This window comes from Microcebus murinus, chromosome 27, assembly GCF_040939455.1.
Source record: "Microcebus murinus isolate Inina chromosome 27, M.murinus_Inina_mat1.0, whole genome shotgun sequence".
NCBI classification, from domain to species: Eukaryota; Metazoa; Chordata; class Mammalia; order Primates; family Cheirogaleidae; genus Microcebus; species Microcebus murinus.
In genome coordinates this window covers 6,131,355-6,199,166 of record NC_134130.1, presented here as the reverse complement: position 1 = coordinate 6,199,166, position 67,812 = coordinate 6,131,355, and the positions used below count along the sequence as shown (strand labels likewise).

Genomic DNA, 67,812 nt, shown 5'->3' with positions numbered 1-67,812 from the left:
AACTTCCGCAGTGTTAGCTAGACAGCCTTTCGCCGGCGAGCCTAGAGTGGGCCTACAACTCCCAGGCAGCTCCGCGCGCCAAGCGGACTGCAAGTCCCATGAGGCAGCGCGGCCAGAGGGAACTGTCCGCGGTGGTGCCCGCAGGACCCCGGGGCAGGCGCGGGCTGCCCAGCGCGGCGCCCGAAGGACCCCGGCGGCTACCCATGCCGAGGTGAGTCCGCGGGAGCCGCCGCCGCCGCAGCCGCCGCTGTCCCGTCCCCGCCGCCGCCCCGCGCGGCCCCGCCGCCGGCCAGGATGCTGGAGGAAGCAGGCGAGGTGCTGGAGAACATGCTGAAGGCGTCGTGCCTGCCGCTGGGCTTCATCGTCTTCCTGCCCGCCGTGCTGCTGCTGGTGGCGCCGCCGCTGCCCGCGGCCGACGCGGCGCACGAGTTCACGGTGTACCGCATGCAGCAGTACGACCTGCAGGGCCAGCCCTACGGTGCGTGCGCCGCCGCGGCCCGGGCCCCGATCCCCCTGGCCCCCGACCCTCCCCGGCCCCGGGCTCCCCGCCCCGCCGCTCCCCGCCCTGGCCCTCTCTCGGGTGTCCTGCACCCCGGCTCTCTATGCTCGGGGCCCGACGGGTCCCCCGCGCTCGCCTCCGCAGCCCCTGCCCCGGAATCCAAGCGCCCCCTGGTCGGGGACCCACAGGCCGCCGCTCTGCTATTCCCAGCTGGGCTAAAGCCGCGCCGCCTCGCCTCGCCTCGTATCTCCTTCCTGGGCCCCCTGGGCACTTGCGTCCGCCCCGGCCGGTGCCCACTTGCCCCGACTGCCCTCCCCCCGACCTCCAGGCCCAGGACCCCGCCTAGTGCCCAGAGCTTCAGCCTTTGGCTTAACCGCGTTTGGAGTTAAACGTCCCTGCGCTGGTGTCTGCCGGGCCCAGCCACCGACGCAGGGGTCCAGCCAGCCCCATCCCCTCCCGCGGACCCGGGTATCCCGCGCTCTGAGTCCGGTGTCCACACCCAGCCGTCCTCCGAGCTCGCTCTCACTGACCACTGTCCCCCAGTCAATGCTCCATCTCTTCCCAGGCTCTGGGCTCTCCCTGGTCCCAGCGTGTGAGCCACTTTTTCAGAGTCCTGTAGCTCCCACCTCCCCAGTTCCATCCCTGGCCTTGGGACTTTTGGGGGGCCCCTCTATGGATGCGTCCCTACCCCGTCCAATTCAGCAGCCCCAAGCATTTATCATTCTATAGTAGATGCCCTTGTCTCCTGACTATAGCTGCACCTGCTGTTCCAGAACCTTCTGGTCCTGAGTCTTTCTTTCTTCCAGCCTTCGCCTCTCAGGTCCCTGAAGGTCAAGCCTGACCTCCCCATGAAGGAGCCCCTTTCCGCACGTCCCCTGGATCCCCTCAGTTCTGAGCCCCAGTTCCCTTGGACAGCTCCTTCTTGAAACAGCTCAGGCTCAGCCCGAGTCCCTGGGACCCCCAGCCTCTGCCAGGCCCCTGGGAGCCCGTCTCTGGAGACGTACCCAGGCTTCCCCTCAGATCCCATTTCACCCCGAAGTATGTTGTTTTCATTTTAAAGCGGAGGTGGTTGCCCCAGGGGACATGGGGTCATGTCTGGGGATGTTTGTGGTTGTCTTGACTGGGGGGAGCCCCTGGCAGGGGGAGGTGGGGCAGGGACGCTGCTCCCCAGAGAACAGTCCGGCCCCAGTGTCCACAGTGCTGGGGGTGGAGGGTAGAGCCCCTGGGTCAGAGTAGTGGTTTAACCCCGTGACCCTAGCTCTGGAGGGCAGGAGTGGGGGACCAGGAGCCCCTAATGCCCTTTGGTGTTTTCCCCGGGGGAAGAGTCTCCGTCAGCAGGGGCCTGTGCACTCTTTGCCACGCAGATGTGTTTTCTATCTTCGCCCGAGGGCCGCCAGCCACAGGGGGCTGCTGAGCCCGTGGGACGAGGCTGTGCCACCGAGGAGCATAATTCCTGGTGCCATTTAGAAGTGATGACCCCAGACAGCCACGTAGTGGGCAGCTCAATTCTCTGGCTTTCCTGGGTTTTCCAGACGAGCCTGTAGCCTAGAAAGCTCAGGTCCTGGGATTTGAAATAACCCGTTTCCCCAGATCCATCTGAGTCCTGTTGGCAGCTGGGACGGGTCCCTTCTCTCCCCGACAAGCCCCTCCCCCCCGCCCCCCGGAAATGCAGGCGACCGTGTTGAGCAAACAGCCTTGCTGATTTTCAGAGCTGCCTCGGTTTCCTCGTGGGACTTGTTTCTTCTCTCCCAGCCTCTGTGTGTTCAACCCCGTTACTTTGGCCCTTTTGTCTTTCCCTCCCTTCTGAGTCCTTTGCCCTGATCCTGGGGTCCCTTCCGCCCTCCTCCCTGGTCCTCAGCCTGCATCACTCCCACTGAGAAACTCAGAGCCACCTGTCCTGCACTGGGAGGGGCATGTCCCTGTGTCTGGCCTTCGCCCGGTGGTCTGGGAGGACCGTGGGCTCCAGAGTGAGCAGAGGGGCCCGTGGGTCCTTTTTCTCTGCAGCCGCCAGGCAGAGGTCCAGCTCGCAGAGGACGGGTCCTTGGGAAAGCCCGGGCATGCTGCCTCTGAGGGCCGGCCTGCTAAGTCACTCTTGTCACTCTCCCGCAATCTCCCACTGTCTTCAGCACCCTCTCCCCAGGGCTTCGCAACCGTTCTCGCTGGGGACACCTTTCCCAACTTCCCCTTTGTTCCTGTTGAGAAACGGGGCCTGGGAGGCGCTCTGTGTTCGGCGGGCGTGGGGCCTGGGGAGCCTGCCCCGCCCAGCAGGTGGACTCTGGCCCTTCTCGGGGAAGTGCGTTCTAGGGCGTTGCCAGTGTCAGGTGGGGCTTGTCACACTCCCTGCTTTTCCTGCCCGGGACCCCATGGGTGGGGACGTTAGCACCCCCAGGGGCCGGGCTCCCAGGACGAAAGCCAGGAAGGCTCTGGAGAGCTCTTAATCTGACAGTTGTCTGCTTGTTGTAAATAAAGTTTTATCGGCACACGGTCACACTGTGTCGCTGTCTATCTCTGGCTGCTCTCGCGCTGAGACAGCAGAGCTGAGTGATGGCAACCGAGCCCATGCGGCTGGCAAGGTGGCAGAAAAGTTTGCCGACCTCTGTTCGGGCCTGATCCTGCGACGGGCTGGCGCCTCCTGTCTAGGTGCCCAGCACCCGCCTCCAGGGGGCCGGCCGCGAGAGGCCTTCCAGACGCAGGGCTCGGGCCGTGTCCTCACTGTCTTGCACACGCCTGCCCGTGTGTGGTCGTGCCACCAAAAGCCCCTGCGCCTTAGCCCCTCGAGAGTGAGCCAGGCCATGGGGACGGCGTGACAGGTGTGACACGGGCTCGGATGGGGCCGGCTCCATCCTAGAGGGTGTCCTGGGGGACCCAAGTAACGTGCTGCTTCCCTCTGTGTCCTCACCCGCTGCCCGCTGAGAGCAAGTCCTGAACTCCAGCGAGCGGACACCCAGCCTCTGGCCCAGCGCACAGTAGGTGCCTGTGGGGGGCCCGCACTCCCCCCAGAAGAGGTGACATTTGAGCCGCCCCTGGGAGGCCAAAGGGACAGGTGGGGCGCAGGGGAGGGGCGTTCCCAGCATTCCGAGCCCCAAGGACTTCCTCAAGGTCTCTGCTGCCATCCCCCTGGCAGGGCCCCTGCGGGCGAGCGAGGTCAGACGGGAAGGGGAGCAGAGGCCCAGAGACCCCCACCCCACGTCCCCACCCGAGACGGGTGTCCTTCTGTCCGTCCTCTGTGCCTTTCCCGACCCACCACTCCGGCACATCCAGTGGTCCTGTGGAGCCACCCGTCCTGTCTGCCACCTTCCCAGGCGCGTCCCCACCCGAGACGGGTGTCCTTCTGTCCGTCCTCTGTGCCTTTCCCGACCCACCACTCCGGCACATCCAATGGTCCTGTGGAGCCACCCGTCCTGTCTGCCACCTTCCCAGGCGCGTCCCGCGTGCGTCACCTGCCCTGCTGGCTCCTATGGGACGGGGCGGTGGCTCCCAGGGGACCCAAGGCCGTGTCTGCATTGTCACTTTTGAGTGCTTCCTGCGTGGGGCTCGCACCGAGGCCCCGGGGCCGCGCACCAGGGTTTGTTGCCGGCTTTCACCGCGTCAGGTTGTGCTGTAGACCCATTGCTCGCTGTTGACATTTGGGCGAGTTGACGTGACGGTCATGGTTCTAAGACGGTCGGGCGCGGAAGGGGGCCGGGCAGGGCCTGGCCTGGCGCCCGCTGAGAGACGAACCCCCTCCTCCCACAGGCACGCGCAACGCGGTGCTCAACACGGAGGCGCGCACGATGGACGCGGACGTGCTGAGCCGCCGCTGCGTCCTCATGCGGCTGCTGGACTTCTCCTACGAGCAGTACCAGAAGGCGCTGCGGCAGTCGGCGGGCGCCGTGGTCATCATCCTGCCGCGGGCCGTGGCAGCCGTGCCCCAGGACGTCGTCCGGGTGAGCGCCCGGCCCTCCCTGCCCACGTGCTCAGGGTTGGATTCGCAGTCAGCTGTGTGACCCTGGGCGGGTCGCCTCACCTCTGGGCCCTTTAGAAAGCGGGATGTTGTTCCCCTTCATCAGCGGTCCTCCCTGGCGGGGCGGCTTCGTGTCCACAGGACACCGGGCACCGTCTGGAGGTATTTGAGGAGGGGGCTCCTGGCACGGGTGGGCGTGGGCAGGGACAGGGGCGCTGCTCAGCACCTACAGCGCCGGGAGACCCTGCCGCGCAGGAGCAGGATCTGGCCGGACCCCGAGAGAGGCCCCGGGTGGAGGTGCTTTTGCAGATGAGGGGCTTGGGGAGGGGGCAGCTCACGCCACCGACTGAGCCGCCTGCCTCCCCTCCAGGGCCAGCCGCTGGCCAAGCCGATCTGCTTCCCCACCCGGGCCCCAGCCCCCTAACTCGTGTCTCCCCCCCCAGCAATTCATGGAGATCGAGCCCGAGATGCTGGCGATGGAGACCATCGTCCCCGTGTACTTTGCCGTGGAAGACGAGGCCCTACTCTCCATCTACGAGCAGACCCAGGCCGCCTCTGCCTCCCAGGGCTCCGCCTCTGCCGCTGAGGGTGAGTCTGGGCCGCAGGAGGGGGCCGAGGGCGTGGGGGGCTTCCCTGTCCCAGGGCTGCGGTCGCCCTGTGTGTGCCGTGTCCCCACTCAGCGCCAGCGTGTGGCATCCATTGCCTGTAGTTGCTGTGCCACCACCTGGGGCTGGCACCAAGGACCCCGTACTTTGCAGCCCTCTGTCCCCAACCCCACAACTGGTTCCTGTGCACCCGAACGTTTGGGACCACTCACTGAGAGGGAGGCATTTCCCACCCCAGCTGCTCACGGTTTGGGGACACAGGGCAGGTGTTCTGTTCTCGGCCTGCCAAGTAAATCCTCAGTGTCACCTCGCGTTAGAACGTCAGCTGGACCAGCAGCGTTCTCAGGGAAAAGGGACAGACACGTTTCTCTGCACCCAGTGACCAGGGGACGTGGCGGGGAGCTCTGCAGTGTGACCTGTTGAGGGGAGGCGGGGGGTGGGGGGGGCTGCCCACGGCCGTGTCCACCACGGAGACGGCACGTGTGAGAGGGAAGTGGACAGGGTCAGCGAGGACGGGCCCGGGCAGGCGAGTGTGTCCCACAGATAGACCCGCACGGCTCCTCGGGGAAGCGGTTTAGCAGTATGCGTCAGAGCTGTAAGGAAGGCTTCCTTTTTCATAGCCAAATTACTGGCACTCTTTAGATCAGGAACTTTGGCCCAGGGTCTGCCTGTTTTTATAAATAAAGTTTTATTGGTACAGGGCCATGCCCATACATTTGTGCATGGTCTGTGGGGGTTTTCCTGCCACAGTAGCAAAGTTAATTCCCCGAGCCCGTGACAGACCATCTGTCCTGCAAAACTGAACGTATTAACTGTCCAGCCCTTTCCATAAAAAGCTGCCAGCCCCTGGTCTCACAGTCTTGACAGTAGCATTTTACATGGCAGTAGAAGAGTGAAATGTTGGAAATACCCAGATACCAGTTAGAGGAGCAGGAAGGAGGCATCTCGCACGCGGTGGAGTTTTACGCAGCGGTGGGAATGTTGTCGAGGGAGAGAGTTCAGTGGTGTGGGGCAGTGCTCCTTTTACATTAGTTAGAGGAAAGAACCAGCTGTAAAGTCACACGTAGGGGCTGGGCGCGGTGGCTCACGCCTGTAATCCCAGCACTATGTGAGGCCGAGGCAGGAGGATCGCACAAGGTCAGGAGTTCGAAACCAGCCTGAGCAAGAGCAAGACCCCGTCTCTACCAAAAATAGGAAGAAATTAATTGGCCAACTAAAAGACATATTTAAAAAAAAATTAGCCGGGCATGGTGGTGCACCTGTAGTCCCAGCTACCCGGGAGGCTGAGGGAGGAGGATCGCTTGAGCCCAGGAGTTGGAGGTTGCTGTGAGCTAGGCTGATGCCACGGCACTCTAGCCAGGGCAACAGAGCGAGGCTCTGTCTCAAAAAAAAAAAGTCATTCGTTATTGGTCACAATTGCCTTTTTTTTTTTTTTTGAGACAGAGCCTCGCTCTGTTGTCCCGGCTAGAGTGCCGTGGCATCAGCCTAGCTCACAGCAACCTCCAACTCCTGGGCTCAAGCGATCCTCCTCCCTCAGCCTCCCGGGTAGCTGGGACTACAGGCATGCGCCACCATGCCCGGCTAATTTTTTGTATCTTTAGTTGTCTGGCTAATTTCTTTCTATTTTTAGTAGAGACAGGGGTCTTGCTCTTGCTCTTGCTCAGGCTGGTCTCGAACTCCTGAGCTCAAGCAATCCTCTTGCCTCGGCCTCGCAGAGTGCTAGGATTATCGGCACGAGCCACCGTGCCCGGCCATGATTGCCTTTTAAAAATAGCTTTTTTGTTTTGAAATAAATTAAGATCCACAGAACACGTATTGAGAGAGTCCCCGGGGGATGGGCTTCCTCCAGCTACAGCGTCTCCTGTCCCCACAGCGGACGACTGTGTCATTCAAATGCTGAAGGAACAGAAGTGCAGGTTGAACGGGGCTGGACTCTCTGGCGTTTCAGGGCGGTCTCTGCCCGACGTGAAAAGTAGGGGGGCTCCCATCTAGTGCCCAAGAGTAGAAGGAGCGGCATCATGGCGGAGCGTTCGGGGTGCGCGCGTGGTTAATGTCAGGAGCGGCCCGTGCGGGAACTCGCAGCGGTGTCTCTGGCACGCATCGCTTGCCCTGCCCGGACCGGCGTCCTGGGTGCTGGGGGCGGGGATCCGGCTCTGCCGGGTTGGCTGACCCCCCCTTCCCCCCAGTGCTGCTGCACACGGCCACCGCCAACGGCTTCCAGATGGTCACCAGCGGCGTCCAGAGCAAGGCCGTGAGCGACTGGCTCATCACCAGCGTGGAGGTGAGCGCCCCCCGCCGCCCCCAGCCCAGCCGGGCCGCCTCCCTCTCGTGTGGGCCGTGCACCGCCGGTCCTGGTCCTGCTAGGCAGAGCCCCTCGAGGGCACCACATCCGGCACCCGCTTTGCTGGAAACCTGCCCGGGCTCCTCACGGTGGCTGTCCCCCAATGTCCCCTGCTGTTGTGAGCTCAGCCAGGCTGGGAGCGAGCACCCTGAGCGGCCAGGTGTGTGAGTAGCTGGTTGAAGCCACGAGCCACAGGTGCGGGGTTGAGCCTGCCGGGCTCACGGCCAGGGTGTGAGCAGGAGCCCTGCCCCGGAGAGCCGGCTCCTGTCGGGGCTCCGATGTGGGGGTGCCCCTGTGGAGGGAGCAGAAGGCTCCTGCAGTCTCGTGGTCCCGGGGCTGGGGCGAGGGCTCAGTGGAACGTAACTGGGTAGGTGGAAGCATGAGGGGGTGTGTGTGTCTTCAGGGCCCCTCGTCCCCAGGGGGAGGCCTTGGCAGAGGCGCCGGGAGGGGCCCCTGGCCTCAGGTAAAGAGGCGGAGGAGGAAGGCGCCCGGCCAGGTGGGGCTGAGACTTTGACCCTGGCTCCCCCAGAGGCCACAGCGGGTTCCACTGGGGCCGGCGCTGGGAGGGAGCCCCCCAGTCCCCGCTGAGGCCTGTAAGGTGCTGCCTGTGTAGCCGCCTGGGGGCGGGCCTGAGAAATCGCATGCAGGTCTTCAGCCAGGAGCCACTGTTCTCGCCTGGCTTTGGTGTCCTCGTAGTCATCGTCACCGGAGGACACGTTCCGAACTTGTGTGCCGCTGGTTTGCCCCCCGCCAGCCTGAGTGTCGGGGAGCTGAACTCACGCTCGTCCTGGCCTCTGCAGTGTCCCGGGGCCCCGCCCAATGCCAGCGCACCGTAGGCCCTCGGCCCCCGCCCGACACGCTGGTCCATCCCACCCTCTGCTTGGGACAGCCGCTGCCTGCGTGTGTCCCTGGGCTCCTGTGTGCCCGTCCTCGGGCTCACACTGGGTGGTGCCGGCCACTCAGCCCCTGCTGGCAGGGGAGTCATCTCTGCACCCCAGGGCCCCGCACACCGAGGTCCTGCACCATCAGGTCTGTGGGCACCAAGGCCTGATCCCTCCCGTGGTGCCGCCATTCTGTTAAAGCCATCAGCCTGACACCCAGGGCCGGAGTGGGGTGGGGTGTCCCTTGGGGAGCTCTGCCTCACCCCTGGATCGGGGGCAGGCGCCTCCGGGCATCGGTGCCAAGGAAGGTGCCAGAACCAGGGCAGAAGGGGCCCATGCAGCCCAGGCAGGAGGGTCCCCCAGCCCCTTGCCGTGGTCACCGCCTGCCCCGGGGGGCCGCCCAGGCCACTCACAGGCTGTCTCTCCGCAGGGCCGGCTGACGGGGCTGGGCGGAGAGGACCTTCCCACAATCGTCATCGTCGCCCACTACGACGCCTTCGGCGTGGCCCCGGTACGTATGTGCGCCCCACGCCCACCTCGCGGGGCCAGACGCAGCTCAGCCGGTCCAGGGGCAGCACAGCGGTGGCACGGCGGCTGGGATCCGCGCGGTCCCACCCTGGTGCCCGTGTGCGTCCGTCCGAGCCCTGAGAGGGCCGCAGCGGCATCGCCGCGTCTCTGCGCTGGGCGGGTCTCTCGGCCGGTGCCCTGAGGCTCGCAGGTGGCTGGGCCAGGAATCCAGCCCAGGAGTCTGTGCTGGGGTCCCCAAGACCCCCGGGCTCGGCACGTGGCCGTGGCTTCGTGACAGCAAAGGGACTTGGCATAGTCGGCGAAGGTGACGGCGTGGGGTGAGGCGGGAGGCCAGGCCCAGCTTCCAGAACCCTCTCCCCAGGGAGCCACGCAGGACAGCCCCACGCCCAGCAGCGAACGTGACGGCACGTGTGGGTGTCCTCCCCGGGGAAGCTTGCGGGGCCCCCGCGCCCAGTGTCCGTGGGGCTGGTCTCTGGCCCGTCCTCAGCCCGCCGCCTGGCCCCAGCCTGGTCTCACGCCTTCCCTCAGCCCGCCGCCTGGCCCGTGCTGGGATTCGGACTCGGAGGACCTCGGGGCGGGGCGGACACGGACCCAGGTGGTTGCAGGGGCGGTTTAGGCCCAGCCATCCCGCAGGGCTGAGGTGGGGCCGCCCAGGTCCCGGACGCCCCGAGGGCAGTCTTGCTGGCACCTTCTGAGCACGCGGCCCCAGCGCAGGTCCGCAGGGTCGGAGCTGCACCAGCGTGAGACTCTGGCTGCTTCCGCTGCGGAGCCGTACCCTGAGCAAACTGGTCTGACTCCTGCCAAGCCCCTGACTGTGCTGTGCCACCCAGAGGGCCGAGGCCCCGTCCCTGAGAACTCCGGGTCCAGTCGGCAGCGTAGAACGGGGCTCGGTCTCTGCCTCCCCGAAAGGGAGCCGTCTTGACATTTTTGTCCCCGTCATCTCCCCCGTTAGGTTTTTTGGGATTAGGTTTTTGAGGTGTTCACGCAACGTGAAATTCAGCGTGTTCAGCACGCTCCCAGAGCGGCGCCTGTCACGCCGCCTGCTCCGGAACCTCACCCAAGATGGGGCGGCCCTGCTGGCCTCTCCCCAGCCCTCCCCGGCGAATCCGCTCCCGTCTGTGGCTTCGCCTGACGCCTGCGTAGACACGGCAGCGCCGTGTGGCCCTCTGGGTCTGGCTGAAGCAGGACGCTGGCCCGAGCGTCGGTGCCCCCGACGGATGCCCACACGCACCGTGACCTGGGACAGCCCCAGCCACCGCGGCAGCGCGGACGTTTCCTCTCCCTGAGACTCCGTCGTGCCCCGTTGAGAAAGGCGTTTTAGAACAAGACGAGTGCGGGCGGGGGCGGCCCGGGGTCGGGCGGCCTGAGTGGGGGAGCCGGCCCGCAGCAGGGGCCCCGGGAAAGGCTGGGGCCAGGCGGATGCAGCTCCCGGCGAGCAAATGCGCCCGCCCGGCTCTCGGCGCCGGCCCCGGTGCGGCTTCTCACGGGCGGGGGGCGGCCGGGGTGACCTCGGCCTCTCTGCCCGCAGTGGCTGTCGCTGGGTGCGGACTCCAACGGGAGCGGCATCTCCGTGCTGCTGGAGCTGGCGCGCCTCTTCTCTCGGCTCTACACCTACAAGCGCACGCACGCCGCGTGAGTGCCGCGGGCGGGGTCTGTCTGTCCAGGGCTCCCGTGTGCGGGCACAGCGCGCCCTCCCAGCTCCACCCCTGTGCGCCCCACCGCGAGTCCCGGGCCCCCGCTGGGACGGTTCTCGGCCGTGAGAACAGAGACGGGGGCTCCCGGACACCGGGGCGGGTCGTTCTCTGGGATGGGGCATCCCGGGCACTGTGGGGGTGAGTGGCGTCCCTGTCCCCACCCCGGAGCACCCGTCCATCGGGATAGCCTAAAGTGTCTCCCAGGGGTAGAGTCCACCCTGGGTGAGACCCCGGGCTCAGGATTTCACTGACCCCCAAGAGCCCCTGCGTCCCATGGTCGCTCCCCGCTGAGGTCCTAGGAGGCCGCACACGTCCACACCCACCCCGCGTGGGGAGGGAGGAGGGAGTCCCACGGGCTGGGGTCCCCCGGTCTGTCCCGTCTGCCCCACCAGGGGTTTACTTGGTGTCCACCGTGGGCAGGGAGCAGACTCGGTTTGTTCCTGAATAATTAACGTAGCGTCCCCCTCCCTGGGCCGGTGGGACTCCGGTCCCTGGAGGCTGTGGGTGAGAAAGCACCTGTTTTACCACTTCTTTTTTTTTTTTTTTGAGACAGAGTCTCGCTTTCTTGCCTAGGCTAGAGTGAGTGCCGTGGCGTCAGCCTAGCTCACAGCAACCTCAAACTCCTGGGCTCAAGCGATTCTCCTGCCTCAGCCTCCCGAGTTGCTGGGACTACAGGCATGCGCCACCATGCCCGGCTAATTTTTATGTTATATATATTAGTTGGCCAATTAATTTCTTTCTATTTTTATGGTAGAGACGAGGTCTCGCTCAGGCTGGTTTTTTGAACTCCTGACCTTGAGCAATCCGCCCGCCTCGGCCTCCCAGAGTGCTAGGATTACAGGCGTGAGCCACCGCGCCCGGCCTACCACTTCTTAAAAAGGAACTTGCTCCCCTGCCCCACTTTCATTCTGCCTGAACTTGGACGTGACTACCGAGTCACTTTTTGACCATGAGGAGGACGCCAACAAAAATCCCAGCCGGGCTGGCCCTGACCTCTCAGTGCTGACCCGAGGCCTGCGCTGCCCTTTCTCTGAGCGACAGGTGTCTGTCTGTGTTCATGCCTGCTCCACCCAGGCTGGTTCTGTCCCCTAGGAATGCAGAGTGACGTGTGGAGGCACTTTCCTTTGTCCTTTCTAGGGGAGCTCCTCAGGGTGGGCGGGGGCAGGGACACCGCTCAGCACCCGCGGTGCTGGGGTAAAGCCCCTGCCCCAGGGGGTGGTCACGATCTCCTCCTTTCAGAGAGACCCTCCCCTCGCCCCTCCTTGGGCCCACGACCTGGCCGGTCCCCACCCAGGGTGCTCCCTGTCACATCAACCCTGTCCCCCCGCCAGGTACAACCTCCTGTTCTTTGCTTCTGGAGGGGGCAAGTTCAACTACCAGGGGACCAAGCGCTGGCTGGAGGACAACCTGGACCACACAGGTGCGAGGTGGCCCCAGGCCGGGCGGCACAGGGGCTGGGCCTCCCAGTCCCGGCCCTCCCCAGCGCTCGGTGTTGGCTCCCTGCAGACTCCAGCCTGCTCCAGGACAACGTGGCCTTCGTGCTGTGCCTGGACACGCTGGGCCGCGGGAACAGCCTGCACCTGCACGTGTCCAAGCCGCCGCGCGAGGGCACCCTGCAGCACGCCTTCCTGCGCGAGCTCCAGACGGTGGGTGCGGGGCGGGCCCCTCACGTGGGGGTGCTGGGGAGGCGCGGGCGGGGCGGCGCTGGGGGACGCGGGGACCTGGGGAGGTCGGCCTGCCCGCCCCTGACGCGCCGGGCCGCGCAGGTGGCCGAGCACCAGTTCCCCGAGGTGCGCTTCTCCATGGTGCACAAGAAGATCAACCTGGCAGAGGACGTGCTGGCCTGGGAGCACGAGCGCTTCGCCATCCGCCGGCTGCCCGCCTTCACCCTGTCCCACCTGCAGAGCCACCGCGACGGCCAGCGCAGCAGCATCATGGACGTGCGGTGAGCCCGGGCGCCTTCCGGAACAGTCCTCTGGGGTCGCTGGCGGGGCAGTAGGTCATGCATGACTCCTGGGGGCCGCAGGGAAGGGAACGGACTTCCGCGGGCAGCAGGAAGCAGGGCGAGCAGTTCTCGGCCCTTGCTGGGGACAGGAAGGCTCAGCGTGTGGCCACAACCCCCACGGGGCACCCCCAGGCCCCGTCACCTGTTGAATTGGGAGCAGGCAGCTCTCGCCGTCTCCCTCTGTGCCCGCACCATGCGTGGGGGCCAGGCCAGCCCTGTTGGGCAGGGGCAGTGCCGTCCGGCCCGCGAGAGGCCCAGGGAGGTGCCGCTTGTGACCAGCGATACTCTCGGCTGCGGGTTGTCCTCGGTCCCGTGGATGGGCGTGAGTGTCCGGTGGCTTTCAGAACAGAGAGCCCCACAGCCGGGGGTCAGGCGAGGGCAGGGCCGCTCCCTCCAGCGGCTCCGGGGAGGCCCAGGCATCCTGGGCTTGTGGCCGCATGGCTCCCGCCTCTGCCTCCGTCTCCACGTGGCCTCTTCACCGTGTCTCTGTGTCCCAGTTTCCTCTTGGGAGCACGCCGGCCATCGGCTCGGCCTCAGCACCTAAACAATCTCGTTTCAACTGGTTGTGTCTGAAATACCCTATTCCCAGAGAAGCCCCATTGCGAGATCCTGGGTTAACGTGAATCTGGGGGACGCCACTCACCCCACTGCAGAGGTGTCACGATGAGTCTGTCCCCAGCAGCCTGGGAGGAGGGTGCTGGTCACCCCCATTTGCAGATGAGAAAACTGAGGCCCAGTGGTGCAGTCACTGGGAAGGCCAGGGCAGGAGCTCACGGCTCGAGCTGGCGGGCTTCCACGAGCTCGATGGCTGGCGCGGCGGGGCCAGGGCGTGCCCCTGAGGAGGGGCGGTGGGGACCCCCCTTTTTAAAAAGAATCTGGGGTTGGGCGCAGTGGCTCACGCCTGTAATCCTAGTACTCTGGGAGGCCGAGGCGGGTGGATTGCTCGAGGTCAGGAGTTCAAGACCAGCCTGAGCAAGAGCAAGACCCCGTTTCTACTATAAATAGAAAAATTAATTGGCCAGCTAAAAATATATATCCAATTAGCTGGGCATGGTGGCGCATGCCTGTAGTCCCAGCTACTTGGGAGGCTGAGGCAGGAGGATCGCTTGAGCCCAGGAGTGTGAGGTTGCTGTGAGCTAGGCTGACACCAGGGTACTCACTCTAGCCTGGGCAACAAAGTGAGACTCTGTCTCAAAAATAAAAAAAGTAAAAAGGAATGTGGGGTGTGGAGAGGGGCCTGCCCCCACCCAAGAAGGTCATTGCTGTTCTCATTTTTACCACCGTCGGAGATTTAGGTCATTCTTTGCTTTTTGGGGGGTTCAGAGTCAGAGGCTGCCTCAGCCTCCTGTGTGGCTGGGACTACAGGCATGCGCCACCATGCCTGGCTAATTTTTTCTACTTTTAGTTGTTTTTGGCTCATTTCTTTCTATTTATAGCAGAGATGGGGTCTCACTCTTGCTCAGGCTGGTGTCGAACTCCTGACCTCGAGCAATCCTCCCAGAGTGCTGGGATCACTGGCGTGAGCCACCGCGCCCTACCATTCTTTGCTTTTTCAAGATTATAAATGATTCCAGTTCCAAGAAGATTTTTTTTTTTTTTTTATCTTAAACCTCGAAGGTCCCGGGTGGATTCTGAAACCCTGACCCGCAACACGAGGATTGTTGCGGAAGCCCTGACGCGCGTCATCTACAACCTGTCGGAGAAGGTGAGTCCTCTCCCGCCCCGCCCCGCCCGCCTGCACCACCTGCCCGCCGGGCGCCCCGGACTCAGGGCCGCGTCTCCTCCGCTCTCCCTCTACAGGGGACCCCCCCGGACATGCCGGTGTTCACGGAGCAGATGGTAAGGGGGCCGGGGGTGCTGGGGGGCCGGGCGGGCGGGCGGGAGGGGCCGGGCCGGTGACCGAGGCCACCGTCCCTGCAGCAGATCCAGCAGGAGCAGCTGGACTCGGTCATGGACTGGCTGACCAACCAGCCCCGGGCGGCCCAGCTGGTGGACAAAGACAGCACGTTCCTGAGCACGCTGGAGCACTACCTGAGCCGCTACCTGAAGGACGTGCGGCAGCACCACGTGAAGGCGGACAAGCGGTGAGCGCGCAGGCCCCGGGCAGCGTGGGGCTCGGCAGAGCAGTAGGCCAGGGGGCGTCACCTCCACTGGGACCGCGACTTCTAGAACCTTCTGCCCACCCCAGAGGGTGCCAGTTGGAGCAAGTGAAAATACAGGATGAAAGCCGGGTGTGGTGGTGATGCATGTAACCCCAGCTACTCGGGAGGCCAAGGCGGGAGGATCGCTGGAGCCCAGGAGTCGGAGGCTGCAGTGAGCTGTGATGACGCCACTGCACTGCAGCCCGGGCGGCAGAGCGAGACCCTGCCTCTTAAAAAATAGGTGTATAAGGAATATAAATAACACAGAAAGTACGACGGGAAAGAGAACCGTGAGTAGAAAGTGCAGGCCGCCGGTCCGGCTCGGGGCTCGCAGGAAGGGAGAGGAGCGGCTGGCACGTGCGCCGCGCTCGGACACGCTCCTCCTGGGTGTGTGGCGTCCGCAGCGGGGGCTCTGCGTGTGATGTGGCAGCCCCAGACCCCTTCGCTGGGCAGCGCTGCCACACCCTGGGCCTTCAGGTGGCCCTGACCCTGGAGTCCCTTGAATGTGGCCCAAGCGGCTCCCTGGAGTTTGCGTTTTTTTATGTCGAAGGCCCCGAGCCCTCCCCAGGTGGGCCGAGCCCACACCTCAAGGCCTCCTGGCAGGAGACCTGCCTGAGGTGCCGTGCGGCGGCCCGCCTGCTGTGGGCGTGCACGGCTGTCCCACGAGACTCAGAAGAAGAAGCCGAGGCTCCGAGTGGACCACGCCTGTGGAGCGAGGGTCTCATTCCCAGGCCGTGGTCCCCGCTCCTCTGTGCACATGCTTCCCAGACCCACGGAGTCCCCGCGGCCACCCTGTTTACTGCTCATTTTACTGCATGTTTTAACACCAGGAAAGGAGTGGGGAGATGTGGTCTAAGAGTAAAGCACAGTCCTTACCCACAAGGACAGTTGGCGGCGGGGCTGGTGGGGGCTCCGGGTGGCCCAGGGGCCCTGGCCCGTTCACCGCGGTTTCCGAGAGGCGGTGGGCTGTGCCGGGCCAGGCCGGCGCAGGTGGGTCCCTGAGGACGTGCTCTCTCCCCAGGGACCCGGAGTTCGTCTTCTACGACCAGCTGAAGCAGGTGATGAACGCGTACAGGTGAGTGAGCCCCTTGCCCTGGCTCCAGCGCAGGGGACGCTGGCCCGCGGGTGTCCAGGGGCTGGCGAGGGACACCCGGGCCCTGCCAGCTGACTGCGTGGTCCCTATCTTCCCCCAGGGTCAAGCCGGCCATCTTCGACCTGCTCCTGGCCGTGTGCATTGGCGCCTACCTCGGGATGGCCTACACGGCCGTGCAGGTGAGCGCCCCCACCCCGTGCCCGCCCAGAAGCAGGTGTGGCCGCCGCCTGCCGCACCCACCCTCACCCTGCCCCCCCCCCAGCACTTCAGCCTCCTCTACAAGACGGTTCAGAGGCTGCTCGTGAAGGCCAAGACGCAGTGACGCCCCGCGGCCCCCGCTGCCTGCCTGCGCCCTCCTCGCCACCCGCCCGCCGGCCACGCACGAGTGAGTGGACACCCCTGCCTACGCCGCCCGGCGGGAGGGGCCACGCGCCTCGCGGGAGAAACGCAATTGCAGGGCCCCTGTGGCTCTGCGGGACTTGGGGGTCTGTCTTTTTCTCTTGTCTTCGAACTTCCTTGGAGAACTTGCTCGAGGTCCCGGGGCCAGGCCACGGATTGGGGACGAGCCGGGCCTCGCTCCATGTGAGCGAACGTGCACCGCTGCAGAGGACACGCCAGACACGCCCCTCCTGCCACGGCAACGACACGGGTTGGCCTCGGACCTGCCCTCCCCGGCTCTGCGCGCCCGGTGACCCTGTGGCTTGGACGTGGCTGCCTGTCTCTCTGCTGTCTGGTCCGAGGGGCGGCGCCAGCCTCCGGTTCCGGATCTCGGCCACACCCGCGCCTCCCACCTCTCCGACCACGGAGGAGCGTGGTGGTGACTGTCTCGGAGCCTCTGTCCCTCCCTGTGGGCCTCGCCTGTCCCGTGAGGCACCAGGTGGCTGCACGCAGGCTGTGTCCTCCCCACCCCGTGCGGGATCCCCCAGCTGCCTGTGAGCTAGTTCCCGGCGTGTCCCGTGCCCGCCACGCTTCCCCGTGACCGGCCTGCCTGTCTTCCCGGCGGATCCGGGTCCAACGGCGGCGCTGGGCGAGCCGGAGCACTCAGGCGCCCCGGGGGAGAGAGGAGGCTCCTGCCCCTCCTCACACTCGCTCCCTGCGCTGGCCTCGGGCTCCTGGCCCTGCAGAGGGTCATGTGTTCTAGGGGGCTGGCGCCTCCTGTGATCCTCGTGGCCCCTGGGAGCTGTTGACTGAGCCCCTAACCTTGGAAGCAGGCACCGCGGGGCGCGAGCCCTCCGGGGGGCTGGGGGAGGAGGCCGGAGCTGACCTCAGGGAGACCAAGGTGTGTCTGTTCATTAGCAATATAACCTGTGACGTGTTTGCCAAGGGGGGCTCTAGGGGCTGCGGAAGCCTGTGGGCCCCGCCCGGCCGCCGGAGCCATTTGATCCCGGGCCGTGGCCCCGTCAGAGCCGGGGAGTCCGCCGGGCAGGGCCTGGGGATCTGTCACTCCGGCCCCCAGTTCCTTGGCCCGGCACCCTGGGGGCCTGTGGCTTGGAGGGGTGAGAGGACTGCCTCCCCACACCTGCCCAGCCGGCAGGGGACCCGTCCTCCACGGTGCCCGGCACCCGCCTCCCCCAGAAACTGCACCCCGTTCGCCCCGTCGCCGCTGGCACGTGTGCTCCAGACGCCGACTCAGGCCGCCGCCTCCGTGTCACCGTGGGGACGGGACGCACTCGAGTGCCACCGGGGCTTCTGTCTGGGTGTCCCTAGGCTGCCCGGGCAGGCGATCGGGCCGTCCGAGCTCAGGCTGCTGTGGGACGGCAGCCGGCCAGTGAGAAAATAAAGCCATATTGAATGACCGTCACCACGGCCCGGCCTGGCCCTGAGGACTCCGTTGTGCCCACTCGAGGTGGCTCTCGCTGCCCGGGGTGTGGGGAGGGCTGAGCGCTGCCGTGGCCTGCCCCCTGCGGCCAGGTGGGATAACAGGTGCGCTCGCTTCCTGGGGCCCCCACGTGACAAAGCCCCACGCACCTGGCAGGTTCAAACCACAGCAGAGACCCTCGTGGTCCTGGGTGTCGCCAGGGCCTCACCCGCTCTGGAGGCTCCAGGGACGGGTCCTTCCTGCCTCTGCCTTCTGGCGGCCTCGGGCCTCCCTTGGCTGTGCCCGTCCCTGCCCCTGTCTCCACCTGGCCGCCCTCTGTCTCGAGTTCCAGAGACGCTGGGCCAGGGCCCGGCCGCACGAGCGGCCTCTGCGAAGGGCCTCTTCCCCAAGAAGGCCGCGTCCTGTAGCTCTGTGGGTGGGAGTTTGGGGGCGCTGTCCACCCAGGACGGGGCCCGCTGGGCTGCGTGAAGGCTGCCACCCTCCCCATCCAGGCTCCAGGGAGGTCCCGGCGGGGCACAGTCCCCAGTGCGTTTGGGTCTCCTGGGGTCCATGGAGCGGCCGGGGACCCAGAGCTCATCCCCCTCAGTTCTGCCTGGTACTTGACACCCCACCCAGCCTGCCCAGTTCTCTGATTCATTCAACAAACGCCAGTCGCACTGCCACTGAGACGCTGGGGCTTTGTACAGAAGGGTCCCTGCCCTCACGGACCTGGTGTTCTGGGGCGCGGGGGACAGCGAAGGAAAGCAAGGGTGTGGGGAGCAGAGGGGAGGACTGGGCAGAAGAGACATCCATTGAGCCAGCCGGGGAGAAACCTGGAGGGTGTTTCAGGTGGGGAAATTGCCCGTGCAAAGGCCCTGGGGCAGGATGCGTCTGGCGTGTTGGAGGCACAGTGAGGAGGGAAAGGAGGGGAGGGCTGCAGGGAGGACTTGGGCTTTGACCCTGAGGAAGGTGGGAGCCATGGAGGGCTGTGGGCAGAAGAGGGATGGGCCCTGGCCCAGGTGCTCACAGGCGCCCTCTGGTGGCTGCTGTGGGGGCAGACTGGGGCGTGGGTGGGGCTGGGCTGGACCAGGTGGAGGCAGAGGGGACTGGGTCATCCTGTCCTATGTATTCCAAAGATGCTTCTGGAAACCAGTGTGTGGGGCCAGACTCGAGGCTTCCTGAGCGACTCCTACACCCCCCCACACCGTCAAAGCTGCCTGTTCTCAAACGGCCCTCTGGGATTTGGGGACGGGGCCTGGACCCAGCGCCCCTCTGCCCGGCGCGTGAGCAGGCTGTTCCTCGGGGAGGGGCCGGGCGGCCCGGGCCTGCGGAGCCGCCTTAAGGGCCTGCGTGGCTGGGGGGCTGTGCCTCCCTGGGCCACACTGTCCTAGCTTGGGAGCTCTGGGACCCCAGGGCCTTGGCCTTCTTGGTCTCGGGGCCCCACGGGACCACCAGGAGCCCGGTGGGGCTGAGAGGGGACGATGGTGGCCTTTTCCTGTCCCCTTGGGCAGAGCTCGCGGTGCAGGGGAGAGCCCGCCGGCACCTTCCTGTGCACACGCGCGGGCGTCTGTCTCTCGCGGCGTTCCTCGACCGTCCCCAAGCAGAGGGTGTCACGGCAAGCCCAGCCGGCGGAGATAACCTCCGCCAACGCGCTGGTATTTTTTCACTCTCCCTCTCCCAGCGAGTCTGGGCGGACGTGCGTCCGCGGAAGCTCGCTTTGGAAATAGGGTGGCAGGATCCGTTCCGCTATATATAAAAACGTGAAAGTATTTTTGTGCATAAGCAGCACTTTCTAGGCATAACTGGCGCATGTCTATTTATTTATCAGCGTGTTGACTTTAGGGACGGGGACCCGCTCTGTGGCCCGGGCTGCAGTGCGGTGAACTGTGACCCCCAGGCTGCGCCCCGCACCACTGCCTGTTTTTGTAAATGAAGTTTTATTGGCATGTGGCCGTCCCTGTCCCTGTCGTCTCTGAGGGCTGTCCCACGGCAGTGGCAGAGCCCGGAGCTGGTGGAAGCGACAGAGACCACGTAGCCCGCAAACCGTAAAATCCGGAGCATCTGTATAAACTCCACACGGTCCATCCACACGCTGGAGTATCACGCAGCCGTGAAAAGGGACGAGGCTGTGACGCAGGCCACAGCGTGGAGGGACCCTGAGGACATCGTGCTCAGTGAGAGACGCCAGACACAGAAGGACACGTCCCGTGTGGTTCCACTCACGGGAGGTCCCTAGAGGTGTCAGATCCACAGGGACAGGAAGCAGGGTGGTGGGTGCCGGGGGCTGGGGAGGGAGTGTTTCATGGGGACAGAGCTTCAGTTGGGAAGGTGAGAAAGTTCTGGAAGTGGAGGGTGGTGACGGTTGCACAGGAACTCGAGTGTGCTTCATGCCGCTGAGCTGTGCACTTAAAAATGGTTAAAATGGCAAATTTTGTGATGGGCATTTGATCACAATTGTAGAAGAAGGAAAAAAAAACAGTAGCGGTTCCCATAGATCTGGCCAGATACAGGGAGGTGGAAGATGTCAGACGCTGCCGCGTCCGGGGACCTTTGGCTGCCCGGGCTTGCCCCTCCGAGAAGCGGGACGACAGCGGTCCCCGCCGTGTGCGAGGCTGGCGCGGCGCCCGGCACGTGCGGAGTGATCGGTCAGTGTCGCCATTGACGGGGCACACTGGTGGCGGACCAGTCGGCTTGAGAACCTCCGGCCGCGCCGGGCGCCGAAGGGAAGAGAATCAGCCGAGTTGGCCGCGTCCGACCCCGCCACTGCACACCGGCCCGTTCCTTCCTGTTTTGAAGTTTCAGACTTTCTTGATTCCTAAGCGATTCACAGTCAACGTGGGAAGAGGAGAAACATGCAAAAGAAGACAGAAAAATCCACAGACGAGGGGAGGGGGAAAAAGGCTCTCAAGTCACTTTAACTGTTGAGGCCCGTGCACCGGGTCACCGGGTATCTGCTGAGCCGTGCAGGGTGCTGTCCCTGGGCGGGACAGGTGTCCGTCCCCGCAGACGGAGCCGTCGTCAGCTGCGGGGGTGTGGGGAGCAGAGCAGTGGGGGCGGACACGCAGGCTGGGGCAGCAGGGAGGACTTCCGGGAGGAGGTGACGCCTCGCCTGGTCGTGAGTAGCTACTGAGGTGCCCAGCAGGGCACGGGTGTCTCTGAGACGGGCAGGCAGGGAGCGCCCCGCTGAGGGCATGGACTCTGGGGGACAGCGGCTCTCAACCAGGGGTGATCTGTTTGCCAGGGGACATTTGGCGATGGCTGGAGATGTTTCTGATGTGCTCGCGGCGTGGGGGGGGGCGGGGCCGGGGACGCTGCTCAGCGCCCTGCAGTGCCGAGGACGGCCCCGCCCCAGAGAACCATCGCACCCACTCGGCAGCAGCGCGAGGGGAGAAACCGTGGTCTGGTCCAGCCGGTCTCGCGGGAGAGCGAGGAGTGGCCAGTGCAAAGGCCCTGGGGCAGGTGTAGGAGGAAACATGCATCCCCGTCTCTGCTCCCCAACGACAGCCCTCAGGACGGGCTTCCTGCTGTCACACCGGTGGTGACCAGATTTCCTCCGGCTAAAAACAAGTCGCAGAGCCGGCCCTGGGGTCTCCAGACGCTCCCAGGCGCCCTGCCCTGTCCAGGAATGAATGCCGGGGTGGGTGTCCTTTGGGAGGCGCAAGGCTGGATTGAAGCACCCAGAGGGAGACCCGAGCTCCGCCGGGCTCTTGTTGTTTTGGGGTGGAAGAAAAAGCAGGAAGGAACTGGGGGAAACAGGCGTGTTGGCTCGCGGGAGGGCTGGCAGCGTTCGCTTCTGATTCCCGTTAGCGCCTCTCCCGCGCTGGCGGCCCACGGGCTCCCGCATCCTGCGTCCTGCGTGGGTCTCCATGGAGACGGAGCCTGGCTCCGGCCTGGCGCCACCAGCCTGGGGGGGGGGGCTCGAGCGCCGGGGACTGCCGTGGCACCGGGGACTGCACGGGGACGTCGTGGGAGGACCCCTGACCGCCCCTCACCCTGGTGTTCTGCCCCATCGGGGCGGCCGGGGGCTGCCGGCGCACAGTGACAAACGGCCATTACTGGGCAGCAAGCATGTCGCAGGCTCAACGCCAAGCCCACGTCGGAGCTCGTCGATCCACACCCGGGGCGTCGCCTGCTCTCTTTTTTTTTTTTTGAGACAGAGTCCCACTCTGTTGCCCAGGCTAGAGTGAGTGCCGTGGTGTCAGCCTAGCTCACAGCAACCTCAAACTCCTGGGCTCAAGCGATCCTCCTGCCTCGGCCTCCCGAGTAGCTGGGACTACAGGCATGCGCCACCATGCCCGGCTAATTTTTTCTGTATATTTTTTTAGTTGACCAATTAATTTCTTTCTATTTATAGTAGAGATGGGGTCTCGCTCTTGCTCAGGCTGGTTTGGAACTCCTGAGTTCAAACGATCCTCCTGCCTCGGCCTCCCAGAGTGCTGGGATTACAGGCATGAGCCACCACACCCAGCCTGTTCTCTCTCTCTTTTTATCCCACTTGGCAAATAAGGAAACTGAGGCTCAGCTGCCTGAAGAGGCATGAGCAGAGAGGGTATGAGGCACGTGGTTTAATTCCCAGCGTGCTTGCTGTGTGACCCCGCATGAATGACTTAACCTCTCTGGGCCTCAGTTCGCTCCCCCTCTGTAAAACAGGGGGACATTTCCTATAAACGGAGTCTCACGCTGTGTCCTTCTGTGTCTGGCGTCTCTCACTGAGCATGACGTCCTCAAGGTCCCGCCACACTGTGGCCTGTGTCAGAGCCTCGTCCCTTGTCATGCAGTCTCTCCATACGGTGTGATGTTATTTATCTTGACTACAGAACTTCTTGGTACCTGCCATGTGAATTTCACATCCGAGGCAAGTGTCTAACCTGCACCGCTCACGTCCCGGCCCTGACGGTTGCATTAATGTTTCATGTATGTGGCTCAGTGCAGGGTGGGGTGTGGCGATCCTCCCTGCAGCCGTCCCTTCTGGCCCAGCAGGGACAACTGTCTCCGGCCGGCCACTGCCATAGTCACTCATGTCCTTGCTGTTCCTCCGTTTTCCCCACTATTCCCTGCCCCAGGGCCTTTGCACGTGACACACCAGTGACATCCTAACTGGAAGGTCATCCCCTCTGTTCAGCCTTCCCTGAATTTGCCTTCTTAAGCCTCCACTAGTTCCTTTGCTGCACTTGCACTAACACTATCCCTGACCTTGACCCTGACCCTGACCCTGACCCTAGAAGTCTAAGAGGCTCTTGTTCATTTATCCGAACCCACCTTGGGTCTGTTGTGTGGATTGAATGAGCTACCACGTGCCGAGCACTTAGCACAGAGCCTGGCACATGGGAAGAGCCATGTGGTTTGTCAGTATCAAGTCTGTATATACCCCATTAAAATAAAATACAATTTACAATGGGCGTGAATGCCAAGGAGGAAAAAGAAAGGCTGAGAAAGGAGGAAATGGTGGCTGAGTGATTTTAGATAAGGTGGGAAGAGGAAGTGACATGGGAGTGACGTGAGCCATGTGCTGTCTGGGGAAGGGCGTCCCAGGCAGGGGCACGGCCCGTGCAAAGGCCCTGGGGCAGGACGGAGCCTGGTGTGTTGGAGGCACAGTGAGGAGGCCCGTGTGGCTGGAGCAGAGTGAGGAGGGGAGAGAGGGAGGAGTGGAGGGTGGGGAGGAGACAGGGCAGGTCGTGCAGGGCCTGGTGGGCCTTGGGAAGGACTTGGGCTTTAATTTTGGAACATCTTTGGGGAGTTTCAAGCAGAGCTGACCACGTGCCCAATAAGCACTTGGCCCAAATGTATCAATATATTTTGAAATATTTTGAACAAAATGCTCACAGAGCAAGTGTAATTTTAAAAAGTATTACTTCTGGTTGATGTAAATACAATTATTGCTGTTTTTTTCCTTTAAAATTTTTCTTCGTGTTCTTTTTTTTTTTTCTTCAGTAGCTGCACATGACAAAGAATATTGCTATTTTTATTAAATAAGTTATAAATGGCTGGGCTAGCAGCTCGTGCCTGTAATCCCAGCACTCTGGGAGACCGAGGTGGGAGGATCACTTCAGGCCAGGAGTTCCAGGCCAGCCTGGACAAGAGTGAGACCCCGTCTCTACAAAAAATAAGAAAAAACTCGCCAGGTGTGGCGGTGCACACCTGTAGTCCCAGCTACTGGGGAGGCTGAGGCAGGAGGATCGCTTGAGCCCAGGAGTTGGAGGCTGCAGTGAGCTGTGAATGCAGCCTCATTTTGATATTTCTGCTGTCGAGCTGGGAGCGGGTATTCCTGCTGCTGCTGTTATTATTATTGATGCATCACCGACTTACAGCGCCAGGACACCGTCTATAGCTGGGCACCCGCTGGGGCCGGGCGCTCCTGGCTCCTCCCCAGGTGTTGTGGGAGCCGTGTTCCTTGTCACTGCTTATCGCCACTATCGATAAGTCCCCACAGAGAGTGCCAGGACCCCCCTTAGCATCCCGCCCCTGTGCTCCCCGGTGCATTGTGGGGCTGCAGCCTCAGTTTCCCTGCGCTTGGGGGGCCGGCAGCCCGCAGGGGGTGTGGGTAGGGGCGGAGGAGGAGGGGGAGGAGGAGAAGGAGGAGGGAGAGGAGGTGCGGGAGGAGGAAGGACGAGCAAGAGGAGTAGGGAGGGGAGGAGGTGCAGAAGGTGGAGGGAGGGGAGGAGGAGGTGGAGGGAGGCAGCTCCGCAGGAGGGAGGAGGGAGAGGAGCAGGAGGAGGTGGGAGGAGGGAGGCACGGGAGGAGGGAGAGGAGGAGGTGGGAGGAGGAAGGCACGGGAGGAGGGAGAGGAGGAGGTGGAGGGGAGGAGGCACCGGAGGAGGGAGAGGAGCAGGAGGAGGGGAGGAGGCGCGGGAGGAGGAGGGAGAGGAGCAGGAGGAGGGGAGGAGGCGCAGGAGGAGGAGGGAGAGGAGCAGGAGGAGGTGGGAGGAGGGAGGCGGGAGGAGGAGGGAGAGGAGCAGGAGGAGGCGGGAGGAGGAGGCGGAGGGAGGAGGCGGGAGGAGGAGGAGGAGGCGCGGCCGCGAGCGCCGGGCGCGCCATGGCCCGGCTGACGGAGGGCGAGGCGCGCAGGCGGCAGCCCCAGCTCCTGCAGCCGCGGCCCTCGCCCGTGGGCGGCAGCGCGCCCGAGGCCCCCGGCGGGCGGCCCGACGGCATGAAGGACCTGGACGCCATCAAGCTGTTCGTGGGCCAGATCCCGCGCAACCTGGACGAGAAGGACCTCAAGCCGCTGTTCGAGCAGTTCGGCCGCATCTACGAGCTCACGGTGCTCAAGGACCCCTACACGGGCATGCACAAAGGTGGGCGCCACCCCCGGGGCAGGCACAAAGGTGGGCGCCCCCACGGCATGCACAAAGGTGGGCGCGCCCCCTCCCACCTCGCGTTCCTGCGCTTCGCCCTCCGCCCCCACGTCCCGCCCCTCCCGCTCGGGCCGCGACAGCTCCCAGCCGCCCCCCTGCTGCCTCCCCTCCGCTCCTCGCTCCCGCCCGTCTCCGCCGCCTGCACCCTGCCCTTCGCTCCCCTCGTCCCGACCCCCACCCCGCGCCCTCCCTCGCCCGCTCTCTCCGGCCCCTGCCGCTGGGGCCGCCCGGACCACCACCCCTTCCCGCGCCCTCGCCCCATTCATTCCGCCTCCCCCACCCCCACCCCGGCCAGGCCCGTCGGGGAAGTTTGCACCTCTGCACTCCGTTGCTCTGGCCATTTGCACAAAGCCAGGCCGCGCGACGCGGGGGCGCAGATGCCCAGGACCCCAAGCTAATCGGTAACTACAAAGGAAGAGGGGGTAGGGGGCGGCCACAGCGGAGCCGGCTCTGGGGTGGGGGTGGGGGCGGTTGAAATGTCCCCCTCTCCCCAGCTGCCCACCCCCTGGCCCAGCTCTTTGGGGTCCGCCGCTCCCACCCCTCCGTGTCTCTGCCCTGCGCTCCCTGGGTCCACCTTTGGCTGAAGTTCACAGTGGCCGGCCGCCGGCGGTTGGGGGGTCTGGAGACCGAGACAATGAGCTGGGACCGGCCATCTAGGCAGAGCCCAAACCCGGGCAGGGCAGGGCAGGGCGGAGGAGGGAGGTGCGGGCAGCGTCAGAGCCCAGGGGGAGGCCTGCCCGGCCAGCCCACCTCCCGGACCGGCCCTTTGGTGGCATCCCTGGAGGGAGGGCGCCCAGCGGTGGCGTGGCGTGTGAGTCCCCGGCCCTTGGCTGGATTGCGGGCCCAGCGCCCGATCTGGGCGGCTGTGACAGGCTTCCTGTCAGGTGTTAGGGCCTGGGGTGGGGACTTCAAAGGCTTTGTGCTGGACACCCCTGGGCCCCCATCCCCTTGCGAGACCCGGAAGAGGCCCTGGGGCAGGACAAGGGCCTGTGACCTATTTAGGGCCCACAGCGGTTGGTTGCATGCATGGTAAGCATGGATACATGTTTATTGAATGAATGAATGAATGAATGAATGAATGAAAGAATGAATGAATGACAAGGCTGGGAAGGCCACAGGGAGGGTCTGGTGGGATGGAGCCCAGGCCTGTCACTTCAGCAGCCGGCCCCTCCAGCTGGCATCTTGAAGCGGGGGAGAAACCCTCTCTCCATCCCCTACCTCTTTTCAAAGCCAACCATCACTCTGCCCCTCCAAAAAAAATTGGGCCTGAAAAATCCGACTCTTCCGTGTGGCCTGGGAGGGAGAGGGGGTCGCACGCAGTCTCGGGTCGAGCTCTGGGTCTGTGGACAGCTGGAGGGCCTTTCCCACCCCCCACCCCCCGCATGTCTGAAGCGCCTGTTTCTGGAACGATTCGGGGGGGACCCTGCAGCCCACGTGGCCCGGCAGGCTGCGTGGACGGGCCTTTGGCAAGTCCGGGTCAGGGGCACAGCTGGGTGGAGGCGGCTCCTCCCGCCGCTCATTGTTAAGCCTCTTGTGGAAATCCCGGGCAAGGGAGCCTCAGTTTCCCTGCTGTCCACCGAGCAGGCTGGCGTCGGTGGAGTGTCGGGGTCCGGGGCGCCGTGGGGTCTCTCCCACCGGCGACTTCCCTTGGAGGGTGAGAATTTAGACGCACGGCGTCCCGACAGCCGGCCCCCGCCCTCCGCTTATGAGGGGGCCTGGGTCTGTTCGTGTCCCCTCGATGCGGGGACTGGGCGAAGCGAGGAGGGGCTTCACGTCCTCTGGGGAGGGGACCCCTGCCCCCCACGCGGGGCCTGGCTGGACTTTGCCTGGCTGTTTGGCAGGGGTGCGCGGAGGGGGGCCCGGGAGGTGGGGACGTCTCGAGGGCCAGTGTCTGCGACCCAGGCCTGTGACTGAGGCTCAGCTGTGTGGCTTCCGGCCAGTGGCCGCCCTCTCTGGGCCTCAGCCCAAGGGCGGTGAAGAATGAATGAGGAAATTCGGGTTCCAGGGGAGGGGGGTGAGTCTAGCCACCTCTTGCCAACACGTGTCTGTCTTGGCTTGCTTTGTGGGGGGCCGGGAGGTGACATGGTGCCGTCCGAGAGCAGCGGGGTCCCCCCGTAGGCAGCACGTGCCCCCAGAGCCTCTGGGTCCCCGGATGCTGGGGTGTCCTGGGAGGCCGGGCAAGAGCCAGGGGGAAAACATTCCTTGAGGGTCGCCTGGCTCCAGGCGCCCGGCGCTGGGAGGCCACTCGGCACCATCATACATGCACGGAGCCGTGTCACCCCCTGTGGGAGGATGGCCGCTGAGGCGTCAGAGGTATATCAGGGAAACTGAGGCCCCGAGAAGCACACAGGAGGTGCCAGGGCTGGCCAGAGCGAGGCCATCATCACCCACCTGCCCTCATCCCAGGCCTTCTGTCTGTGACAGAGTGGTGACAGGCCCCCAAGCCGAGAGGGAGGCCCTTGCAAAGATGGCATTAGGACGGGAGGGGCCGTGACAGCCACAGCCGAGGGTGGCACAGGGCAGCACGATTCCTAGGGGCCGTGCTGAGCCCACCAGAAGCCAGCAGGTCTGTCCCCAGCAAGGGGGCGGGCATGGGACAGTTCTCCAAAACAGGGCAGGCCCACCGCCGTTGGCCCTGGGCATTTTTGTTTTTAAGAGAGAGACGGAGACGGAGGGACAGAGCCAGGGAGCCGGTTGGAGGGAGACGGCCAAGGGGTGGGACAGGGAGGCCGCAGGCCTGCACCCCTACCCACAGCCCGGGCCTGCCTGCTCCGGGCGAGGGGCTCCCCAGGCAGGACCCGCACCCAGGCCAGCGGCCGGCCAGGACCTGGAGGCTGGGGTCGGGGCTCCCCCTGCCCTGCTGCAGTCCCTGCCCGGAGACCCTCCCTCCCTCCAGGTGCCCTGAGAGCCCGCGTCCCTGTGGCGTCCCTGTCCCCGGCACTGGGACCTCGTGGTGCTGCCCCCGCCCGGGTCGCGTGTGGTGCGAGCCCAGGCGCCGCCACCGGCCCGTGCATGGCCCTCGCGTGTGCGTTTGCATGTTAACGACGATGTTTGTGTTAAAGCGGTGGCACCGGGCGGTGCAGGTTGGGGGGCGGCCGGCGGCTGGGGCCGCGGTTTCCATGGGAGCGCCAGCTGCTGGCGGCTCCCGCGGGCGGGCGGGAGGAGGGGAGGCTGTGGCAGGCTGAGCTCTGAGGCGTGACACTCCGAGTGTGACGCCAGCCCCAGGGAGACGGCGGTGGCGGCCGGGCCTGGCATAGGGGGACGGACGAGCAGTTGCTCTCCTGGTGGCCACCACGGGGACAGCAGCAGGGGCGGGGCTGAGTCACCAGAGGCCAGTTGGCTTGAGTGTGCACGGAGGGGGCCCTCACCTGGGGCGCTGCGGCTTCCAGCTACGCATGGCCCTCTCTGGGCCTCAGTTTCCCCAGCTGCCTATTCTTTACTTAATAGACTTTCATGCTCACACCTGTGACTGTGACATCATTTCTGCCCTCTCCCCTCCGCCCATCTGCCATTCGGGCAGAGAACATTTATTGAACGCCTACTGTATTCCAGCATTTGTGCAGAGCCGTCCTGAGCAGGGATCCCTTATGGGATTCACAAGGGAGTGGGCTGGACAGTCATCCCTCCATCCATGTGACCAGCCATTATTGAGCACTTGCTGTGTACCAAGCCCTGCTCTAGACCCCGGGACACAAGAGTTGGGCAGAGCAGATCAAATCTGTTTGACACCCCTCCCCCACATTTCGGCGTGGAGGGGGCGACGGCTGAGGACACAGGTGTGGCGGCGTCGAGCCCAGGGCTGTGATGGTGGAGACAGGCACCTGGCGGTGAGGACCCAGAGGAGGTCCCGGCCCTGCAGGGGTGGAGGCCGGAGGGCTCCCGGGAGGAGGCGCGGGCTGGCAGAGGGTTGAGAGCCTGCCATTGAGATGAATGTGGATTCTCCGCATCTTGCCGGCTGCGTGGCCTCGGGCGGGTATCTTAACCTCTCTGAGTCTCGGTGGGGCCTCCTGTTTGGGCAGGGGAGGACTGAACTGGCAATGGCGCTCTTGGCATGGCGCTGGACACACAGTGTGTGCCTGGCCGGAGGGCGCTGGGCATGTCACGTGAGTGCACTAAGACCTGAAGGCGAGAAGGTAGGGAAAGGTGCTCCTGGCAGAGGGAACCATCTATGCAAAGGCTCAGAGGAGCTTGAACTCTGGGGAGTCGTGAGGGAAGGATAGACGGTCTTTTGAGCCCCAGGGTCCCCATCTGCCACGGGTCTGGCATCGGGGCTGGACTCAGGACGCTGTCCCTGAAACAAGCCTATGTGAGGCCTCATGTTGGCACGTGAGCCCTTGGCCACTGCAAACACCTGGTAGGACTCTGTTCATCCATTCGTTCATTTATTCGTTCAGCTAACACTCCCTGAAAGCCCTCTGGGGCTGTGCCTTGTCCTGGGCAAGAGAGAGCTAAGCTGGGGCCGGACATCAGCAGCTGTGGCCACAGTGGTCAAGGCCGGGGCAGACGGAGGGATGCAGGGTTGAGGTAACTGGATAAGGAAGTGGGGGCTCTGCCTGGGGAATCCAGCTGCATGGAGGAGGGGCATTAGAAATGGGGCTTTGAAGGATCACTAGGAGCTTTCTAGGCAGAGAAAGAATCTCATTTGTGCCGTCACAGAAACACTTATTGTGTTCCAGGCCCTGTGAAGGGCATGGAACATGGCAGTGAACAAGATAAGGGAGATGTCTCTGCCCCCCTGCATATGGGCCGGGGAGTGGATTTGCAGAGGCTGGAGGTGTGAAGGTGAATTTGTGAGGCTGGGCTAGAGGAGGAGTTCGGCGAGGCGTGGGAGGTGAGGCTGCAGAGCAATCACAGGCTGGACCCTGAAGAGCCTCTGATGCTGGACTTAAAGGTGGCCGGGCCAGAGGGAGCGGCTGCAGGTGAAGACGTTGATCTGGAAAGAGTCCGGCTGGTCTGGGGTTGTGGTCATCATCACGGACGTGCAAGCTCCTTGAGGGCAGAGGCTGTGTCCGGCCCCCGTGTGGGAGTGGAGCGTGTGGACGTACGTGCAAGGCTTCAGGGAGGGGAAGGTGTGAGGGTGGGGAGGGGCGGCTGACGGGTGGGCAGGTGGATGGATGGGTAGATAGCAGTGACTCAGTGGCTGCATGAGTGGATTTGATGGATGAAAAACTGGGTAGGTAGGTGGGCCAGGCGCGGTGGCTCACGCCTGTAATCCTAGCACTCTGGGAGGCCGCGGCGGGGCGGATCGCTCAAGGTCAGGAGTTCGAAACCAACATGAACAAGAGCAAGATCCCGTCTCTACTAAAAAAAAAAAGAAAGAAAGAAATTAATTGGCCAACAAAAAATATATAGAAAAAATTAGCCGGGCATGGTGGCGCATGCCTGTAGTCCCAGCTACTCAGGAGGCTGAGGCAGGAGGATCACTTGAGCCCAGGAGTTGGAGGTTGCTGTGAGCTAGGCTGACACCACGGCACTCACTCTAGCCTGGGCAACAAAGCGCGACTCTGTCTCAAAAAAAAAAAAAAAAAAGTGGGTAGGTGGCTGGAAGGCTTGAATGGATTAGTGGATGAGTGAGTAGGTGAATAGATGGGTGGGTGGGTCAGTAGGTGTATAGATGGATGGATGAATGGATGGGTGGGTGGTTGGATGGATGAATGGATGGGTGGGTGGATCAGTAGGTGTTAGATGGATGGATGGATGGAGAAATAGATGAGTAGATGGAGAAATGGATGAATGAATGGATGATGGGTGGATGGAATATTAATGGCTGGCTGGCTGGCCGGATGGATCAGTAGGTGGGTGGGTGGATCAGTAGGTGGGTGGATAGGCAGACGGGAGGACGAACGGGAGGACAAGAGGATGGATGGATGCGTGGGCGGGTGGAGAAATAGATGAGTAGACGGAGAAGTGGATGAATGGACGAAATACTAATGGACGGCTGGACGGGGGATGGGCGAGTGGGTAGGAGGACAGATGGGCACACGGATGGATGGACGTGTGGGTGAACGGATGGGTAAATGCACAGATATGGATGGATGGATGAATAGGTGGACAGGCAGATACGTGAACGTTTGGGTGGGCGGGCGGGTGGACAGGTGTGCGGACAGGTGGGTAAGTGCAGGGGTAGAGGACGCGCTGGTGTCACGATGGGGACTAAAGTTGTGGGGTGGGTCAAGAGGCCGGCGGGTGAGAGATGGGGATCCTGAATGAGCCCTCAAAGGCCGCATGTGTCAGGCTGGGGCGGAGGCGAAGGCAGAGAGGCCTTGTCTGCCTTGCCGTCCCAGCACTGGAGGGACGGCTTCGGGCTGAGAGCACGGAGGAGGAGAGGCGGATGGCAGAGAAGGGAGGCCCTTGTGTGTTGCTCAGTGCGTGATACTGTGAGTCCCGTTTTGTGGATGAGAGAGTGAGAGCTCAGAGAGGTTAAGTGACTGGCCCAAGATCACACAGCAGAGAGGCACTGGGCTGGCTTCGATCCTCGTCCTTCACCATGAGGTGACAGAGCTGAGGTGAAAGACCAAGGGTGTGGGACCCCAGCACACGGGGGGTTCGGGATCAAAGGGGTTTGAGACAGAGCCCGGTGCCCTGGCTGGGGGACAGAAGAAGTCAAACAGCAGTGTCTTCCTTGTCTCTGTCTCTCCTGTACACAGCTGGTCATAATAGGTGCTCAGGAGAGAGCGGATGACTGCATGCAGGGTGTGGCGGGCAGAGCAGGGGCAGGAATGAGTAGAATGTGCTCGCTGTCCTCCGGCGGAGCAGCTTGGATCTGAGCCGGTCAGTTTAGGCACAGAGTAACTCAGTTCCCTCAGCAAGTATTTATTGGGCACCTTCTGTGTGCCTGGCATCGTGCAGGCCTTGGGGACCCAGCCCTAAACAAAACCGGTACGAACCTCTGTCCCTACGGCGCCTGGTGCTGCCTCCCCTGCTCCTGTTTGGGGCCCACTTTAATCGACGATGATCTCATCGCAACATCCTCAAATCTGCAAAGGCACTTTGTCTCAAATAAGGCCACAGCGCAGGTCCAGGATGGGCATACTGTTTTTTGGGGGGACCAGCATTCACACCCCACCATCCAAGCCAGTCCCGGGGTCCTTCTCTCCACCCGCGGCCCTTCACCCCGTCCCCTCCGGTGGCGGCTCCCACCTCTGGCCACACACTCCGGGCAGAGCCGCCCGTTGCCCGTTCCCCAATCCCACGTCCCTCCCTGGCCCCAGGATGACCACACACGCGGCTTTGTCACCAAGCACGTCCCCGGGCTGAGCAGGGACCCGTTGCTACAGAGAGGTCGCAGAGAAAGAGTCACTTCCCCAGAAAAAACATCCCCGGGGCTGGAGGGAGGAGTGGCCTTGCGGGCCGGGATCATGCAGGGCTGAGCCCAAGGCCTCACTCTGCCACTTTCTTTATTTTTTAAATATTGTTTTCCTCCTATATTGCCATAAGTATACTGAGGTTGTTTATGGCAGTCTTGTTTTGTCAATGGCTGGTGCCTCAGTTTCCCCATCTGTAAAATGAGGATGAAACTAGAAATAAGGGTGGTGTTCTCTTGGGCTAATTTGAGGACTCAAAGGATTCATGTGGGCAAAGTGTCCTGTGACATGCGTCATGCTCAATCCACAAATATCATTGTTATTATAATATTATGAGTCATGAAGCTCCAACGGGTCGGATCTTGGGGCAGAGGGCAGAGGATCTCAGTGTGAGGAGGGACCCTCAGGATTCCCCAGTGGTGAGGTTTCCTCTCTGGGGAGGCTTTTCTTGCTTACCTCCAGGGATGGGGAACTCCCTCCCTCCCAAGAGAGCTGTGATGAGGCAGATCTAGTTATTATGAAATTTTAATCCATTGAGCAGATCTCTTGCTCTCCAGGGATCCTGTGCCCCTTGGCCCCTGATAATGCCCTTGGGTCTGGAGAGTTGAGTGGTGGTTAGCATTAAAAGCCAATGAGCTTTATTAACGCCGCCGAAAGTCTGCGGGAACCGTGTAAGCTTGCTAGGGTTGCTGTGACAACGTGCCACAGGCTGGGTGTCTCAGGCAACAGAAATTTATCCCCTCACAGTTCTGGAGGGCAGAAGTTCGAGATGACGGTGTGGACAGGGCTGGTTCCTTCCAAGGCCGAGAAGGGGACTCTGTCCCAGGCTTCTCCCGGCTCCTGGTGGTAGCCGCATTCTGGGTGTTCCTTGGAGTGTAGACACATCGCTCCAATCCCTGCCTCTGTCACGTGGCGTTCTCCCCGCGTGTGTCTTGGTGTCTGGATCAGGGCCCGTCCTAACGACCTCGACTCAACTAACCCCATCTGTAACGACCCTGTTTCTGAAAGAGGTCCAACTCCAAGGTCCTGGGGATTGGGACAGAAACCTGTGATTTGGGGTGGGGAACATTCAACCCATGACAGGATCTATGAATCAAGCCTCTAATTGTCCCCAAATGGGTAAGCATCGCACATTTTCACCAGCTAGAAAAGACAAGCTGAGAGGTGGAGAAGAGATCGGGCTGGGAAACCCGGTTGGGGAAGCCGTGAGAGAGCATTTCAGCACCAGGGACAGCGGCTCTCGGGTTTTTGTGTGCCTGCGTGTGTTGTCCGTCTGGGGCTGCTGGCCTTAAAGGCTGTTGAGAGAACCCACCCTTAGCCTCCCTGGGCCACCACCCTTTGAGTCCTGCAGACTCCACAGGCAAAAAAAAAAAAAAAAAAAAAAAAAATCCTAGAAAGGACACTTTTAAATTATTTTTTTGAGACAGGGTCTTGCTCTGTCACCCAGGCTGGAGTACAGTGGTGTCAGCCTAGCTCACTGCAGCCTCCAATTCCTGGGCTCAAGCGATCCTCCTTGCCTCAGCCTCCCGAGTAGCTGAGACTACAGATGCAGCCTATTTTTCTATTTTTTTGTAGACATGGCTAATGGCTAATTTTTCTATTTTTTTGTAGACACAGGGTCTTGCTCTTGCTCAGGCTAGGGGGACATTTTTTTGCCATTATTTTACAATCGCCTGAAGCCAAATTTCTTGCCTATAATACCTGATTTCTCTCAGGCCTTAATTCTAGTTGTCTTAGTGTGATTATTTTTATTTTTGGAAGATCTTGGGGAATAAAATTATGAAAATAGAAACATCAAGAAGAGAATAGACAAACAAGCCATGGAATGGTAGATGTTTGGGTCACATATAACAACAACCAAAGATGGCTGGGCGCTGTAGCTCACGAGTGTAATCCTAGCTCTCTGGGAGGCCGAGGCAGGAGGATTGCTCGAGGTCAGGAGTTCAAAACCAGCCTGAGCAAGAGCGAGACCCTGTCTCTACTATAAATAGAAAGAAATTAATTGGCCAACTAATATATATAGAAAAAATTAGCCGGGCATGGTGGCGCGTGCCTGTAGTCCCAGCTACTTGGGAGGCTGAGGCAGGAGGATTGCTTGAGCCCAGGAGTTTGAGGTTGCTGTGAGCTAGGCTGACGCCACGGCACTCACTCTAGCCTGGGCAACAAAGCGAGACTCTGTTTCAAACAACAACAACAACAACAAACAACCAAAGATTAGCACACAGACCCTATATAAAGACCTCCTACAAAGCAACAAGGTGCCCAACTTCATTAATAACTATAGGAATGGACATGAAAACCTCAGCGACATACAACAACACGCCCATTAAATGACTAACATTTAAAGGGCTGGCAAGGCCAAGGGTTAGTGAAGATGCAGCACTAATAAAGCTAGACATTGGTACAACCCACTTTGGAAAAATATTTGAAAGAATCGATGGAAGTTAAGCCTATGCCCACCTTATAACCAGCAATTCCACTCCTGGATGTGCCTTTTTGCATGAAAATATAGAGACAAGAATATTCCATAGCAAGAATGTCCCATAGCGATCTATTTATAATAGCCCCAAACAGCAAGCAACCCAAATGCCAGGAGAGTGGATAGACAATTGGTAGTATATCCATAGGATAAAATACTGCACAGCAACAAGAAGGAATTAACCCCTGCTACACACAATTTTTATTGTGTTAAAATATACAAAAAATGTACAATCTTAGCCATTTTTATGTGCACAGCTCAGCGGCATTAATGTGCACATTCACGTGGTTGTGCAGCCATCACCCCCTCGGTCTCTAGGACATTCTCATCTTCGCAAACTGACACTCTGTCTCCATAAAACACTCCCCACTCCCTCCCCGGCCCCCACCATTCTACTTCCTGTCTCTGTGGGTCTGATGACTCCAGGGACCTCCTGTGGGTGGAATCACACAGGATTTGTGTTTTTCACTGATTTCACCCAGAATGACGTTCTCAAGGCTCATGCACGTTGGAGCAGGTGTCAGAATTCCCTTCCGTTTTCAGGCTGGATCACATCCCCCTGTGTGGATGGACCGAGTTGTGTTTGTCACCCATCCATGGACACTTGGGTGGCTTCTACCTTTTGGCTATTGTGAAGAGCGCCGCTGTCAACGCTGTTAGACAACTGTCTGTTTTCCTCTTTCCTTTCAGTTCTTTTGAATATATACCCGAAGTGCAATTGCTGGGTCATGTGGTAATTCTATGTTTAGTTTTTGAGGAACTGTCAAATTGTTTCCCACGGCAGCCATACCGTTTTCCATTCCCACCACAAACGTTTTTGAAAATGCTACAAATCTTGGTGATTCTAGAAGAGACACTTAAAAATAAAATACAATAAAATGCTAGAAACCTGTTTAAGTTCTGCCTGCTCCCCTCCCCTCCCCCCCAGGGCTTGAGGGGACTTGCAGACCCGGGTGGGGACCCTCCCCACCGCTTGGCCCAGCTGGTGGGAGCCGGCAGCTGGGCGCTGGCAACTCAGCAGGAGGCAGCTTTAATTAGCTCCTGCTCAGGGGGTCCCTGCGTGGGGGCAGGCAGAAAGATAGGGAACCAGAGGTCCCAGGGCATCAGAGCAGCCAACAATGGTCTCATTTCACAGGCAGCAAAACAGGTGCACAGGGGTCAGAGGACAGAGCCCTGCGCTGGGGCCCAGACTCCTGTGTCCATCCCACGACACCTGACTCCCTGCCTGCAACCACCTTCTCCCCCGCCAAGGGTGTTGTCCAATCACAGCCTCACTCTGGACCACTTCAGGGCTGGCCCCACCCCTCGCCTCTCCTGATTGGCCCTGCGCTCTGCAGTCGTGCCACACCCCATCAAGCCCCGCCCTCTGTAGCCTCACCACATCCCCCTCAGGCCCACCCCTCACTTCTCATTGGCCCTGCCCTCTGTGGCTGCACCACACCCCCTCAGGCCCCACCCCTCTCCTCTCATTGGCCCTGCCTTCTGTGGCTGTACCACACCTCTCATCTCATTGGCCCTGACCTCTGCAGCCGTGCCACACCCCCTCAGGCCCCGCCCCTCACCTCCTCGTTGGTCCTGCCCTCTGTGACCGCACCACAGCCCCTCAAGCCCCGCCCGCGCCCGTGGTGGGTTCATCCTGTGGTTCTCATGCGTGGACCGTCCTCTCTGATGGGGGAAACTGAGCCCCAGAGAGAGGTGGTGCCTGATTCAAGGCCACAGTGCAGGTCAGCGGCAGAGTCTGCTGCACCCTAGTCCAGTGCTGGGGTCTCCCATCTCCTTGGGACTACTGGTGCCCCCCCATGACCCCCGGGGAAGCAGCTCCGCCCACGCCCCCACCCACCCAGCATGCTCAGCATCTCAGAGCGTCAGCCACTGACGTCATCGACAGCCCGGCCTTCTCTGCCCCCTCCCTGTCTCACCCTTTGGGGAGCGTAGGTGTGCGCGGTGGGGATGGTGGTTGTTGTTCCCCCCAAAACAGGTGGCTCCAGTGTCCTCTTTTTATCTTTTAAAATTATAGTATAATGCACACAACATAAAATTGGCCATTTTAACCGTTTTTAAGTGCACCATTCAGTGGCATTAAGCACATGCACAGTGTTTTGCCACCATCACCACCCTCCATCTCCAGAATGTTCTCATCTTCCCAGTTGACACTCTGTCCCCATGAAACACTCACTCCCCAGCCCCTGGCACCCGCCATCCTACTTCCTGTCTCTGCGGATCTGCCTGTTCTGGACGTTTCACATAAACGGAGTCTCACACTGTGTGTCCTTCTGTGTCTGGCGTCTCTCACTGAGCACGACGTCCTCAAGGTCCCTCCATGCCGTGGCCTGCGTCGGAGCTTCCTTCTTTTTTAAGAGTGAATAATATTCCATTGGGTTGTGTTTATCCATCGATGGGCACTTGTGCTGGCTCCACCTTCTGGCTGCTGCGAAGCATGCTGCTGTGGACGCAGGTGCGCAAGCGCGCTCGTTTCCTGACACCCTCGTCTCTCTCCCCCCAGGCTGTGCCTTCCTCACCTACTGTGCCAGGGATTCCGCCATCAAAGCTCAGACTGCCCTGCACGAGCAGAAGACCTTGCCCGGGGTGAGTCCTGCGTGGTGTCCGGAGAGGAGGAGGTGGAGGGGCTGCTCCTGGCCTGGGATGGGGGCCGAGGCCCGGCCTGGGATCAGCTGTGCATTCCGCGTGCAGAGGGATAGAAACCATCATCAGAGCGAGCATTTACGGAGTGCCTACTGTGTGTGTAGTTCCCAGCAGAGTGGTGTGTGGCCGTGCAGATTGCATACTGCACAGCGGCGCCTGGCTCAGAGTGCCAGTGTCATTGGGCCGAGACCTGAAGGATGAGGAAGCACTCGCAGGCAAAGAAAACGGCCCGTGCAAAGGCCCTGGGGCAGGACTGCGCCTGGCATGTTGGAGGCACGGCAAGGAAGCTGGAGTGGCTGGAGCAGAGTGAGGAGGGGGAGAGAGAGAGAAGAGGGGAGAGCAGGGAGGGGAAGGGCAGGGCCTGGTGGGGTAGTGATCAGCTCTTTGTGCTGTTGGCTAATTCCTCTAAGCATAGTGGACCATTCAAATGCCTGGAAGCTTGGGCCCTCTGTCCAGAAAAATCCATATGTACCTGGAGATTTACCAACACTTCTCGGAGTCTCTCCCAGCTAAGTGCCTCTTCCCCATTCCCTCATTCCATTTCCCTGATGGGATCACTGAGACCCGACGCCAGTTTCCCTTCCACTGCCTGAGACCTTGGGGGCCTCGGAACCAGTTCCCTCCATGCTGGGTGCAGAGCTGGGTTCTGGGCTTCATCGGAGCCAGCAGGGAAGATGAAAGAGGGTGGAAGAACCGAGAGCCGAGAAGCCTCCCTCCCCACACACCAGTCCTTCTCCTCAGGCTGGTATCCCAGGTCTGAGGCCACCTTGGGGTGAGAAGATGTCATACCTGCTGGCAGCTCCTTCCCTGTGTCTGTCTTGAGGTTCCTATGCCTTTCTTCCCTTGCCTACTCTCCCTGGGTCCGCCCGTACATCCGAAGCTTCCCTCTGTCCATGCATCCATCCTTCCATCTGTCACCCATCTGCCCACCCACCCACCCACCCATCACCCATTTTCCTGTCTATACACCCACCCAACCATCCATCCATCCACCCACATGTCCATCCCCCCACCTCCCCATCCATCACTCATTTGTCTACCCACCCATCCTTCCGTCCATCCACACAACTATCCATCTATCCATGTGTCTATTTATTGATCGGTCCATGCACCCATGCATCTATCCACCATCCACCCATGCACCCATCCACCCATGCACCCATGCACCCATCCGCCAATGCACCCATCCACCCATGCACCCATGCACCCATCCATCTATCCACCATCCACCCATGCACCCATCCACCCATGCACCCATCCACCCATGCACCCATCCACCCATGCACCCATCCACCCATGCACCCATCCACCCATGCACCCATGCACCCATCCACCCATGCACCCATCCACCCATGCACCCATCCACCCATGCACCCATCTTCTACCTATCCACCCATCCACCCATGTACCCATCCACCCATGCACTCATCCACCAATGCACACATCCACCCATGCACACATCCACCCATGCACCCATCCACCCATGCACCCATGCACCCATCCACCCATGCACCCATCCACCCATGCACCCATGCACCCATTCACCCATGCACCCATCCACCAATGCACCCATCCACCCATGCACCCATGCACCCATCCACCAATGCACCCATCCACCCATCTACCCATGCACCCATCTTCTACCTATCCACCCATCCACCCATGTACCCATCCACCCATCCACCCATGTACCCATCCACCCATGCACTCATCCACCAATGCACCCATCCACCCATGCACACATCCACCAATGCACCCATCCACCCATGCACCCATCCACCCATGCACCCATCCACCCATCCACCCATGCACCCATCCACCCATCCACCCATCCACCCACCCTCCATCCATCCATCTCCCTTGGACCTTCTCCAAGCACCTGAAAATCCAACAGATGGATGGATTTTAATGGGCACCTACTGTTTCCCTGGCACTATGCTAAACTTCCCTCACCAGCTCTGTGTCTGGTCCCCTCCTGAGTGACCCTCAGGTCCCTCAGGTCCCCCAGACCCAACAGGGCTCAGACAGACCATGGCATCCCTTTTGACCCAGTTTCTCCTCCTCAGTTCCGGGGCATCAGACTCTCCTGCCCCCTCCGCTTCACTCCTATAGCCTCTGCTCCCCATGTCCTCCCTAGAGCCCCTCCCCACCGCCGTGACCCCGAGCTGACGTCTCAGCTCCACCCCTCCAAGCTGCACGACTTGGAAAGGACTTGACCAGTCCTTTCCCTCCAATCTTTTTCCTTCTCTCCAAAACGGGCATCACCTTCTCCATCCAATGGAAAAAAAGAATTCAAGACGTGAGAGTGCAAAGCAGATGCTGTTTGTGGTGCTGTTGAATCCTTATGTTTTGGTCTCTGGCATCCCTAGTTGCTAGAAATCCCTCACTCGCCACACACCGAGAACCCAGCCAGGACACCGACCCCTGGGGTCGTGTGCAAGGGCTCATGGGAAACCGTCTTTCCCAGCCCGGGGATTCCTACCCTGCCTCCAAGGCCACGCCCTGATGCCCCGCCTTCTGCCTACCCATGATCCCTCGGGGCTGGGGGTGTCTGTGTCTGGCTCTGTCGGGGACAGACCTTGGACTGGGTCCTCCGCACCTGTTAGTTCCTTTAACATTTATTGAGCACCTGATTTAGGCAGGAAGGGGACACGGTACAAACAAAAATTAAACAAGTGAACAAACGAGAACTTCCAATGGGAGGACGACGTTGAGAGATGATCATGGGGTGATCTGAGCAATGACTCGGGATCCGCGTGGCCAGGGAAGGCCTCTCTGAGGAGGTGACTGAAGCAGGGAGGGAGGGAGCCCTGCGCTACCGGTGGGAAGGGCGCTCCTGGCAGAGGGAACAGCCTGTGCAAAGGCCCTGAGGCCGGACCACATCACAAACCGGCTGTCTTAAAGTGACAGAAAGGCAATCTCTCCCAGTTCTGGGAGCCAGAAGTCCAAAACCAAGATGCCAGCAGAGCCACACTCCCTGCTGACATGGCGCGACATGGCCTTTCTCTCTGGGTCTGTGTCTCTCAAGTTTCCCTCCGCTTCTCTCTCACAACGACACCTGTCGTTGGATCTAGGGCTCACCCACAACTCAAGATCCTTCACTTAATTACAGCCACAGAGACCCCTTTTCCAAATGAGGTCACAATCACAGGGTCCCAGGGTTAGAACTTGGACATATCCTTTTTGGGTGGGGGGCGGCGGGTGGCCATCATTCTGCTCACTGCAGGGAGCAACCGCAGAATGAATGGCCAGATAAAGGGTGACCGGGGACAGCACCGAGAAGTAGAAGCAGGTTGCCCACGTGGACGATTTAGCAGGGGGCAAATCAGAGGGCTTCTTGGAGGAGGGGGCGTCGGGGCTGAGTCTTTCTTTGTTTGTTTTTGAGACAGAGTCTCACTCTGTTGCCCCAGCTGGAGTGCCGTGGCATCAGCCTCGCTCACAGCAGCCTCAAACTCCTGGGCTCAAGCGATCCTCCTGCCTCAGCCTCCCGAGTAGCTGGGACTACAGGCATGTGCCACCATGCCCGGCTAATTTTTTCTATTTATTTTTAATTGGCCAATTAATTTCTTTCTATTTTTAGTAGAGACGGGGGGGTCTCACTATTGCTCAGGCTGCCTGGTTTTGAACTCCTGACCTTGAGCGATCCGCCCACCTGGTGTCGGGGCTGAATCTTGAGAGACTGGAGCATTTCTGACAGATGCAGGCAGGGATGGGGGCGGCGCAGGACCGGTTGTACCAAGACGGCGCGGGAACTCGCCCAGCGTGCTGTCGGATGTGGGAGTGCACGTTAGTCCTCTGTGGACTAACGAAGGGTTTAGGTTAGGTGAGGAGCCGTTTTCAACGAGGAGCAATTCCGCCCCCCACCAAGGGACACCGGACAAAGTCTGGGGACATCTGCGGTTGTCACAGCTGGCGTGCTCCTGGCATGGGGGGGTGGAGGCAGGGACGCTGCTCAGCACCTGCAGTGCCCAGGTGGGCCCCACCCAGAGAATGATCCAGCCCCAGTGCCCACAGCGCGGAGAGCGAGAGACCCTGCCTAGGAGAATAAGAAGCGGGTGAATGTTCTAGAACAGTGTTATCTAATAGAAATATAATGAGAGCTACATATATAATTTAAATGTTTCCAGGAGCAACATTTAAAACGTAAAAAGAAACAGGTGAACTTAGTCATAATAGTATATTTCATTTAACCCAAAATATCTGAAATCTTATTGTTTCACTGTGCAGTCAATATAAAAATCGTTAACGAGATATCTCACTTTCCTTTTGAACTATGTGTTGGAAATCTGGTGTGTATCGTTGTCTCGTAGGTTTGGACACTGAGCTCACGCCTGTAATCCCAGCACTCTGGGAGGCCGAGGCGGGAGGATCTTGAGGTCAGGAGTTCGAGACCAGCCTGAGCAAGAGCGAGACCCTGTCTCTACTAAAAATAGAAAAATTAGCCGGGTGTGGTTGCGTACACCTGTAGTCCGGCTACGCAGGAAGCTGAGGCGGGAGGATTACTTGAGTCCAAGAGTTTGAATCCAACCTGGGTGACATAGTGTTTCTTAAAAAAAAAAAAAAAAAAACCTAAATAAATAAATTTATATTTACATTAATTATAATGAAGCAAATTTTTAAATTTCATTCTTTGATTGCACAAGCCACGTTTCAGGTGCTCAGGAGGCACCTGTGGCTGGTGGCGTCTGTATTGGGGAGTATTGTTCCAAAATGTTCTAGACCTAGGGTCAGTAAACGTTTTCCATAAATGGTCAGAGAGTAAATATTTTTTGGCTTTGTGGGCCATATGACGTCTGTGACAGCCACTGAAAAGTATAAAAGCAGCCACAGACAACACATAAATGAATGTGCGTGATTGTGTGCCAATAAAACTTTATTAACAAAACAGGAAGTGGGCCAGAACAGAGTCGTGGGTGGTAGTTTGCTGAGCCCTGTTCTAGACTGGCACTGTCAATACAACATTCTACGATGATGGACATGTTCTCTGTGCTATGTGGTATGGGGGCCACTCTCGCTGTGTGGCTATTGAACCTTTGAGTTGGGACAAGTGTGGCTCAGGAACTGAATATTTAATGTTGCTTAATGTTAATAAATTTAAACTTAAACCACCACACATGGCTAATAGTTTCAGTTTTGGACAGCACAGATCTAGAATGTTCTAGACTGGCCAGATACCATATTGGACAGCACAGATCTAGAATATTCTAGACCAGGGGTCAGCTGCTGTGTTAGACAGCAGAGATCTGAAATGCTCTAGGCTGGGCACGGTGGCTCACGCCTGTAATCCTAGCACTCTGGGAGGATCGATCAAGGTCAGGAGTTCGAAACCAGTCTGAACAAGAGCAAGACCCCGTCTCAAAAAATAGAAAGAAATTAATTGGCCAATTAAAAATAGAAAGAAATTAATTGGCCAACTAAAAATATATAGAAAAAAATCAGCTGGGCATGGTGGCACATGCCTGTAGTCCCAGCTACTTGGGAGGCTGAGGCAGGAGGATCGCTTGAACCCAGGGGTTTGAAGTTGCTGTGAGCCAGGCTGACACCACGGCACTCTAGTCCGAGCAACAGAGTGAGACTCTGTCTCAATAAAATAAAATAAAATAAAATAGAATAGAATGTTCTAGACTGGGGTCCGGCTACCATATTGGACACTACAGATCTAGAACATTCTAGACCAGGGGTCAGCTGCTGCATTAGAAAGCAGAGATCTAGCATGTTCTAGACTTGGAGCAAGCTCCGATATTGGACAGCACAGATCTAGAATATTCTAGACCGGGGGCAGCTGCTGTGTTAGACAGCAGAGCTCTAGAATGTTCTAGACTGGGGGCCAGCTACCATATTGGACAGGACAGATCTAGGATCTAGAATCCAGAGTAAGAGGAAGGCAAGATTAATCCAATCAACGTCCATGTATTTATCTGCATATCTCTATCTATGATACATCATGTATTATATATCATTATGTGCAAGACCCCCCCCCCAGTACCACAAAAATGAGAGGTACAGGGACCTCTCAGAGAAAGTGGGCATGTACATGTAGTGTCATAATATCTCCAGATTTCGGGGGTCAAGGTCTCTCTTCGATGCTAGCTCACAGGTGGGGGCAGGGTCTCCAGCAATGTCCCGCTCTCTCTGGGCTCAGTTTGCTCAGCCTTCCGCAGGGGCCAGGGGTGTTCACGTTCCCTGTTCCCTGCACTGCCACACTGCTTAGTCACCCCGGGAGCCAGGGGCTGCTGCTAGCTCCCTTGGACTGTGGCTCAGAGAGGGCAAGGGGTTTGTCCAAGGTCACCCAGCAAAGAGGTGGCCACAGCTCAGATCCACCCGACTCTGTGGTACTTTTACCTCTGGGTTTTCCAGGTCCATTTCTTGCAAGCTGAACTGCACTCTCCCAGAAGCAGGGGCAGAGGTTGGATAGATCAGAAGGAGGCAGCCCACAGCTGACCCTCAGATGAGATGAGCCGGCCCCTCCCAGCCCGAGTGCTCCACATCCCCCAGCCCCAGGCCTGGGCTGCATTCTTTGAGAGTGGAGCCTAGCTTTTGCAAAAATAGTCCTTAAAAATTTAAGGCCAGGTGCAGTGGCTCATGCCTGTGATCCCAGGAGTTTGGGAGGCCGAGGCAGGAGGATCGCTTGAGCCCAGGAGTTGGAGGCTGCAGTGAGCTGTGGTCACACCACTGCACTCCAGCCTGGGCAACAAAGCGAGACCCTGTCAACTTAAAAAAAATGTAAAAATACTATACGCTTACAGAAAAGTATGCATGACGCAATCACAAAACAGACACCTCTGCTACCACGATGCAGCGGCAGCCTGCAAACCGCCCATCCCCGCTCCTGAGTCCAAGCCCCTTTTTCCCTGTGGAAGGAGCTCCTGGCTTCTGTGGCAACAAACCCTTGCTGTTAAATAGATCCCTAAAATGTCAGGTGGCTTTTGCCTGTGTTCCTGTGGCCCTAATGCGAATGGGATAAGAGTCTATGTCACTTTTCCCGTGTTCCTTCCTGCCCCCAGCAGCGGGAGGAGCCCCACCCACGTGGCGGCGCGGATCTGTGACTTTCTGTTTTCATTCCTGTGTAGTATTCCACGGCATGAAGACGTCTTTCATTCATGCATGCTCCTGTTGCTGGAGAAATTTGCTGCGACTAATAGAAATCCTTGAGGGTTTTTGTTGTTGTTGTTGTTGGCAGAGACATGTCACGTTTCTCTCGAGTCTATGCCCGGCATTTCAGATCACAGGTCTTAGCAGAGCGGTTGACTTTCAGGGCGAGCCACCCGTCGTCCCTGCAGGGACACCTGCAGCCGTGGAGCCAGCTTTTGGAACCAGAGCGGGAGGCTCTCGAGGGGCGGATGGGGGCGCTGGGGGGGTCTGAGCCTCTCCTGAAGGCTTCTCCGCGCTGGGAGCCGCAGCACGAGGTGCGCCCCGTGCGGGAACGCGCCCCCAGCCAGCTGGCGCACGCACAGCCTGAGTGGCGGGGCACAGCGCGGGCACGCAAGACACCAAGGCAGTAGCCACCATGTCTCCTTCACTCTGCCTCCCCCTGCAAATAAAAAGCCAACCGTGCATGTGCGTGTGCGCGTGCGTGTGCATGCGTGTGCGTGCATGTGCGTGCGTGTGTGCACGTGTGTGGTCGTGCATGTGTGTGTACATGTGCGCGTACGTGTGCATGCGTGCGCATGCGTGTGCGTGCGTGTGTGCGCGTGTGTGGTCGTGCATGTGTGTGGGTGTGTACATGTGTGCGTGTGTGTGCGCACGCGTGTGAGTGCATGTGCGTGTGTATGTGTGTGCGTGTGTTGGGGGGAGATGCCTGTCTATCTCTATAAACCAGGAGTGGAGCGACCCAGGTCATTGGCCACTTCTGCCGTCCCCTTCCTCCCCCCCCCCAGTCAACGGAACGCCCCTTTCCGGTTCCCCGCGCGGTGCGACGGCAGCGTCCGTGGCAGAGGCAGTTTAATCAAATCTCGGCATTCTGGAGCAGCATCCTAAATTGAATAACGGAGTCCCAGAATAGAACCTGGAAGGGACGGGGGACCCTGGGATGCAGGCTGGCGGCCCGGCTGTCACGCCCCGGGACGACACCTCCTCCCAGCCCTGGAGCCCGGGAGCCGGGGGTTCCTGAAGATGGGGACATCCCGCCCTGGGGGCCCGGGGGGGGCGCTGCGTCCAGCTCCCTCTCTTGTCTCTTTCTTAAGTGAGTCTGACGGACCCCGGGCCCCTCGGCTGTCCCACTGCTCATCCGATCTCCCTGGAAAGGGATGAATTTGTCTGGCTGTGAGTCCCCCGCCACTCAGACGTGCCAGATGCCGTGAGCGGGGTGTCCTCGTGAAACCCCTTCTGGGCCCCGCTGGCAGGAGCCCACCCGCACGCCCACCTCCCGGCAGCAGGATTCAGCCCTGGGAATGGGCAGGGGTCCTTACGATGCCAAACGCCTGATGATTGGGCCTCCCCAGGCCTCAGTTTCCTCATCTGTAAAATGGGACCGTAGAGGCGTCCGGAGGCTGCGGTGAGGGGACGCGTGCCAGGTGCTGAGTGCACGGCCGAGCTGGGCACGTTGGCGCCCAGCCGCGAATGAACGGCCCGGCGAGTTGAGCTGGCTTTCTGGGCCTGTGGTGGCACCGGGTAGTAAGACACCTCCTGCCACCAGCTCTCGGGTTACTCCCCGCGCCCGGCACTGTGCCCAACTCACTCCTGGCCCGTGGGGAAAGGGCCTGGGTCTCACTAGTCTGGAAACCGCAGGTCTCAGGGAGGGCTCGAGATCGAGGTGATACCTGTGCACAGAGCCACTGAAGCAGATGGATGGTGACAGGAGGGCTTCAGGGAGGAGGCGGCATTCGAGGGGTGAGGATGGGGTGCAGGGGGCGCATTCTAGCCCGGAGAGTTCACAGGCAGTGTTTGAGGCCGTGTGACAGGAGGCGGGGGGAGGAGTGACAGGGGCTGAGCAGCACAGGGGCCTCAAATGCCAGGCTGGGGAGCTGGCACTCGACCCCAAGGGCAGTAGGGAGCTATAGCTGCATGTAGAGCAGGGGAGGGGCTTGCTCGGCAGAGGCTGGGCAGGACACAGGAAGGAAGGGAGAAAGATGGAATGGTGGCTGGGGGTGGCTCAGAGGGGGGCCCACCTCTTTCCTTCCCTTCCACACCTCCTGGAAACAACCCATTCGGGGCCTGTTCTGGACCCTGAATTGTCCAAAGGCACAACTTTGCAAATCCATGAGAATCCTGACCTCCTCCTGGGGGCCTCAGTCTCCCATTTCTAACACACACAGGCCAGACATGAAGGACCCTGCTTTCCCAATGGTGTGTTGCTTGGCTGGAGTCACCCAGCAAGCTGGGGGCAGAGGGGGGGACTGCATCTCAGCCACCTAGTGCATGCCCACCCACACCCCAAAGTCCCACGACTCCCCCCAGCGCCCAGGACCCCTCAGCTGGAGGGATGGCTGGGTCCTTAGAGGACCTCTCCTCTCCCTTCTTTCAGGCCTTGGTTTGCTCATCTGTAAAATGGGAGTGAATGTTTCTCCATCTCATAAAGTTGTTTGGACATTAAATGGGTCAGCAGATGTAGGTATTGCTGCACCATGAGAAATTGTTCCCCACCCTCCCCAAACTCATATGCCTACTGCGAAACCCACTGCAGATTTTCCATGTTTGGTTGGTACAGCCCCAGGATAGCCTCTGGCTCTTCGCTGTCCTCTGCTCCAGCCCTGCTTGCTCCTTGCACCCCAGACCCATGACAGGGTCTGCCTCCCCTCCAGACCAGTGGGGGGAGGGGTTCTCCCTGGGGTAGCAGGGGGACACCGGGAGTGCTGTTGATTACTGCAAAGAGGGAGGGAGGGAGGGGGCAGGGAGGAGAGGCAGCAATGGGGAGCCAGAGAAGGTGGAGGAGGGAGGAGGGCACTCGGCAGAGACCTCGGTGGGACAGATGGAGAGAGGGAGCGGAAGGAGGTGGGCAGAGCCAGCTGGGCGGGCAGGGGCGACAGGAGGGGTGGGGTGCGGGGAGACCCAGATCCCCGCCTGGCACGCCTCCTCCCGGCTGGCGGGCAGCGCGGGCAGGCCCGGCGGGCGCGGGGCGCGCGCGTGCGGCGTGTGCGCGCGGGGCGCCCGGGCGGCCGGGCGCGGCACGTGGATGCCAGCCTGGCGCGCGGCTGCAGCCGGCGGGTAAGGCGGGCCGGGCCGCGGGTGGGCACGGCCGGGCGAGCGCGGCGCCGCCGGAGCGGCCGGAGAGGAGGGGCCGGAGAGGAGGGGCCGCGCGCCTGGCCTCCCTGCGAGGGACCAGCCCAGGACGCCCCCTCCTCCCGCCGCAGGCTGACCCCGGAGGGGGAGGGGGCCTCGCGGCAGGCGGCGGCTGGGCTTCGCGGCAGGCGGCGGAGGTGGGGAGCCGGCACCCCGAGGCCCCAGGATGGGGTGGGGGGTGGAGGGCTCGGAGATGGGGGGCAGATTCCCTCCCCGCGGCCGCCCCTCCCTCCCTGCCTCCCTCCCTCAGCGCATCCATCGCCAGAAGATTATATTTAAATATCTCTTTTGTGCAAGGCAGGAGCTGGGCTCGCCCCTCAGAGGCGGTTTCCATGGCAACAACAATTGCCAGCTTCCGTGTGGTGAATCAGCGTTGCCATGGCAACCCCATCCTCATCTGCCCAAGGTGCTGGGAGGGGGGAGGAGGTGAGGGCCAGCGGAGGCGGGGTGGGAGGGGTGGGGGTAACAGGAGGCTGGAGCTCAGGTGGTTCCCCCCTCTCGCCCAACACCCCCAGTCTGTCCCCGGCCCGCAGGCTGGTCCCATCTGGTTGAAACCGGCTCCCCTCCTGCTCCTCCAGCTCGCAGGGTGTGGTACCCAGGTGGAAGGGCCGGGCCGTGCGCGCTGGGGAGGGGGTGATCCGGCGGCGGGTGGGGGAGGGGAGGCGCGGGCTCGCCCTTCCCCAGGTGCTCAGGGTCCCTCTGGGGGTGCGGTCGGGTGGCAGGAAGGTTGGGCTGGCAGAGCTGGGAACAGGACCAGGCAGGCAGCGGCCTCTCGCGCGGGACCACAGTCAGAAACGGGGAGGGGCGGGACGGGAAGGGCGTCCGGAGGGGGAGGGGTCGGGGAGGGGGAGGGAAACAGCTAAGGGAGGGGGTGCAGAATGAGGGAGGGGCGGGGAGGAAGGGTGGACGTGGAGCTGGGATCAGGTCCCAGGGGAAGGAATTCAGAGGGGAGGGGACTTTGGGAGTTCAGAGATGGGGAGGACGGGGGATAGGGGGAGACCACCGAATCTGGAGTCCCAGAAGGCCTCACCTGCCGTGACCTCACACGAATAACTTCTCTGCTGGCCTTGATTCTGACATCCGTAAAATGGGGTGAAACCGGGTCTCTCTCTGAAGCTTCTCGGCCGTGCTGGGATGAGAAAACCTGGCGTTTCTCAAGCGGCGTCTCTGAGCCAGGCCCGGGAAGTCAGAGCTGTGGGCACTTCGCAGCCCAGCGGGCTCAGTGGGCCTCGGGACCCATTTCGAGATTGTCTGGGCTGGGCAAGGGTCTGAGACCAGCCGTGGTTGCAATTCCAGGTGTCTTTCTATATCAGTGGAAGTTGGCCATTTCCTTCCTTCTAGCTCATTCTGTTCAACAGGTTCCTCTGCCCCTTGCTCTGTCTCCCTCCCAGTCTGGAGCGAGACAGAGCAAGACCCTTCCAGCCTGAGACAGAGGAGCCTTGAGGGGTGGGAAGAGTGCTTTCGTGGGGGCTTTTAAGTTGGGTTTTGAAGGATGAGTAGGAGTTCACCAGCGATATCAGTTTGGGAGGAGGATTGTGTCCCAGGACAGTGAGGAAGCAAATGCCTCCCCAACTCTCACACCCCTCAAGTCGGCTCTCAAATATCCAAATTAGCCCATATTCAGGACTGGATATGTTGAGGGTGAGGGTAGTGAGGATTTCTTCCATTGAATATCATTTTCAGTGCCTGGGGTTGGGGACAGAGACTGAATCCAGATGGCAGGCTGGTCCACTCAGGTATGACAAGTCCCCACACCCAAAACTCCTAGCAACTGGCTGGAAGTAGCTACCTTGGTGTAGCAGTCAGCTATTGCTGAGTGACAAACCACACGACCATTTCACTTGTTCATGGCTCTGTGGGTCACCGAGCTGGGCTCGCTGCGTGGCTCAGCTGGGCGGCTCTTCTGCTGGCCTCTACCAGGGCCATGCATGCAGCTGCAATCAGTTGAGACTTGACCGGGCCCAGCTGGGCCAGGATGGCCGCACTCCCAGGTGCTGTCTGTCAGTGGAACCTCTCTCTCCGCAGGGCCACCCCCTTTCCAGCAATTTGTCCCCCTGACAATCACAGGGTTCCAAGAGGTCAGGAATGGAAGCCAAAAGATCCCCTGAGGCCTAGGCTTAGAACTCCCACAACCTGACTTCCACCATATTCCCTTGGTCATGGCAAGTCACATGGTCAAATCCAGGTGCCAGAGGTGGGGAAGTAGACTCCAGTTCTCCACGGTAGGAGCTGCGGTGTCGCCTGGCATATAGGAGTGGGGCCGCCTTTGCAAACAATTTACCACATCTGGGGAGGCAAGGAGGCTCTTCCAGGAGGAAGGCATATTATTTTTGGGGTTTTGAAGGCTAACTAAGAGTTTGCCAGACAGTTCCCATCCTGCAGGTGGGACTGTGATGCCATTTGGTTTGACCGGGGTGGTGGGGTGCTGAGGCGGGACACCCCCACTGCCGGCCTTGACTTCCCCCCTTTCTCCGCAGATGGCGCGGCCAATCCAGGTGAAGCCTGCGGACAGCGAGAGCCGCGGAGGTAGTTGTCATCCATCCGTGGCGGCCAGGCTGGGGGCTGGCGGAGGAATGGGGGCGGAGGGCGATCCCCTCCGCCTCTCACCCTCAAGGGACAGTGGCCCAGGCCTGTGGATCTGCAGCCAGCCCAAAGCATGCAGCAGTCACGTGCCCGCTCAGAGACCCGGTGGTGGCGGGAGAGGCCGCGGGGTCCCGGTGGGGGTAGGAGCAGGACAGCAAGCGGGGCGGGTCCACAGGCCCAGCTGCCTTCCCCAGTGCTCGAAGCACCCCATTTCTTTCAGGGTGCCATAGTGGGGGGTCTTCAGAGGCCGAGAGGACGGGGTCCCTGTAGGACGGTGGACTGCTCTCGGGGGTCTCTGTGTGCAGATGCGTTTGTGCGTTCTTGTGTGCATGTTTGTGCATGTGAGTGTGCACAGCTGGGCATGCCTGCGTGCAGACACGTGCAGTGTGTGCATGTGCGCGTTCATGTCTCTGTGGTTGGTGCACACGAGCACGCGTGTGCAGTGTGCAGTGGGGCGCCTTCAGCCTGTGTACACGTCTGTGCGCCCGGCCTGCACCGGGGTGTGTATGTTCGTGCATGTGTGTTTGACCGTTGGAGGCTGAGCATGTGGGCGGATGTGTGGGCTGGGGCGGCAGGTGTCTGCGTGGGGCTGGACCTCAGTGTGGGGGTGTAGCCATCAGGGGGTGATGCTCAGCTGGTCCCAGTGGGACCCAAGGCTGGTCATTCTTGGACATCTCCTTCCTCTCTTGGCTGGAGGGGAGCAGCCAGCCTTGGCTGAGGGAAGGTGTAGGCAGGGCTGTTAGGACCCCTGAGTATGTGTAGGAGCTCGGTGAAGCCTCTCTGGGCTGGGACACACTTTCACACTCTCCACCATGGCTGTGTGGGACAGGCAGGAGAGAGGCGGGGTCTGCGTGTCGCCATCTTTGTCTCTTTATTTCTCTGTCTCTCTCCATCTCCTCTGTTTCTCTCTCTTTTTTCTCTCCTATCTCTCTGCATCTCTCTCTCTTTGTCCCTCCCTGTCCCTCTCTCCCATCGCCTCTCTCTCTCATCCCCATGAGTGACAACTGCCAGAGAGTGGTTTCCATGGTAACCCGGCTCCCCATTCCTGGGAGGTGAAGCTGCCACGTTCCCATTACCAGGGAGCAGTGCGGTCACCCCAGGGGCCAGAGCCGCGGTGCCTGGCGCGGGAGAGGCCTCAGACCTGGGCAGGCCCCTCAGCCCCGCCAGGTGGGGGCTCCAGGCTGCCCAGGCACCTGGTCACAGGCGCCCTCACGCCATTGCACAGGTGTTGCCTGCCTGGCCGCCCCTGAGCCCGGGCAAGGCGGGACAGGGGCTCTGCCGCGGGATGCGGGGACCATCGCTGCACACCCCTGCCTGGCAGAGCCAGAGGGACCCAGGGACGCAGGCAGACAGGGTCCCAGCCCAGCCAGGCAGTTCCTACCCCTGCGGCCGTGTGTGGGCTCTCAGGGGCACCCAGGTCACCGGTGCCCGGGGCGGAGCAGGACTGAAGGGAGGGCGGGCGGAGGCGACCGCGCAAGGCACGTGGGAGGGTGCAGAGGCCCGGGCAGGGCCGGGGCGTGGCTGGGTCCTCCGGGTCGGTCCGGCCGCCTCCACCTCCGTGGGGCTCGGCTGAGGTGGGTGTCCCCGCCCACAGGGGACCGGAAGCTGTTCGTGGGGATGCTGAACAAGCAGCAGTCGGAGGAGGACGTGCTGCGGCTGTTCCAGCCCTTCGGGGTCATCGACGAGTGCACCGTGCTCCGGGGACCCGACGGCAGCAGCAAAGGTGACGGCCGGGGGCGGGGCCGTGGGAGGGCGGGGCATAGGGAGGGGAGGGGTCGTGGGCGGGGCCTCTCTGGGTGGAGCCTTGGGGAGGGGAGGGGCTGGATCTGGGGGTGGAGCCTGTGGGGAGGGGTGGGGCCTGTGGGGCGGGGAGGGGTTGGCTCTGGGGCCAGGGCCATGGAGAAGGGCAGGGATGATCCAGGGGCGGAGTCTGCGCTTGGGATGCAGGGGGCCGGGCTCTGCAAAGGGGCGGTGCCTGTGGGTGGGGCTGGGCCTGTGGGCGGGGCCAGGCAGATGGGGTGGGGCTTGTGAGGCGGGGCCAGTTCCCACGGGGCAGGGCTAGCTGCGGGCAGGGCAGGGACTGGTCCCATCTTCTACCTGTGTGCTCTGTCTCTGTTCTTGGCTACCTGTGTCTCTTGGTCTTTGATTCGTCCACCTGACTGTCCGTAGAACAGCTTCCACCTGGGTCTGCCTGAGTCTATCAGTCTCTATCTCTGGCCCCGGCGTCCTGATGACAGTATCCAGGTCCCAGTGTGCCTGGCGTCTGTCTACCTGAGTCCCTACTAGCATTCATCATGTGGGACGGACTCCCTGTTCACCTGTCTCCGCCCTGTCTTACCCTCGGGGGACTGAATGTGTCCGGTGGTCTCTGTGTGCCTGGCTCTCTCTGTCTGGAGCTACGTCTGGTGGCCTTGCCTGTTCCGTGGACTTTGTCCACGTGACTGTCTGAATCTGCCTGTCTCTGGTGGTCTCTGTGATCCGCCTGACGCTGGCTGTGTGGTTGTCCTGCTCGAGCTGCCCTGGCCTGTTGGGTTATGATGTCCACCTGTCTGACTGCGGTCATGTGGGGCTGTCTGGGTCTGAGTGTGCTTGTGCCGGACTGCCCGCAGGACGGCGTGTCCCATGATCTGGCGTGTAACCTCTGCATGTAGCGTCATGACTATCTGGCCTTGGGTGTTGTGGCAGGTGGTGGTTTCTGTCCCCCTCACTTGTTCTGATGGGGAGGACTTCCTCCCTGACGACCAGCATCACACCGGCATCTGCTGCGTGCTCAGCACACTCTCTGATCGGCTGTGCACGGCTATCTGGCCGGCCGGCTGGGTGGCTTTCTGGTTGAATGAATGAATGACTGGATGGCTGGCTTTCTGGCTGGATGAATGAACGAATGAATGGTGGGCTGGCCGTGTTAATTACCAGCTGTTTGTCTAACTCCATGGCTGTCTGTGCGACTGTCCCCCGGTATGACCCTTGATCTGTTTGGGTGTCAACCGGCTGTCTGTCTGAACAAACGGCTGGCTGTCTTTCTGACACTGGGCGCATCCAGGGCTCCTGTCCCCTCCCACGTGGCCCCCCAGGCCTGGGGCCCCTTCACTCCCCGCCTCTTCTCTTGGCGCAGGCTGTGCCTTCGTGAAGTTCTCGTCCCACACGGAGGCGCAGGCGGCCATCCACGCACTGCACGGCAGCCAGACCATGCCGGTGAGTAGGCGCTGCCCTCGGTCACGGTGGAGGCAGGCAGGGACGAGACGGTCCTGTCCCTGCCATCGCCCACGCCCTATAGCCCCCACTCTTCCTCACAGCGGGCACAGGTGGAGAAGGGGCGCAGCCCCTGGCGTGGGCATATGCGTGCGAGTGTGCGTGGATGTGAGCATGCCAGCGGAGTGTGTGCGTGCTGTGTGTGTCAGTGGGTGAGTGTTATGGGAGGGCCGTGTGCCTGTGGGTGTGTACCGGTGCACGCGTGTGTGTGTGTGTGCAGGTGAGTGCACGTGCATATTTATACATGTGCGTGCGTGTGTGTGTGTGTGTGTGTGTGTCTGGACAGTGGGCGTGCATTTGTGAACATGCGTGCATGCATGGGTGATTTCGCGTGTACGAGTTTGTCAGCATATGCAGGTCCGTGTGGGTACAGGTGTTAAGCATGAGCGTATATGTGTATACACACAAGGGATGCTGGGAGGTCCAGGCAGGGGAAGTCGAGGCCTGAGCCAGGGCTGGGTGGATGGGAGGAGCGTTGGTCCGAAATGAGGCTATGAGGTGAGAGTGGACGGTCCGCTTGCTCCTTGGCTGGGTGGCGACAGTAGGGGACAGGTCCCAGGCGTCTGCAGTGTGAGAGGCTGGGAGGACCAAGGAGACACAGGGCATGGCCCTGCCCCCGAGGAAGGAGGCCCGGGCCATCGTCACTGCATGCAAATGTCCGAATATGTCACAGGAGGCCAGGGCCTGGGAGAACCGCCTCTCTTAGCTGTCCTCAAAGCCTGAAGGGGAAGGATTTAGCGCCGCACAAGGTCGGGCTTTCGCTTGCTCAGAAAAGTCCAGGGACGGGGCTGGTGGGCATCGCGGGGAGTGAGCTCTCTGTCAAAGGGGGCATGGCAGTGAGGACAGGGAGGCTGCAAGGTGCACTCTGCCGGGGACTGCTCACCAGGGAGGAGCTGGCGGAAGGGGCAGATGTCTCCATTCTCGAGCCCCCAAATCAGGGTGTGGGCTGGCCTTGTGGGGGTGCGGGAGACCCCAGGCCTCTGTGATGCGACAGCACACCCTGTTGCTGACGGCCACCGTGACCGCCTGTTGGCGCTGATGTCTGTATTTCAGCTCAGCCACGAGGTGCCTGTCCCGCAGTTGTGTCTTCCAGCTGCCATTAGGTGCAGGGGTGACAGTCACATGGGTTCTGTCTGTGCTCCAGAAAAGCAGGGTGTCCTCTCCCGGGTGGTGGCTGCCTCTGCTGCCCCCAGGGTGGGAGAGTTGCGGGTTCGTCCACCTGTGCGGGGTACAAAGAGGCATAGCATCGTTGTTCCTCTCCCGTGCCTGGAGCCTCCTCACCTGTTCCCAGGTGTGGCGTGACGGAGGGTCCTCTATCGTGCCCCCACTGCTTGCTCCAGCAGCTGCATTCTCCACCTGTCTGGTGAGCGTGCGGCTCATGGCCGGGGCCTGGCCCTGCGTGTGCCCAGACGCAGCCCGGGCCTCCGGTGCTGCACCTGTGACACGCACCCGTGCAGAGCCGCCGGCTGGGACACCCATCCCCATCCCCGTGCGGTTCTTGCTGCGGCCCCAGCTCTGGGGCCGGCCCCGTGGGCGTGGCTGGCAGCCCGGGGGGCCTGAGCTGACTTGATTCCAGAGACCCCAGAGTCCGGGCTACCTCCCACCTCTCTTTCTGTCCCCGCCCGCGGCTGCCCCTGCAGGGAGCCTCCTCCAGCCTGGTGGTCAAGTTTGCGGACACGGACAAGGAGCGGACGCTGCGGCGCATGCAGCAGATGGTGGGCCAGCTGGGCATCCTGACGCCGTCCCTCACGCTGCCCTTCAGCCCCTACAGCGCCTACGCCCAGGCTGTGAGTGCCCACGGGAGCTCCCGAGGTGGCCCGGTCTCTCCCTCCCGCACACTCCCTGCTGAGAGCGTCTGCCCCTTGCCCACACTCCTGTCTCTCCCTTGGTCCCCCTGACCCAGGGTCCTCTTTTGGCCTGGCTGAACCCCAAACTCAGACCGAGCCCCTAAATCCAGGCCAAGCCCTGCCCCTGGACTGAACCCCAATATTTATTAAATGAAGACCCAGCCTTGGACTGAGCCCCAGAGCCTGGCTGTGCCCCAAATCTAGAATAGGCCCAATTCTGGCTGAACCTCCAAATCCAGGCTGACCCCAAAGCCAGACCTGACCTGGCCAAGCTCAACCCTGGCTGAGCCCTCACTCTAGACTGAGCCTTGATCCGACACTGAGCCTAGATCTCAGGCTGAGCCCTGATCCCTTCCCCCTCCCCCTACTTGCTGGGGGACCAAGCCTCCCTTCATGAGCCATGATCTCAGGGCAAGTGTCACCCTAGCTGTGCCCACTGAGTGCCTTTCCACCCCCAGCTCATGCAACAGCAGACAACAGTCCTGTCCACCTCGGGCAGCTACCTGAGCCCCGGCGTGGCCTTCTCACCCTGCCACATCCAACAGATCGGTGCCGTCAGCCTTAATGGGCTGCCTGCGACACCCATCGCTCCTGCCTCTGGTGAGAGTCCCCCAGGGGCCCCTGGGGGAGTGGGCAGGGCCGGGCCAGAGCCAGGCCACCCGTGACCCTCACTCATCCACAGGGCTGCACTCACCCCCGCTGCTGGGCACTGCCGCCGTGCCCGGCCTCGTGGCTCCCATCACCAATGGCTTTGCAGGGGTCGTGCCCTTCCCTGGCGGACACCCTGCTTTGGAAACTGTATATGCCAACGGCCTTGTGCCCTACCCAGGTAACTCAGGGTGGTCCCCTGGGTCCTAGGAGAGTGGCAGGGGGTACGGATGGTGTTTCTGGAACATGCATGCAGGACAGAGGGAACCTCAGCTGAGCAGATATGAGCTGTCAGGACAGCAGTGGAGCCTGCGGCAGGGTCGCTGGACATGGAAACTGTGTATCCAAATGCTTCCATGTTTGCATTCCAATTCTGTGCCTCTGGATGGGTTCTTTAAGTCTCCGAGCCTCAGTTTGCTCATCTGGGAAATGGGCGAATAATATCAGTCACCTCGTGAGGTTGCACTGATCATTAAATCAGTGTGTACAATGTGTAGCTCATCACCTGGTGCAAAGAACGGAAGTATAAATCTTAATCATTAATCATTACCATTTGGGAAGCTATCAGTACCTGCATTCATTCATTCATTCAATACATATTGCCCACACACTGATTTGGGCTGTAACTGCTCTCACAAAGTGGAGGTCCCACTTTTCTCTACCCTACGCCCACGGTTTTAGGGCAAACATTTTCCAACATGTTATTTATTTATGCAAAGTAAGCCTTATGTAGTTCCACCACGGAGGAGAATTTGTTTTTAACTTTTTATTTTGAAACTATTGGAGGCTCACAGGGAATTACCAAGTGAGTGCAGAACGGTCCTGTGTGCTCTTCTCCACTCAGCTTCCTGGGCTGCCAGCAGCTTCCCTGACCCTGGCACGGTGTCAGAGCCAGGAAAGCGACTGGGTGCAGTACAGTTAACACAGTCCAGGCCTTATTTGGATCTCACCACTTTTACACGCACGTGTGTGTGTACGTGTGTTTCTCTGTCATTTTGCCACCGATATAGATTCCTGTCCACCAACACAGCCAAGATACAGAGCTGCCCCATCTGCACAAAGTAACCCTTCCTGCCTCCCCTGTCCTCACAGCCACCACCGCACTCCCCTGTCCTCACAGCCGAGATCTCTGCATTCAAGCAGAATTTTGGGGGCTGAATTTTCCCATCAGCTTTGGTGGCCTGGACAACCTCTTCTGTCCCCTTACCTCTTCCCCTAGTGGCAGCTGGAAGGTCACAGCTCGATGGGGGATCCACAGGGTGTCTGATGAGCAAACTGACGTGGTGAGGGAGACAGGGCAGTGGGCAGTGGTGGCGATTCTGGCAGAGGCTGAAGACCTTGTGAACCCAGAGAATGAAGGGAGGGGGGGTTCTCTGGGAGGCAAAGGGGTCAGGAAAGAGAGAGATTTCCTATCTGAGTGTCCCTGTGCCAGTGGCGTCACCTCTCTTGGCCTCAGTTTCCCTGCCTGTAAAATGGGGGCCGTACCAATAAAAAATGGTTTAGCACAGAGGCGAAGCTGGGGTGGGTGTTTTTGCTCCCTTCCCGGCCCTTAAGGATTGGGGTGGATGGAGGACTTCTGCTGCCCCTGCCCCACTCAGCCCCTCCTCCGTCTGCTCCGCAGCTCAGAGCCCCACCGTGGCCGAGACGCTCCATCCTGCCTTCTCCGGAGTCCAGCAGTACACAGGTAGGGGGCGGCCCCGCGCCCAGGCCCCGCCCACCGCGCAATCCTCCTTTGCCTGGCCACGCCCCCTCCCTCTGGCCCCGCCCCTCAGGACCCATTCCCCCGCCCCTTTTGCTGTGTTCAACCCCTGGCTCTGTTTTTAGCTCCGCCCCTGCCACCAGCACCATCCCTAAGGCCTACCCTTGACCCTGACCCCACCCTCTCATGCTCTCTGCTGGGGCGGTCCCCTTTCCCACATCACTGGCCCCGCCCAGTCCCTGCTCTTGGCCCCACCTTCCTCTCGTCATCCTTCAGCATCTGGCCCCGCCCCTCACGTCCTGCCTTAATCTGACCACGCCTCTGCCACAGCCCTGCCCCCCAGCCCCGCCCTCCTCCCTAGGACCCGGCTGTGCCTCCGCCCCTCCGCTGTGGCTCCGCCCCTCAGCTCACAGTCCGGTCCTGTAGCTCCGCCCCTCAAGCCATGGCCACGCCCACTCTTAACATGCACTCATTCTGGACCCACCCTCTCTTGTGGCCCCGCCCCTGTTCTGCCTCCCCACCCGTTAAGTCATGGCCACGCCCCACTCCGCTCCTCCCTGCAGCCCTGGCCCCTCCCTTCGCCGTGGCCCCGCCCCTCAAGCTATGGCCACGCCCACTGCTAACATTCACGCAGTTCTGGCCCCACCCTCTGTTGTGGCCCCGCCCCTGTTCTGCATCCCCACCCGTTAAGTCATGGCCACGCCCCACTCCACTCCTCCCTGCAGCCCTGGCCCCTCCCTTCGCCGTGGCCCCGCCCCTCAAGCTATGGCCACGCCCACTGCTAACATTCACGCAGTTCTGGACCCACCCTCTGTTGTGGCCCCGCCCCTGTTCTGCATCCCCACCCGTTAAGTCATGGCCACGCCCCACTCCGCTCCTCCCTGCAGCCCTGGCCCCTCCCTTCACCGTGGCCCCGCCCCTCAAGCTATGGCCCCGCCGCCCCACTCCTCTCTTTCTCGAGGCCCTGGCCCCGCCCTCCTGTGGCCCCGCCCCTTGAGCCTTGGCCCCGCCCCCCTGTGGCCTTGGCCCGCCCCGCCCGGCCGCGCCGCTGGCCTCACGCCGCCTCCGCCCTGTCTCGCTGGTCTCCGCAGCCATGTACCCCACTGCGGCCATCACGCCCATCGCGCACAGCGTCCCCCAGCCGCCGCCCCTCCTCCAGCAGCAGCAGCGAGAAGGTGAGGCGGCCGCGACCTCCCCCGGGCGCCCCACACCGGCAGGGCTGAGCGCGCAGCCCGGGAGCCGGCGGGCCTGGTTCGAGTCCCGGCGCGCCGCTCCTTCCGGGTGTTCTCGGGCAGCGCAGTCTCCTCTCTGGGCCTCAGTTTCCTCCCTCCAGTGGGAGCCGTGCCCTGCCCGACCCTGCGGGAATGGCGGCGGCCTCTTACCGGCCCCCCAGAGCCGAGTGACTCTGGAGTCTTGAGGTTGAGCAATCCCAGGTAAACTGACGTCTCCCCAGTAGGGCTGTCGAGGGAGGGGCTGGATTCTGGAGTCCGAAACCCGGGGTCCAGATGCACCCGGATTTGACACGACATCATAAGGAAGGCACCTAACTGCCCCTGCCTCAGTTTCCTCATTTGCAGCGCAGGCGCCCATTTGTGCCAGGAGGTGTCACTGCAAGTGAGCAATGGCTGGCTCTTGACTGTAGTAGGTGCTTCGCTCACACCCGGGGGGCCCTTCCTCTCTTTGCTCCCTCTGGTGTGGGAGGGGATGGGGGTGTCCAGGGACCAGCCAGAAAAGCCCCCAGACCATGCGTGCCAGGCACGTTGGCTTGCGGCCTGACTTCTGTGAAGCTCTGCCCAATTTCTCCCTTGTGGATTATTGGGGGGGGGAGCAGTGTGGACACTGCCAGATACAGGAGCTGAGTTTTAAAACGAGCCCTAGGCGAGGGTCCCCGGAGGTGCCAGCAGCCACTTTCCTTTCGGTGGTCAGCTAGCGTGTCCCCAGAGGCTCTGTGGTCAAAGCCACCACTAGCAGCAACACGTGTTCAGATAAGATGGGACATTCCAGCTGCTCCAGATGTGTCAGGCATTTCTCACGACCACCGCTGCACCCCATGAACCCCCTTACCGCAGGGTGTCACCAGCAGGGCTTCAGGGAGGGTCCAGCCACCTGAAGTCACTGCTTTATTGGATGACCTAGACCTGGGTCCCCTCCTTCTAACCCCTTCTCCAGCTCCACCCTCCATGTGGGCTGAGGGACTAAAAGCTGGTTCAAGTACAGCCCGTGCTGCTAAAGCACGACACTTGTGTCCCCCCCAATCACCGCTGTGTGACCCCAAATCACCTCGAAATCCTAGCTGCAGTCTCGAGGGGGAAATAGAGTCAAGGCCAGGAACCTGGTAGAAGTAGTAGCACAGATTTATGCACATTACGTAGTTAAGAAGCACGTGAATATCACAGTAAATACGGTGCTTTATCTTGGAAAAGACCTGGAGTTCGCACGTGGAAATGGCCGCTAAGGGGTTGCCACGCGTGAGCCACTATGCAGGCGTGGCAGGAGTGTGTGGTCTGAAATCACATGGGGAGTCGTGACCCCAGCCAGGGAAGGGGGGGTCGTAACACACCGGGGTAGATATTCCAGGTGTGTGCGTGCAATTTGTGTCTTCTGGCGAGGTTCACTTGCATTCACTGAGTGTTTTGGGGGGCGGGGGATGGAAATGGAAGCAAATGCGGAGCTTGGGTTCTGCTCAAAATATGTTCAAACACTCTAGCCTGGGCAACAAAGCGAGACTCTGTCTCAAAAAAAAAAAAAAAAAAGTTCAAAATTGGTATAAACTTGCTTTTAAAAAACAAGCAGAGCCCCGGCCCTGATTAGGAAGGTAAGGGGAAGGAGCGAGTGTGGAATTGTGGCTTTTGTATTTTCTTGGGTGGGGGATATTCATGGCCAGGGAGAGAGAGGATTACCCTTGTTTGGGGCAGACATGGGCCAAAGTCATGTTTAAATTCGGGATCAGCAGATTTGGGGGAATTGTTTACGGCTTCGGATAATCAAGGTTTCAAAACGCTATAACTTTTTATAGTTTTTATATTAGCCATGCGTCAGGGATTATTTGGGGAGGGGACGGTTCAGAGGATTATCTATCCCTTTTTTAAAAAAAATTTATTTCTGGTTGGTATATTATATCATTGTTGAATTATCTGTAGTTTTAGGATATCTGGGCTTTGGGATTGGAGAATTATCTTTTAATTTCTCTGATTTTATTTTTGCATCATCTGAGTTTTGAGAATGATCCAAGGTTTGGGGCATTATCCCTATCTGCGATTGGGGACGGGAGAATTATTATTTTTTAAATTCTAGTTTATGATCATTGGGCTTTTTTTAAACAACGATTTTATTTGAGAACAGTTTGGGACTTCCAGAATGATCGCAGAGATACCACAGGTGTCTGCGTTCCCCACTCCCTGACTTTTGCCAGTGATCTGAAGCGTGAGGCTTAGGGGTGGATTTTCCGGGGGGCTGGGGTGGATTCTCTGGGGTCTGGGATTGGGGATTTAGCTGGGTTGTGGGTGGGGGATGGGATAATCTGATTTTGGTCAATGATCTTGTCGTCTGAGGATTACCAGGGGTTTGTCGTCCCCGGCTGGGGATTTATCACATAGGCAAGGGATGGGTGCGCCTGCCTCCCCTCCCCCGCCCACGTCCAGGCCCCTTCTTTCTGGGTGTCTCGGGGCGCCCCTCTCCCGACAGCTGGAGAAGCCAGATGTGGGGGCTCCAGACCCGCGCCCCTCCCCCGGGGGGGTCCGCCTCCCCTCCTTGGGGGCTTTATGTCTTTCTCTCCCCCACCTGCAGGTCCGGAAGGCTGTAACCTGTTTATCTACCACCTCCCCCAGGAGTTTGGAGACACGGAGCTGACGCAGATGTTCCTGCCCTTCGGCAATATCATCTCCTCCAAGGTGTTTATGGATCGAGCTACCAACCAGAGCAAGTGTTTCGGTGAGTAGCCTCGGGGGCGGGGGCGCCCCTGCCTGCCCCGCACCCCTCCCTGCCCCACCTCCCCCCGTACCCTACAACAGGAGATGGAAGGGTTTGGTCAGCCACAGGGCAAAATAATCACAGTCACAAACAGAATGAGCACTTATTAAGCACCTGCTGTGTCCCGCATGGGAGCCGCCAGCCCTGCGTGACTCCCCCGAGCACTTGCGTGCGACCAAAGAACGATTGTACGAGTTTTTCTCATGTGAATGAAGTGAGGGTGAGGGTGAGGGTGAGGGTTAGCTGTGAACATCCGCGTGCAGCTGTGGCTGGTGAGCTGGAAGGCAGAGATCTGGGCGGAGGGGCTGGGAGCAAACAAACATAGTGTCGCTCAGAGAGTTTTAAATAATATGAGGGAAAATGAAACTGCTAGGAAAATAAAGACGGTTGAGGTGGGGACGTGGCTCACCGTGGTCAGGAGGAGGTGACGTTCAAACTGAGACCTGGATGAGAAGCTAGCCGTGGGAAATCTGAGGGAAGGAGGTTCCAAGCAGAGGGCCAGCTGTGCAAAGGCCCTGGGGCAGGACGTGCCTGGCATGCGGGGCGGGCGAGGAGGCCCATGTGGCTGGGGCAGAGTGAGGAGGGGGAGAGAGGGAGGAGGGGACAGGGCAGGTTGTGCGGGGCCTGTTGAGCCTTGAGGAGGACTTCCTTGTCCTCAGAGACACAGAAAATTAAGGTTCAGAGAGGGGCTGCAACTTGTTCAAAGCCACACAACAGGAAGGAGGCAGAAGCTGGATTACAGCCAGGCTGTTTGACCCCCAGACAGAACTCTTAACTGCACACTATCCTATTTGAAGGGTCAGCCCTTGAGTATTTATTAAGTGCCTGCTGTATGTATTCAATATGTCACCATAAAAGGAGACAATTGTCCGTGTTCACTGAGGGAGGAAAACAGAATGGTCAGGGACATGCTTGAGGTCACACAGCAAGTGATGGACCCCCCCCACACACACACCCCTGTGCCCAGGCCTGGTCCTCTGTTCCCAGTTTCAGGAAGGAGGTTTGTGGAAGAAAGCAGCGCCCGCCTGCTTTCACCCGTGTGATTTCCAGGGGCCCGGATGCTTTCTGTGAGCTCCTCACTTAGGTAGTGGTGGGGCGCAGTGGCGCACGCCTGCAATCCCAGCACTTTGGGAGGCCGTGGCAGGAGGATCTCTTGAGGCCAGGAGTTGGAGGCTGCAGTGAGCTACAGTGATGCCACTGCACTCCAGCCTAGGCAACAGAGTGAGACCCCATCTCAAAAGAAAAAAAAAGTACAAAAACATCAAACCCTTGCCCCCAGCTCCAAATCCGCCCATGGCTCCCTTGGGCCTCTGCGGGGCAGTCGGCCCCTACTTCCCACTGTCGCTGCCCCAGCTCCCATCGGAGCCTGTCACAGTGTCCCCGGCCGCCCCCTCCTCCTTAAGGGCGGGCCCTCGGGCTCCCGGCACCTCCAGGTCCCCCAGGAAGCTGGTGAGGACCACAAGGTTGGGGTGGGAGGCAGGGCCGGGGCACCTGGAGGGCAGAGGGGAGGAGTTTGGGTGGGTGGGAGCTTAAGGAAGGGGGCCAGGGTGTTTCTGATGGCCTCGGGGCAGGGGCTGGGGCTGGGGCTGGGGCAGAGAGACTGTCGAGACAGAGCGAGAGACAGAAACAAGAAGAAGGACGGAGAGAGAAGAGACTTGAAGACAGGCAGACACACACAAAGAAACAGGGAAACAGAGAGGCAAGGCCTCACCCAGGGTTAGATGGAGGGATGGGATTCCTGGTGGACAGAGGTCTCAGAGGAGGCAGAGTGTTGGGTGCAGGGCTTGGAGGGAGGCAGGCATGCCAGGGGAGCAAGAGATGGGAAGTCTCAGCAGAGCCGACCCCAAGGTAAGGAGTGAGCGCCCCGTACCCAGAGGCATGCACGTCCCGAGGTATCAGAACGACGCCAGGGTTGCTGCGTGTCCTCCGTCGGGCCCGGCCTGTGCACACGGCACGCATGCCCGCCCAGGACCTGCAAGGCGAGCGGAGGACGCCCTGCGGTGCCGGCATCGAGTCCCACCCGGTCTCCGCAGGCTTCGTGAGCTTTGACAACCCGGCCAGCGCCCAGACAGCCATCCAGGCCATGAACGGCTTTCAGATCGGCATGAAGAGGCTCAAAGTACAGCTCAAGCGGCCCAAGGATCCGGGACACCCCTACTGACCGCGCCCACAGCCGCCCCGAAGCTGTGGGCTTGGCCCAGGTGAGCCGCCAGGCGGCCCCAGCCCCGCCCCCTGCTCTGCCCGCGACCCCACCCCTGCACTCTCCGCACCCTCCCCAGGGGCGGGGATGCTGCGGGAGGCTCCAGAAGCCCCCAGCCTGGGCTGGTGGGGACAGAGCCGGACGAAGACACCCCCACGCCCCGTGGTCGGGGCTGGAACCGAGGGCGGGAGTCGGGTCCGGAGGGGGGAGCCAGGGCGGGAATCCTTCCTGGAGAGGTTTTGCAGGATGAATAGGAGTTCCCCTGAGAGGCCAGGTTTGGTCTGGGGCAGGGGGGCGTGGTCGGGGAGGGGCTTCTTTTCTGTCCGTGAATCTGTCCTCCCTGTGGAAAAGCCCCAAACCAGCGGCCCACATTAAATGCCCACCCCAGATCCCGGGCCCTGAGGTTGGACCCCAAAATGCCCAGCTCGGCTTGGAACTCGGGCTGGGGGCTTGGGATGTGGGGACGGTGCCCGGGCCGGTCCAGTGGGCCCTGACAGCGTCCCGTCTCCCCCTCCACCCCACCCGGCCCATGGGCCCACCAATGGGTGGGTGGAAGGTGGGATGCGCACCCCGCCCACCATCGTGCAAAACACCCACACGCAAAGCAAACGCAAGAGCCACCCGCCCCAAGAGCGTGTTTGGCCATGGGGCAGACAGCGCCCCACAACCGCTTTGGGGGGATGGACAGCGCACCTTACGGGGCCATGGTGGAAACTTATATCCCCCCCAAACCTCGACGACCCTCATCTGTAAAATGGGCTCGTGAAAGTCGTCTCCCGAAAGGCTGAAGGAAGGACCCCCCCTTCCCGGGGAATGGGGGTGTTCTCACAGCTGAGCCCAGAACCCACCCCCTAAAGAGCTCTGGATAATTCGTTTTGATTTTTTTTCTTTTCTTAAAAATCACCATCGCTGCCGCCCTCCAAGAGCCCCCCTCCGGTCGGGCGGCGCGAGTAGGTGCCCAGTTAGAGGCCGGGGCCCCTCCCGCAGCCCCTCCCAGGCGGTTTGCACTCGGGTGTGCGGTGTGCGCGGAAACCGCCCGCCCCGAGCAGACCCCGAGCAGACCCCGAGGCCGCGGCTGCCGCCCGCTGTTCCCTTTTACCTCTCGGCCTGTGTGTCCTTACTGAGCACCTACTATGTGCCCAGCACTGTCACCGGCGCTTGGGGACCCAGCCAGGAATGAGTGGAAACGGGATGGGGGCAGGGGGAGACACAGAAACTTAGCTTAAATATTTGTCCCCAAATGCCGAGGACATAGGCTCAGCGGCGACACCGTTAAGTCCCTTCAAAGCCTCTTGTTGGCCTCTGAACCCCGGGATTCTTGCTCTCTGGAAAGGATAGGGGTGCTGGAGCCCGGCCTGGCCGGGGCGAGGGGGTGGAGGAGGGTGGGGAGGTGGTGTCCTCCACCTGTGTGCCCTGCCACCACCGTTCCCTAACGCCCGTCCCCTTCTCCCCCAGGTGAGGGACCTTCCCATCCCAGGAGGGTCTCCCGCTTCCAACCGATCCAGGACTTTTCCATAAATTACAAGCGTGGTCTGGACACCAGCCCTCCCCTCCCTCCTCCCAACCTTGCCCCACCTGCCCCTCCAAAATGTGAAACGCCGCCCACCCCGAAGGCCACCTCCAGCAGGGAGGGGGCTCCTGAGTTGGGGGCAGAGGGGCTCACACCCCACCCCTGTGCCCTTTGGGGACATCTCTTGGCTCCTGCCCGCCCCCAACGCGGTGGCTTCCCCAAACTGAATGGCAACTTTCCCTATATATATATATGCGTATATATATAGAGCTAGAGACAGTATATATATTTTTTGAGTATGGAAATCATGGGACCAAACTTTGCCGACTTCCTCCCATCCGAGAGAGGGTGACCCTGGGCCGGTCGCGGGGCAGGGACGTAGGAAGGGCTGAGGCTGGCACCCGCCAGCCGCCCTGCTGGTACGTCAGACCAGGAATTCGCCAACACGATATACCTCCAGGACTCTGGGCCCCCAGCACGGATTCCGGGGGGCTCTGGGCTCAGCCGGTGTGAGTGTCCCCGGCCCCAGCTGCAGCTTCGGGACACCACCCTCGTCCCCAGGGCCACCCTGGATGCAGGCACAAAAGAGACCCTCTGGCGTCCCCAAGCCCTCTCTGTCCCCCACCCCTCCTCAGTCATAGCCTTACTCATGTGACCAATAGCCCTTAGCTTTCCGTCGGGGGCAGACAGGGCGGGGGGAGCCCCGGCCCTCCGCGCCCCTCCCGAGGGCAGGCAGCCGTCGGCCCTGCCTTCAGATCACCAGCCTCGAATTTAAGGTCTTGTGACCGAGATCGCCAAGCGCGTTGGACAAGCCTGACCTGGACTGGCCGAGCACCCCTCTGTCGGAGACAGCAAACTCGATAGCGACCTTCATACCTCTGCAGAGATTTTTTTTTTTCTTTTGGTCTTTCTGAGCAGGTACAAAGAAGAAAAGAGAAGAAGAAAAAAAAGATAGGGGAAAAAAAATCAAACCACAGTGGATTCTTGTTTCCTAGTCGGGAGTGGGGTGGGGTGGGGGGTTTTTGTGGGGTGCCTCTGTAAAGTGACCCAAATCGCGACACGCCCACGTCGAAGCACAGAGTTGGATTCGTGCGGATGTCCAGTGTGGCCTCCTGCCCAGGGACGCCCCGGATAACTTAATAAGCTCAAAAAAATTTTTTTTAAAAGAAAAAATAACAAAAAAAAAAAAACAGCCTTCCCTTTTGTTTCTACCAAAACGTGTTGACTGATCCGGAAAAACAAACAAACAAAAAAAACAAAGAAAAGGAAAAAAAAAAAAAACAAAAACACATAGCAAAAAAAAAAAAAAAAACAAAAAAAAAAGGAAAAGGAAAAAAAAAATCTTCCGACCAATCGTTTCGAGATTCCAGAGTTTGATAATTGTTCCAAGACACTTGGATCGCGTGCCTGTGTCCCGTGCGTCTACGTGTGCAAGCGTGTGCCAAGGGCCCTCGCGGGGGTCGCCCCGTGTCCCCGCCGCGGGCCCGCGTGGGAGTGCGTGGCTGTGTGCAGTGGCGCCTGTCCCCGTGGTCCCTGTTTACCGGCTGTAAATACCATTTTTATACTTCACCTCGAAGACCTGCGTGATTTGTATGACGTACTTTATTTCTGCTACCAGTACTTTCTTGAAGTTTCCACTTGCGAACTGACTTTTCGGATAAACCGACACACACACACACACAGAAGAGAAAGAAAAGCAAAGAGCTTGGAACTTTGAGTTGACTTGGTTTGAGTTTTGTGTCCAAGAAGGTTTCCCGAGGCCAGAGAGGTTCCTTGTCACTGTCGCGAGTTTTCAGGTGAGAAGCAGCGTTCAAAACACCTCTCTTTGGTCTGAAAAAAAAAAAAAAACCTAAAAATTTATTTAATAAAAGTTTTACTTGCTAAAGGGCTGACTCTTCCCTCCCCTCCATCACTAGTCGGTAAAGAGCAAGTGCATCGGGCACAGGGCTGGAGAGAAATTCAGATTTAGGCTTAGGGGACGCAGGAGAGGCTATTCCAAGAAGGAAGGTCTACAGTTCTGCTATCTGGGATTCTGTCTGGTTCATTTAGAAGTTGAAAACAGGATTTTTTTTTTCTCATACATTCATTTATTCATTCAACAAACGTTTATTGAACACCTACTGTGCTGGCCACTAGGGACACAGCAGTGACCGAGGTGGCTCTGTCTCTGCTCTCATGGAGACAGCCCAGGGCAGGACACAGATAGTATGCAGTAAGGGCACAATTTTGAAAAATGGAAGGAAAATTCACATTGCATAGAATTTACCATTTTAGCCATTTAAATAAACATGGCTTTGGGCTGGGCGCAGTGGCTCACGCCTGTAATCCTAGCACTCTGGGAGGCCGAGGCGGGAGGATCGCTTGAGCTCAGGAGTTCAAGACCAGCCTCAGCAAGAGTGAGACCCCGTCTCTACTGTAAATAGAAAAAATTAGCCGGGCATGGTGGCGCATGCCTGTAGTCCCAGCTACTGGGGAGGCTGAGGAAGGAGGATCGCTTGAGCCCAGGAGTTGGAGGTTGCTGTGAGCTAGGCTGAAGCCACGGCACTCACTCTAGCCTGGGGGACAGAGTGAGACTCTGTC

General features: G+C 60.6%; 2 protein-coding genes across 5 annotated transcripts; both read left to right on the top strand.

Annotated features, from left to right (window-relative positions):
- Positions 1–168: 168 nt before the first annotated feature.
- NCLN (nicalin) lies at positions 169–17,531 on the top strand. 2 transcript variants are annotated; one of them, XM_012769342.2, is made up of 15 exons: positions 169–478; positions 4,235–4,425; positions 4,886–5,030; positions 7,234–7,328; positions 8,700–8,780; positions 10,326–10,429; positions 11,823–11,911; positions 11,998–12,137; positions 12,258–12,436; positions 14,114–14,201; positions 14,297–14,335; positions 14,420–14,580; positions 15,659–15,712; positions 15,831–15,909; positions 15,993–17,531. In XM_012769342.2, exons 1-15 carry the CDS (start codon positions 295–297, stop codon positions 16,050–16,052), a joined length of 1,689 nt encoding a protein of 562 aa, XP_012624796.1. In that variant the 5' UTR covers positions 169–294; the 3' UTR covers positions 16,053–17,531. The 2 variants fall into 2 exon arrangements, with proteins under 2 accessions (XP_012624796.1, XP_012624795.1); XM_012769341.2 differs by having other exon boundaries at positions 172–478; positions 14,417–14,580.
- Positions 17,532–24,561: 7,030 nt separating this feature from the next.
- On the top strand, positions 24,562–66,519 carry CELF5 (CUGBP Elav-like family member 5). 3 transcript variants are annotated; one of them, XM_012769333.3, is made up of 13 exons: positions 24,562–24,820; positions 37,167–37,249; positions 50,002–50,053; positions 51,702–51,830; positions 53,223–53,302; positions 55,000–55,146; positions 55,665–55,806; positions 55,889–56,035; positions 57,476–57,538; positions 58,645–58,728; positions 61,340–61,483; positions 63,556–63,723; positions 65,178–66,519. In XM_012769333.3, the coding sequence occupies exons 1-12, from the start codon at positions 24,562–24,564 to the stop codon at positions 63,681–63,683; spliced, it is 1,458 nt and encodes a 485-aa protein (XP_012624787.1). In that variant the 3' UTR covers positions 63,684–63,723; positions 65,178–66,519. The 3 variants fall into 3 exon arrangements, with proteins under 3 accessions (XP_012624787.1, XP_075854125.1, XP_020139549.1); XM_020283960.2 differs by having other exon boundaries at positions 24,629–24,820; positions 50,002–50,050; XM_075998010.1 differs by lacking the exon at positions 65,178–66,519 and having other exon boundaries at positions 61,381–61,483; positions 63,556–64,769.
- Positions 66,520–67,812: the final 1,293 nt, after the last annotated feature.

Excerpts from the sequence above, each read along its gene's own strand:
- CELF5 (XM_012769333.3), top strand. The coding sequence starts at position 24,562 with ATGGCCCGGCTGACGGAGGGCGAGGCGCGCAGGCGGCAGCCCCAGCTC. Across the intron at positions 55,147-55,664 it reads ACAGCGCCTACGCCCAGGCT|CTCATGCAACAGCAGACAAC; the intron begins GTGAGTGCCCAC and ends TTCCACCCCCAG. Across the intron at positions 57,539-58,644 it reads CGGAGTCCAGCAGTACACAG|CCATGTACCCCACTGCGGCC; the intron begins GTAGGGGGCGGC and ends TGGTCTCCGCAG.
- NCLN (XM_012769341.2), top strand. The coding sequence starts at position 295 with ATGCTGGAGGAAGCAGGCGAGGTGCTGGAGAACATGCTGAAGGCGTCG. Across the intron at positions 7,329-8,699 it reads GGCTCATCACCAGCGTGGAG|GGCCGGCTGACGGGGCTGGG; the intron begins GTGAGCGCCCCC and ends GTCTCTCCGCAG. Across the intron at positions 14,581-15,658 it reads CACGTGAAGGCGGACAAGCG|GGACCCGGAGTTCGTCTTCT; the intron begins GTGAGCGCGCAG and ends CTCTCTCCCCAG.